The 72089-nt window shown below is 38.8% G+C and overlaps 2 protein-coding genes and 1 pseudogene across 2 annotated transcripts; 1 reads left to right on the top strand and 2 right to left on the bottom strand.

Annotated features, from left to right (window-relative positions):
* Window positions 1–17114: 17114 nt before the first annotated feature.
* LOC133053735 (RNA-binding motif protein, X chromosome-like) lies at window positions 17115–25442 on the bottom strand. Its single transcript, XM_061138249.1, has 8 exons — window positions 25334–25442; window positions 24729–24835; window positions 22547–22721; window positions 20724–20870; window positions 19413–19524; window positions 18069–18194; window positions 17903–17991; window positions 17115–17419 (listed from the first exon to the last, which is right to left on the bottom strand). Exons 1-8 carry the CDS (start codon window positions 25440–25442, stop codon window positions 17115–17117), a joined length of 1170 nt encoding a protein of 389 aa, XP_060994232.1.
* Window positions 25443–28548: 3106 nt separating this feature from the next.
* On the top strand, window positions 28549–31770 carry LOC133053730 (etoposide-induced protein 2.4 homolog; annotated as a pseudogene).
* A 61-nt stretch (window positions 31771–31831) lies between these two features.
* LOC133053729 (testis-specific Y-encoded protein 3-like) lies at window positions 31832–56382 on the bottom strand. Its single transcript, XM_061138247.1, has 6 exons — window positions 55855–56382; window positions 55143–55218; window positions 54874–54995; window positions 54629–54766; window positions 54423–54509; window positions 31832–31936 (listed from the first exon to the last, which is right to left on the bottom strand). The coding sequence occupies exons 1-6, from the start codon at window positions 56380–56382 to the stop codon at window positions 31832–31834; spliced, it is 1056 nt and encodes a 351-aa protein (XP_060994230.1).
* Between the last annotated feature and the right edge of the window lie 15707 nt (window positions 56383–72089).

The following is a 72089-nucleotide window of genomic DNA, read 5'->3' as shown; positions in this document are numbered from 1 at the left end:
ATCCTCAGGCTTCTGCCATGCATTGACTAGTCAGCACCTACAGTGACTAGAGCAGGGCTCAACATTCATCATGGGTGAGGGCCATTGTCTTTGGAACTGGACCTTGAGGGGGTTTTTGGGGTCCAGAACTGCTTTCCAGGTGTCCTTATCACAGGAAGTCACTGCCTTCTTGACTGTGGTGTGATGGATCCAAGGGATCACACCTATAACTTTAATAGCAGTAAGGGTTGCCAGGATGACCGTGTGAGGGCCTGTCCAAACTGGTTGAAGTTATTCCTTTTTTCAGTCTTAAACCCCTACCTCATCTCCTGGCTGATAGGGATGAACCCAATTATCCAAAGGAATGGGTGTCCTTTCTGAGGTTTCTCAGGCGATATGGTGGGCCTGGAGGTATCAGGACATCTCCAGGTCTGCTAGTTGTTGGTGGTCTCCCATGGGGTTTTTTGTCACTGAGGGGGATCTCCCATATTATATCTCAAATGGAGAGTAGCCTGAGGACCCCAGGGTGCATATATGGAGGGCGATGAGAGTTCACATAATAAGGCCGCTTGTTCTAGCATTGTCTGGGTGTTGGCCGGGGCATGTTCTTGTCGTACTACTACTTGGAGAAACAAACTTAACATTAAAGTTAAAGATATGTGGTCCAGAGATTAATAGATGTAGTAAAGCTGTTGTGGGCTAGCCAGGAAAACCAGGTCTGACATTAATTCGTGACATTGGTGTTTCTCTAGGTATGAGAAGATGCAAGAATTTGAACTCATAAAAATCTTTACTTGAAAGTACCTGACTATCTGAAGGCCTGTTTTTCCAGGTTTTTTCCCAGAGCACAGAGTGCCTTATTTTTTGTCTCCACCCTGAACTCCTTTCAAGGGGCTGTTGAAGGCCAGCATCTTATAGTGGTCATGATTTAACCTTTGTAGAGGCAGCTGTCAAGGGCCAACTTCCAGTCATGAGGGCCCTTTCATAGCCACATATGTGACCATGTTTGGGGGGCATTTCATGGTCATTGTGTCCCACAAAGCTGGGACACCTGAGTGAGCCTTCCCAGGTCTAACAAAGATTGCATTGACAAGCCACTCAATGTGTTGTCACTAGACCAGGCCTTGTAAATAGCAGAAGTCTCTGGACCAACCATACCTGTTTTACTAGCCTCTTGGACCAGGAAAATATTTCCTCTTGTTGCTTCTTCTATATCTAGAGTTAACACTATTATAATTATTGGCCTCATATGGAACTATATATCAGCATTTTATCACAGGTTCAGTCACACATTTGGTAATGACAGAAATAATCGTCTTAAGCAAGTCACATAGAAAATAATATAGCTAGCAGTTATTATAAGGTCACAAGCAAGAATTTAAGTCAAGAACTTTCATTGGGTATAGCCCGGTATATCCCAGGTCATCTGACTCAGTTAGATGATTATAGCCACATGACAACCAGGAGATGACCTTTATCCGTGGAGCATCTGACCTTTATTCAAAGACTGGTTACTGAGATAAGCTTTAGAAACAATATTAGAGTGTTCTTTTTAATAACTTAATTAAAACTTTTAGCAATACAACAAGGAACTATCTCAGAAGTGAGTCTTAGTAAGCACAATTCTTAATTAACAAAACTAGAACTTAATTTTTTTAGTTCAGAGAAGCATTTTTTTTTTTTTTTTGGAGAACTCATTGTGAGGGCATTAATACTGCAACCATGGAAGGCTTTAGCGCATCAAATAAAAATGAGGTCTGTCAGGGAGCCAGGAAAGGCCAAGTGGCCATCTTGGATTTCCCATAGCCCTGCCTCTTTGATTTTCAGCTGTTGTTTATCCATTTTTAATTTCCTGATTTAGGAGCAAACTATTGCCATGCTATAAACACATCAGGATAGCTAAAGTCTAACTGTGAGGGCTTTTGTTGCTGTTGAGGCAGAATGAGCTTTGTCTATATGTACCACAATCTTAAATAATGTGTATTTACTTCACCAAAGTAACAGAAAGATTTTAAAAACAAATTAAATCACTTCAAGGCAAAGAAATTCATAATCTGTTGTTGAAAGCTGCGTTTAACAACAGTAACAACAACAACAAAAACTTTGTTCTCTAAGCAGAGAGACCAAATTCCAGACTGGTACCAGCTTACTGTTAATAACAAAATTTTTTAATCTGCTTAATTGTAGAAATCCTCTTCAATAAACATTTAAGAAATAGCAGTATTTTTTGAAAGGCATGCGAGTAAAACCATAGAAGGCCTGTTTTAAATCTGATTCTGTTGCAATTGACAAGGAAAACGGTCATAACACTTTAATATGATAACTAGAATTATAATTGACCATATCAGGGCATGTCAGATCTGTATTAATTTTACATAATTTTAGGATCTCTATATTAGTAACATCAACAATCTAGTATAACCTGAAAATATTTATCACCCCTTCAACAGTACTTCTCATGTAATTTAACATATCCAGTGAACCTAGGTAGCTTAATAGCTCTTTGAGATGTCTCAGGGGCCCTCTGAAGCAACCCAAAGTTAGCTAGAAGTCAAGTTATTTAGGAAGTTTTGTTGATAAATATCAAAAGGGTTTATAATAGTCAGTTAGGATCATATAAGTCACTGTGAAATAATAGTTGTTTACTTAGATAAAGGTAACAAAAGACTTAAAAAATAAATATAGAAAAGATCAATTAAGAGGTAAAGAAGGCTTAAATGTATTATTAAAAGCAGTTCAACATTTGAAAAAAGTATGTCCTCTTAACAGAGAGAAAGATTGAATTCTGGCTTTGCACCAGCTTACTTTAAACTCATTAGGTAAACTTAATTAAATTTATTTTAAACTTAGTCCTAACCATGCACAAAACTGTTCTTCAGGGTCCACTTTGCACAAACTTTTTAATCACTTTCTGTAACAGCCACCTGTAGATCAGACCTACTTTCTTTTCCCTTTATAAAATTTAATTTTTATTCATTGTCTTCTTTATTAACAACATACATCCTACTTCCTTATTATATTAGCAGACAAACATTAATACTAGATATATAATATTGAATATTTCCCAGTTTACATGAATCTGAAATTTATTTGGGTAAATTTGTTGTGGGTGTGTGTTTTTACACTTGTTTGATTTGTAAACACTTACTTTACTTTAGGCCAACTAGAGCTTATTTACAACTTCAACAATATTATCAGATAAAAAAAGACATACACTGAGACATACATAAATCCAGACAGACGGATATCTTATAGTTTTCTGTTTGAGATTTAAAATATCTCTATGACCCCTTTTTTTGTTTGTTTGCTTGAAGTTCTAATTTGCCCAAGGCTGCAGTCTCAGGCAAAGTGGGCTGTGTAGTTAAAGGACATGGAAATGGTTAACTTCAAGCTTTTTCCTAGGCAGGCCTTTCAACAAGCTAGTTGTTTTTAATTGCATATGCAAAAAGAATGGGTTTTATAGTTTCCAAAAAGAAAAAAATTTTCTCTCACTCCATTCAATTATCTGTCATGCACTTACAATCATTCAGAGGCTATCCCAATGCCTCCCTTCTCCTGAGTCCTCAGGTTTCCTTAACTGTTGTTCCCTTCTGGAAGCACCAAGAAGGTTGTCAGTCACAATGCCTCCTTCTCCTGAGTCCCCAAGTTTCATTAACTGATGCTCCCTTCCTGGAAACTCCAAGGATGTGATCAGTCTCCTCTACTACCTGTGGGAACTGAGTGGGGACTGGCCCAGGGGCCTTACTTGATCCTTTGGCCACTCTGGTCAGTTGGCCATACATCCAATGAGTCCAGCTGGGGCTCAGCCGTATGGAGAGATAGAACACTGGTTAGAAAAAGAACCTGGAATACTGTCAGGTGGTGCCCCTCATTTGTCTCAGAGTTCCTTCACACCAGCCTGGCGGAGCCACCAATCCAGAGGCTCAGGGGGCTGGCATGGTTGGAATCTCCCTGAGACCTCCAGAAATGTTCCAGAAACCAGTAATCCAGAAACTAAACACCACATTTGGAAAGTTGGAGAACTCAGGTTTATTATGCTGGTGGGCCCAGAGGAATTAACACACCAAGCTCTGAGCTCTGAACAAAGGGATTACCGAGTTTTTATAGACAGACTATAGTGGGCAACACTAGCGGCTAATAGACTGGTTTAAACTAAGGCAATTAATGTGCACAGGAACAGCAATCAGGTCAGAGAGGCAGATGCCTGACCTTTACACGGACAGGCATGATTAAACAGGTTTGTGGGGGCTGGACAATTACAAAGAGCAGGAAAAGGGTGAGTGAGATAAGCTCCAGTTCCTAGTATTTTGAACCCCCACTTTCTGAGACTACGTGAACTATGTGATCCAGACTTTGCAAGGAGCAAGCTGAGTTACAGAGGCAGAGGAGCAGAAAGTTATGTAAAATTTTAACTTTTCCTCTTCACTACTACTGTGGGCAAAACTCTCTTGGAAGAAATACAATAGCTGTCATAGTCAACAGATAATTTTGTTTTTAATTGATGAGTTCCTTTCATGGCCAAATAGTGTGTCTGATGTAAGGTTATTAAAATTCTCTATTGGTTGTTGTGGGGGAGTGATATTCTGCCATTCTCAGTCTGCAGCTGTCCTTTGTCTACTATCTGAGCTCCCTTATGCTGATAATTAACTTATTTCTTCAGATGTATAATGTGGTTTAGTTGTTTGTGGAAACCCAACCCAAATCAAGGCTCTTCCCCCATAGGAGTGAAGTCAGAGAGAGCTGCTTTTCAAGCCTGTGAATGACCTGGTTGGTTTCCCTCAGAAACCATGATTCCATCACTTCTATAATTGCAGCAATTAATAACATTCACTTCTTCTGGTAAATGGATAGACTCCAAGAACCTTACTACTACATTAAGATATCTAATGGGGCTATCTGCAGTTGTTTTGAATTGTCTCTCTTTACCCTGCTTATTTCAGAGCCCTGGTAAGTTCTATTCTGGCAATTGTGCACTAGTTCCTGGAGAAAGGAGGTTGGCCTCCAAAATTTTCTGATCTGTCACTACTGTGTAGCGTGTTCTTCTCAAACCACATTGAACAAAAGTTCTTTCATCAGTGAAGATTGTCTCCTCAAGACTTTCTAAGAGATATTTTAAATCATTCCTGGCTACTTAATTTAGAGTCAGAATTTGTGTACAATCATGAGAAGATACCTTTTCTGTCTATTCAGGCAAGAAAGTTGGAGGATTTAGAGTATCACAAACTCTAAATTGGGTCACTGATCCATCTAATAAATTCATTTCATTTCTGTTGCTCAGTCGTGTCCAACTCTTTGCAACTGCATGGACAGCAGCATGCCAGGCTTCCTTGTCCATCACCAAATCCCAGACACAAGTCCATACAGTAGATGATACAAGACAACCATCTCATCCTCTGTCATCCCTTTCTCCTCCTGCCTTCAATGTTTCCAGCATCAGGATCTTTTCAAATGAGTCAGTTCTTCCCATCAGGTGGCCAAACTATTGGAGTTTCAGGTTCAGCATCAGTCCTTCCAATGAACATTCAGGACTGATTTCCTTTAAGATGCATTGGTTGGATCTCCTTGCAGTCCAAAGGACTCTCAAGAGTCTTCTCCAATATCACAGTTCAAATGCATCAATTCTTTGGCACTCAGCTTTCTTTATAGTCCAACTCTCACATCCATATATGGCTACTGGAAAAACCATAGCTTTCACTACATGGAACTTTGTGGGCAAAGTAATGTCTCTGCTTTTTAGTATGGTGTCTACTTTGGTCACAACTATTCTTCCAAAGAGCAATTGTCTTTTAATTTCATAGCTACAGGTATCATCTGCAGTGATTTTGGAGCCCAAAAAGATAAAGCCTGTCACTGTTTCCACTGTTTCCCCATCTATTTGCCATGAAGTGATAGGACCAGGTGCCATGGTATTTGTTTTCTGAATGTTGAGTTTTAAGCCAAATTTTCACTCTCCTCTTTGACTTTCAAGAGGCTCTTTTGTTCTTCACTTTCTGCCATAAGGGTGGTGTCATCTGCATATATGAGGTGATTGATATTTATCCCAGCAAACCTTGATTCCAGCTTGTGCTTCATCCAGCCTGGCATTTCGTATGATATACTCTGATGTAAATTAAATAAGCTGGTGACAATGTACAGCCTTGATGTTCTCCTTTCCCAATTTGCAACCAGTCTATGGTTCCATGTCTGGTTCTAACTTTTGCCTCTTGACCTGCATACAGATTTCTCATAGGCAGGTCAGATAGTCTGGTATTGCCATATCTTTTATAATTTTCCACGGTGTGTTGTGATCTATACAATCAGAGGCATTGGCAGAATCAGTAAAGCAAAAGTAGATGTTTTTCTGGAACTCTCTTGCTTTCTCTATGATCCACCGGATTTTGGCAATTTGATCTCTGGTTCCTCTGCATTTTCTAAATCCAGCTTGAACATCTGGAATTTCAGAGTTTATGTACTTCTGAAGCCTGGCTTGGAGAATTTTGAGCATTACTTTGCTAGGGTGTGAGATGAGTGCAAGTGTGCAGTAGTTTGAACATTCTTTGGCATTTCCTTTCTTTGGGATTGGAATGAAAACTGACATTTTCCAGTCCTGTGGCCACTACTAAGTTTTCCAAATTTGCTGACATATTGAGTGCAGCACTTTCACAGCATCATCTTTTAGGATTTGAAATAGCTCAACTGGAATTCCAGCACCTCCTCTAGCTTTGTTTTTATTGATGTTTCCTAAAGCCCATTTGACTTCACATTCTAGGATGTCTGGCTCTAGGTGAGTGATCACACCATCATGGTTATCTAGGTCATGAAGATCTTTCAATAAATTCTAATAAGAGGGACTGATATTTGAGAAAGATTGTCTGACATCCACAGACTTCTCTTTGAACTAAGGAGTCTGGATACATATTTTGTGGTTACAACAGTTGAGTCCCTTCTATTTGCAAACTTTAAACCTCAGTCACTAATACACCACCACTGCTATGACTCAGATAATGTAGGCATCCCTGTGACACTAATTCCTTTCTTAGATAGTCTCTGGAGTTTGAATCATTTCTTGTAAAGCTACACACTTTCTTTCTGTGATGTATAGATTAAATTTATGTGTTGTGGCTAGACTATGAGCCAGGGCCTGAATAAAGGCCTTTTGGAGGATTTTGAAAGTGTTTTTGGTCCTGGGGTCCACAACTGATCAGTATTTGCTTTCTGAGTCTCAGTGAAAGTAGCTTGGTCATGTTCAACTCTCTGTGACCCCCTGGCCAGAATACTGGAGTGTGTAGCCATTCCCTTCTCCAGGGGATCTTCCCAACCAGGGATCAAACCACAGTCTCCAGCATTGCTGGCAGATTCTTTACCAGCTAAGCCACAAGGGAAGTCCAAGAATACTGGAGTGGGTAGCCTATCTCTGCTCCAGGGGCTCTTTCCAACCCAGGAATTGAACTCCAGACTCCTGCATTTCAGGTAGATTCTTTACCATCTGAGCTATCAGGGAAGCCTGAGACTCAGTATGGAAACAATATATAAAGCAATTGTCCATACCCAGGAATCCAAATCCTACAGTAGCTTATGATTCCTAAAAATCTTGTCTCAAAGCATCTGGCTTTAAAGATTGATCTGACTCTCATGCCCCAAGGCTTTGGTGCCCTGGAGGATTATAAGACTCAGATATTGGATTAAAATCTGATGTATTTGTGCGTTTAGTCTTTGACACCTTGTAATTAAAATGTGCTAGGAAATTTAATAGTTGCTCTGTGGCTGAGGAGCCTAATTCCTCAATGGCCTTACATAACAAGATATCATTCAAAACTCTAGCCTATTGATCTGCAAATCTTTGTAAGTCCAAGGACAAAGCCAGTCCAAACAAGTGAGAGCTGTCTCAAAACCCTGCAGTAACACAGCCCAAGAGAGTTGCACATTTGGACAAATGGGGTCCTTGAAATCAAACAAAAGCCGACTTACCTTGGCTAATGGAATGTTGATAAAGGCATCTTTTAAATCTAGAACTGTAAACCATTTGGCATTTTCAGGTACAGTTGAGGGCACATTATAAAGATTGGGAACCACAGGGGTGTAAGGGCAAAAGTGCCTCATTGATAATTCTCAAATCTTGAACTAGTGTTACTGACCACTAGTCTTCCTGACCCCTACCTAATATGGAGGAATTACAAGGGTTGTTACAAGATCCTAATAACCCTACTTCTAAGTTCTGTGATTGTTCACAGCCCTTTCTTGGTCTTTGGCTTTAGGGGATATTGTTTTTGATAAGGGAAAGAAGTAGGGTCTTTAAGACTGATAAACTTAGCTGTGCATACTTAGCTATTCCAATTTGTCCCCCTCAGCCCATACTTCAGGATCCACTGGGAGGATGGAGCGGTTCATGTTCATCTGCACAGAGGCCTAAATTATTACCAATATATCTCATCTCAACAAGGAAGGGTTCTGAGGCATTATTAAAAAGGTATGTGAGTTTAAAGAGAACCAGAGTCTCAATTACAGCTTTGAGGATGACTGAAATAGTACTTTTTTATTTGGCCAGTCCTCTTATGGCTGCAGATGCAGAGAGCAGACCGGAGGTTTCAGTGAGAACAGAGAATGTAGCCGCAGTATCTAAAAAGAAATCAGTAAGCCACCACCATCAGCTGTACCTTGGACTCCTCAGATGTTATTATAAAGGGGAACTGTGTGGGGACCCCAGGCCTCATCAGTCTTGGTTACTGGGAGGTTCCAATTACTGGGGCCACTGTCTCTGGGGATTGTTCCTCCTCCAGTGTGTTGCTTTACAGACCAGGGGCCAGGGGCAGCATAGATGCCTGAAGACATTCTCACTTAAAGTGTCCCTCCTTTCCACACAGATAACATATTTGCTTCTTACCTGGTACTCCCTGGACTTGAGGCACCTCTTGAGTCCCTGACTGCCTCATTATAGCCTGTACAGCCATGACTAGGGCCTGTTTTTCCTTAGTCCTTGGCTGTTTACATTTCTCTTTCTAGAGCACACCCATAGGTGGAAATCAGTGTCATAAGACTGTCCTTCCATCTTTTGTCACTAGTGCAAAGTAGTGTGCCAAACTTGGTTACCCACACTTCTGCCAAACTTGGTTAAAAATTACAGGTTTTCATTATCCCCATCTTCAGATTCAACAATTTACTGTAATAGCTTATATAACCCAGAAATACATCTCTTACATTTACTTTATTATAAAGGAAACAAATTGAAGAGCAAGAACAGAAGACACAGCTCTGGAAAAATCTCAAGTTTTCCATGGAGTTTGAGTTGTACTTTTCTGGTACATGAATGCATTTTTTTCCACCAATCTGGAAGCTATACAAACCAGTTTGTTTGGTCTTAAAAAGTTCCGATACACATGTGAAGTTAGTCAGTAATGATTAACTGAATTCCTAATTCCTCCCATTTCTCAGGAAAGAAGGAATTAAGGAAAACTTCTAAATCTCTAACCTCATGGTTAGGTTCACTGGTAACCAGTCTCCATTTTAAAGCTGTCAAGAGGCAACCAAAAGTCACCTCTTTAGTGCAAACTCATATATTTTTGAAAGAAACTTATAAATAACAAAATGCAGTCCTGTTACCAAAACCACTCAGGCAATTCCAAAGATTTTAGCAATTCTGTGCCAGAAACTGGGAACAAAAAATCTAGTATGTATCAAATACATATATACATATTTTATATGGGATTCCTGGATAGCTCCGCTGGTAAAGAATCAGTCTGCCATGTAGGAGACCTTGGTTCAATTCCTGGTTGGTGAAGTTCCCCTGGAGAAGGGATAGGCTACCCACTCCAGTATTCCCAGGCTGCCCTGCCACTTCAGCTGGTAAAGAATCCACTTGCAATGCAGGAGTCCTGGGTTCCATCCCTGGGTTGTAAAGATCCTGTGATGCAGAGCATGGCAACCCGCTCTAGTATTCTTGCCTGGAGAATCCCTATGGACAGAGGAGCCTGGTGGACTATAGTCCATGGGGTCGCAGAGTTGGACACGTCTAAGCACAGCACAGCGCATACATATGTTATGTGTGTGTGCGTATGTATATGTTTTATATATGCATATTATATATATATAAATTCAATTACATACACACATATATGTGTGCACAAACACACACGTATGTACAGAATTAACCACAAGTCCCTGTGTTCCAGGAAGGGAGACCCCTTCCAGGCCCCAAGAGTGGGCTGTTATCTGACACTCAGAAATGAATTGTCTGAGAAAACACTTGTGCTAACACAGCCAATGACTTTATTGGGAAAGGGTACCTAGATGGAGAGCAGTGGGATAAGGGAACTGTTCTACCAGGTGGCTGGAAGCCTTGGGTTTTATGGTGATGGGATTAGTTTCCAAGTTATTATTTGGCTGTACTTTTTGACTTAAGGTCCTTCCTGGTGGTACAGACATTGTTCAACCACGGATACCAGTGAATATAATTCTGGGAGGTGTTAGAACACATGGCGTTTCCTTTTGATATTTCCTGAACTCTTCTGTTGGTGGTGGCTTATTATTTTCATGTTCCTTACCAGGACCTCCTGTCATAAAATAACTCACATAAATGGTTACTATGATGCCTGGCTAGGGTGGGCAGTTTCAGTGCATTTCACTGAACATTTTCTATAAACACCAGTTCATCAGTGCTTAGAGATTAAGGCTGTATCATGGCATTTATAGGGATGCTTTCCACAGACACTTCCATAGACTTTCCAATGGTTGGATCATGGTACTTATAGGGACACTTTCCTTAGCTTAAACAGACAGATATCAATTATATGCATTATATGAAATTGATCTTTATGCAAATTGTAACTGTTTCCTTTTATGGGTTTTATGACTTATACCTAATAATGTAGGTCAACTCACACCTTCCAAGTCAGCATATTGAAAGGACAAGTTAAGAATATGGTGATAAATCAAGAAAATTTTATTTCAATAATTATTAATTTCTTAATCCTGACAATAAATAAATATGAGTGGAGAGGAAAAAAATAAGATTAAATCTTAGATGGTACCTTGAGAAAATCACGTTCTGTGTCAACTACAAATTGCCACTTGCCAAGAGCACTGCCAATAGCTGAGCAACATCTGTTGTTCAGCCAACAGCCAACAGCACTGCTCTGTGCTGCTGCAGCTGCCAACTATCAACACCCCTTGAGAGAGTCCAGTGTGGCGTGATGTATTCTGTGCTCCAGGGAATCTAGTTGGACAGGTTTTAAATAGTTGGTCATTTTCAGGAACTGATTTCATGATCCCAATCCCTCCATCTCCTCATGGTTAGAAAAGCACTAAATCCCTTGGTGGTGACATCAGCTCCTTGACTACTAGAAAGTCTTTTGTAAACTGAATGCATAACTGTATTGAACTCCCCTTCATCAGGGGCTTCCGTGGTGGCTCAGTTGGTAAAGAACCTGCTTGAAATGCAAGAGACCTGGATTTGATCCCTGGGTCATGAAGATCTCCTGGAGCAGGAAATGGTAAGCCACCCAGAGAATTCCATAGACAGAGAAACTGCCAGTTACAGTCCATGGAGTCACAGAGTCTGACACACCTGAGCAATTAAAACTTTCACTTTCCCCTTCACCAAAATATTACATATTGATCTCTCCTGACCCACATCTTTGGAGCAGTCTCTCAGAGCTATCTGAGGTGCTGCCTCCTGAGCTGCAGTCCTGATTTTGCTCCAAATACAACAACTTGTAACTTTCAAGCTGTGCATCTTTTTTTTAGGTGACAGAAATTTGAAACTTACTTATTCATGAATAAAATTAAATGTCAAGTGGTATAGCTAAAATTCTCTTTTATGGCATAAATATATTTTTCAGTGACTGCCATGTAATTAAATGACAGTAAAACTAAGGCAGTTTAAGTTGTTACAACAGGCAGATAGCTATGAGAACAGAAATGGAGACAGTGGCCATGTGGCAGGAAACTATTCATCCTTTTAACAGCAGAGGTCCATAGGCAGACAAAAGCAGAAATGTCCGATCTGACAGGAAATCACACCTTTTGGATAAGTGTCCCAAAACCAGCAAAGAAATGTGGGGAATGGAAGCAATCTCCTGTATTCACAAGTAGAAAAGTGAAAGAAAGTGAAGTCGCTCAGTTGTGTCCGACTGTTTGCGACCCTATGGACTGGAGCCCACCAGGCTTCTCCGTCCATGGGATTCTCCAGGCAAGAATACTGGAGTGGGCTGTCAGTTCTTTCTCCAGGGGATCTTCCCAACCCAGGGATTGAACCCAGGTCTCCCGCATTGCAGGCAGGTGCTTTAACCTCTGAGCCCCAGGGAAGCCCAATTCACATGTAACCTGTTGCTTATTATGCTTTCGTTACAAAAAAATTAGCCTTGCAAAAAACAAATACCAGATCATGCATCAACACCATGGCACTTCTGATCTAAGTTAAGTAAGGACAACAGTCCCTCATCCCCTCAGGAAACGAGCTGAGATGAAAATCAGGGAAAGGACCTCCAAAATCCTTCTCCTATGAACATTCCACCCCTTCATTTGTATGCCCCTCATAGCTGGCTTACCAAAGAAGTGCAGAGTAGCACTTCCTCACCTGTCTGCCTGCTCTCCCTCTAAGGACAAACCCTTAACTAAAACACTCATTTTACTTCTTAATCTTCTTATCTTGAAATTCTCTCTGCAATAAGGCAAGAACCTTAAACTCACTGGGAACATGATGACTATTTACTCATGAAGAAGGAACAAATACAGCTTAACAACTAGTAGAAAACTGTTTTTTCTCCCCATTATTCAGAGAGATTGATTTACCTTAGAATTCACCGAATTGGAGAGTATTTTTAGAGGTAAAAGCAAAGGTATCTTTGAAAACTTAGCAGAAATTACAACAAATCAAAGTTTAATCTGTATGCAGGTTAAGAAGTAACAGTTAGGACTGGACAAGGAACAAACTGGTTCCAAATCTCGAAAGGAGTACGTCAAGGCTGTATACTGTTATTCTGCTTATTTAACTTATATACTGAGTACATCATATGAAACGTCAGATAAGCTGGAATCAAAAGATTGCCGAGAGAAATATCAATAACCTCATATGACACCACCTTATGGCAGAAAGCAAAGAGAAATTCAAGAGGAATTAATGAATGTGAAAGAGGAGAGTGAAAAAGCTGGCTTAATACTCAACATTCAAACAGCAAACATTATGGCATCTGGTCCCACAGTTTCATGGCAAATAGATGAGGAAAATAAGGAAACAGTGGCAAGCTTTACTTTCTTGGACTCCATAAACAACTGCAAATGGTGACTGGATCCATGAAATTAAGACAGCTGTCCCTTGGAAGGAAATATATGATAAACAAAGACAGCATACTAAAAAGAAGGGACATTACTTTGTTGACAAAGGTCCATCTTAAGACTTTTACAGTAGTCATGTATGGATGTGAGAGTAAGACCATAAAGAAGGCTGAGTGCCAAAGAATTGATGCTTCTGAGATATGGTGTTGGAGAAGATTCTTGAGAGTCCCTTGGACTGCAAGGAGATCCAACCAGTCCATCCCAAAGGAGATCAGTCTGGGGTGTTCATTGGTAGGACTGATGCTGAAGCTGAAACTCCCAATACTTTGGCCATTTGATGTGAAGAGCTGACTCATTTGAAAAGACCCTGATGCTGGAAAAAACTGAGGGCAGGAGGAGAAGGGGATGACAGAGGATGAGATGGTAGGATGGCATCAGTGACTTGATGGACATGAGTGTGAGCAAGCTCTGGGAGTGGGTGGTAGACAGGGAAGCCCCTGCTGTTCTGTAGTCCATAGGGTCAGAGAGTCAAGCATGACTCAGCAACTGAGTTGAAAGTTTAATTCCTCAGAATAGAGGAAGAAAACAGGGATACAGACTAAATAACAAAATTTTGTCCTTAAATGATGGCCAGCTTATGCAGGAAATTAAATAATCTAAGAAATATTTTTAATAAAATGTCACTTGAATAAAAGAACTTTAAACAAAAAGAACATCTACTCATTAATTACAATAGACATAAAATTTCATTCAAAACCTAGGCATTAAAATTCTTTAAGAATGCAGCTAACAAGGTTTCTAGGTGGCTTACTCTTAAAGAATCTGCCACCAATGCAGGAGGCATGGGTTTAATACCTGGTACAGGAAGATCCCACATGCCAAGAGGCAACTAAGCCTGTAAGCCACAGCTACTAAGCCTGTAATCCAGGAGCCTAAGAACCACTACTACCTAACCTACATGCCCTAGAGCCTGTGCTCTACAACAACAGAAGCCACTGCAATGAGAAGCTTGTGTACTGAAACTAGGGAGTAACCACCACTTGCTACAACTAGAGAAAATCCCATGCAGTAAAAAAAAATCCAGCATAGCCAAAAACAAGTAAACAGGAGAATGTCATTAACAACTGATGTAATAAGGGCCTTTACTGAGAATCTGTCAGGTTCTAAATAAAGTCTGAAAATAAGGAAAGATAGGTGGGAAATTTAAAACATTAAAATCAGTTTTGCCCTAATTCACTGATAAATGTGAAGCAATGTCAGTCAAAACTCCAATGTCTTATGGAACTATATAAAGCAAACAGCCAGAAAAACAAAAAATAAAATTTAGTAATTGAGTTACTTCTGAAATAATGTGAAACATGGCAATACATAGCAGAAATTTTCATTAAGAGAAATAGAATAAAGAGCTGAGAAAAAGACATGCATACTTATAAGTTAACTTTTATGCTAGTTTTCACTGGGAAAATTGGTGTTTCACTAAGAAATGAAAATAATTCTATCATATATCACAGTAAGGAAAAAAAACAGACTAGGTATAAAAAAGCCAAAACTAACACTTTTAGAAAGTTATGTAACTTTTTAATTTCAAGATAAAAATTCTTAACATAAACTACTAAAAGTTTACAACACATACAGAACTAATGAAAAATCACAAGTGAACAAAGTTTTCTCTAACACAAAAACATCAAATAAAAACAAGCAACATACAAGATGATAATCCTTTAAGCCAAGACATTTTCAAGGATTGTTTTCCACTTTACTCTGGCTATATAAATTTAGATGATTTCAAATCCATAGTTACTAAACACTAAACAAATCATGCCTTTATATTCAGCATATACAGCAAAGCCTGGGATACAGAGTTCTATATCAAGGTACAGAAGATGAAAACTTTCTTGTGTAGGTTTTTTTAACACAGTTTCTAAAGCAACTTGATAGTCTTTATTAATACAAACCAGTTTAATGGCTAGGGTCAACAGAAAGGTAAAATATTTCTTACATCACAAGATTTTTCAACAGGGAATTTTACATTTCTGGGTTAACTGCCATTTTCAAATTAAGCCAACTAAAGGAAATTGCAGGTCAAACATTTTAAAAACAGTAACTCCTTATACATAAACTGTAGAGAAAACTTATAGTTGAAATTTACTTTTCATTCTCTGTACTACACACAAATTCATTATTTTCTTGAACATTTTAACAGGATAGGCCTTTAATTTTGGTTATAATTTTCAGTGTTTACTCTTTAACATGCTCAAAAACAGAATCCTTGTAGCAGTGTTGGGGACAAATTTTATTCTAGGCTGCCATTCTCATTTTCTCACAAATGTTGTCACTATGATAACAATATATCCTGTCAAGGATCTTTCTTTTGCTCAAAGTTTCCAGGGTTAGGTAATACAGACACTATTTCTTATGAATCTGTTATGATAATTAGAAATTATGCTACAAAGTTTATATTCTTCTTCAGTCCTCACAAATACTAGAGCACAACTGAATGAAAGTTATGCCTTCATAACAAATCTTACCAAAATATTAAAGAGTAGTTGCAGACTTCAGTTGCAATTTCAGAAGTTATCAATGTAACTAATTGAAAAATAGCCTGTTCTTTCTCAGCTTTGTACTAGGATAGTAACTTACTGCTTACTTTGTACTGCTTATCTGAGCAGTATTGCCTGGTGAACTTCATGTAAAATATCAATGTCACTTTTATGCACTGTCCTTTGTCTTGAAAATGTATTTAACTATGTCTTTGACTTCTAAAATGTGGAACAATCCTAAGAAATTTCTTAATCTGTCTTCTGAGTTTGCCTCAAATGGTTTTTTAATTTTATTGTCAATTGAACCTTTAACATGTAAATTTCCCCTAACTTGCTGTTACTTTAATAGGAAATTGCAAATTTCTCCACTAATATTGCAAATTCCAATTTGTCCTGTAGCTGTTATACTCATCTCTTAAAAAAAAAAAACTGATTTATTATTACTGATACTTAAATTTACCTATAAAAACCCTTAACTTTCCTTATTGATAAGCCTATACTTTTGGGTTATATAAAGTACTCCAAAATGAAGTTAAAATCAGTATTACTTAAAACATTGGCTTTCCAACAAATCTATTCCTACTAACTTTCATTAACATACATACTCAGAATACTTAACTAGTTCAGTCTCAATTTAGATGCAAGTTGTTTTCTTTTTAATCGTGGTTGGCACTTTTGTCATTTGCCACTTGAATGGCTAAGAAAACTGACACTTAACTTTAGACTTCTTAAACATTTTAGTCATACATCTAAATTTTCTTCTGATTTATACTATTGTTTTAAAAACTTAGACACAGAATTTCAGTAAAGATGCAAACATCACTTTCAGGTTTTTTAGAGACTTGTGAAACCTTTTATACACTACTTTCAAAAATAACATATAATATTGTTAACCTAAATAGAAAACAGGTACAGCTTGCAATGGAGAAATACCATATTGCTTATTTCTGAAGGCATTCATGTGCAAACACACAAAGGGAAACTTTAAGCAAACAGCACAATTCACAATTCATAAAAACAAGTGTTTTTATGCTTGTTTAACTCACCAGTAAAATAAACAACAGCATTTCACAAAACATACTCTGAAAATGTTAGACACTAAATTTAAAATTTTTAATTTCTACTTTTCAATTAGCAGTAACAACTACGAAATTACTTTGAATAACTATTTTTCAACTTATCTGAATTCTGTTTTTCAATTTATCTGAAAATTCATGGAGGGGAAAGTTTGCAGCTCTTCCCTCCAAAACCATCGTGTTTTCTTCAGCAATACTCAAGTATCAATTAAAACAGAAACTCACAAAAAATTTTCGCATGCCAAGAAAACATGGTAAGTGAGTATTATTTTTAGTATCTGTTTCGGCCTACTCTTTCAGATCGGCTTCCCCCATGACCTCCACTGGAAGCCTCACGACCTGAGCTACTGTATGACTCATGAGGAGCAGGGTACACTCTATCCTTGGAGGATGGAAATCCTCGTTCTTGTCTTCCACCACGGTCACGGCCACTTAAGTATGCATCACTTCGGCTGCTTGAGTAACTTTTCCAACCTCCTCCATATCTATCTCTTGTAGTGCTATAATCATCATAGCGACTGCTTCTGCCATAACTCAGAGGTGGACCTCTTCCTGATGGAGCACCATGGGAGCCCCCTGTGAAATTAATAATTGATAAAATTACAAAACTTTTCCCATTACTGCTATAACATGACTGTAAAGTACTACATCTTTGAAAGGATAGCCTTTATCTGCCTCTGTGGTAAAGATATGAATTAGTAACAATGGTGAAGGGGCTTTCATATTTATTTAAAACAGCAGTATTTTTTAGCTCCAGTAGTTTAAATGTTTATTTTTTGGGAAAGACTAAAGTTTTGAACTTCATAATGTTCCTATGCTTAATACTCTTAATAGCACTCTTGTTTTTAAAAATGTTACAATAATTTTTGTGATTCAAAAATGTGAGCTGCCAATTTACCCTTCACATCATTTTAAATGACTGATCAAAAATAACTGAAAGAACTTCAATCAATTAGGTAGAAATTACTTTTTTTTTGAGAAATTAGAAGTAAATTTGAGTAAATGATGTAGATCTAGCATGACAATTCTGTCATTTTTAAGTTGTAACTGTACTCTTACCGTAACTCTTATATGAATCCTTATAAGAGCCTCCACTTCGATGTTCAGAATAATCTCTATCACGGCTTCCACCATAGCCATCACGATCACTAAATTTAAGAGAATTAATGTAGCAAGTAAGAATTTGCATAAGTTATTTGATTAAAAACAGAATTATTTATAGTACCTATGTCCTCTAGAGGAATGATCATCCCGAGAACTTGAATGGCCATAATCACGGTATGCATAGTCTCTAGATGGTGGAGCATAATCCTTGGTGTCCCGTGAACTTGGATAATCTCTGCCTGAGTAGCTTAAAACAAACAAACAAAAAATTAAATGAAAATAATTCATACAGAAAGGAAGTTTTAAATGTGCAAAGGACTTCAATATACTTTTTTTCAAGGAAAATATATAATGATGAACAAGAATATAAAATACTGCTTAACATAACTGTTTTTAGGGAAATACAGTTTCTCAATCCCAATGAGATACCTACTCTGCACCTAGTAGACAGGAGATATATATACATATATATATATATATATATATAGTTTTGTTTTTATAAAATGTAAAACATCAAGTGTTGGTGAGAATAAAGAGAAACTGAAATCCTGCGTGTGCATAGTAGAAATATAAAGTTGTGTCAGACTCTTGGTGACCTCGTGGACTGTAGCCCACTAGGCCCCTCTACTGATGGGATTTTCCAAGCAAGAATATGGAGTAAGTTGCTGTTTTCCTATCCAGGAGATCTTCCCCACTTCGGGATTGAACCTGAGTCTCTTGCATTGGCAGGTGGGCTCTTAGCACTGCACCAGCAGTTATGGAGAAGATGCATGGTTCCTTAAAATACTGAAGTTACTGTATGACCCAGGAATTCCAATTCAGAGTTTACACTCCTAAGTGAAAACAGGTTTTCAAACAAACTCCAATGTTTGTACACATTAAGCACAAAGGTGGATAAACAAACCATGTTAACTATACATACAATGGTAGCTAACCCCCACTCAAAAACTGAAGTACTGATTCATGCTTCAGCAAGGATTATCTTTGAAAACACTCACACTAATGGAAAAGCCACATATTAAAGGTCACATATTGTTAGGGCTTCCCTGGTGGCTCAGTTGGTAAAGAATCTGCCTACAGTGTGGAAGACCAGGGTTCAATCCTTCAGGAAGAACCTCTGGAGAAGGGAATGGCTACCCAATACAGTATTCTGGCCAGGAGAATTCCATGGACGGCAGAGCCTGGCAGGCTACAGTGTACATATGAAATATTCAGGATTAGGTAAATTTACAGACACATGACATAGGTGGGTGTTTACTAGGGACACAGAGGGATAAAAATGGGAGCAACTGCTTATGGGTTTTGTTTTGGGGTGATGAAGAATTTTGGAACTGAACAGAGATAGTGGTTGCAGAATTCTGAGTATTTTAAATGCTATAGTTCACTTTTAAAATTTTGTTAGATAAAGTTTACCTCAACAAAATTAACTATGACTTAAAAATTCACATATTTTATTTTTCTTTACCCGTCTTTAGTAGCATAACCATCATCTCTTGGTGACACATAGTTATCTCTCCGAGAAGACACCAGCTTTCTACGAGGACCTCCTCTGTAATTTTCTCTCCGCAATTCTGGACCTTTAATTTAAAAATGTTTATATAGGTATCTCAGAATTGAGAGTAATATTTCAAAAAAAAATTCAAAAGACTGGTATCCTTCCTCTCTCCAAAACAATTTTTTAAAAACTACTCATAAAATCCTATTAATGCACATTTAGTTTGCTTTATAAATGTAATTCCTGAACATTTTATTTCCTGACATCTTCTGCTCCCTGTACATTTTATAATCTTTAAATTACAAGTAATACAATCTCTCAAAACTTGTGTAACGTCTAATTAATTTTTGTAAACCATTATCACACATTCAATCACAAACTAGTTGATTCTCTCCTAACACTGATAAATTTAACATTAACCACAACCTTAATTACTGACCTTTCTAAATGATAGTACTATTGAGTTCAACTAATTTATTAGCAATGAAGGGCTCATCTGAAAATTGCCACCTCTTCCAAAACAGGAAACTATTTCCCATAAATAATGTTCACTTCTTGTGCTAATTCTTACTAATTCCTGTGGTCAGACTTCTCTTGTTTTGTTTGCTTACTAGGGTAAGAGTCTAATGAAACTTTAGGTTTCTCAGCTTCTTTTGTATTTTGGAATCAATACTATATTATACTTGACTTTATTAATATTCTATACATAAAATTTGATGATGATTCAAAGTTTTTAACTGTATCAAGAGTAAAACAACAATGTAAAAATAGGATAAGAATCCAAACTACAGTTAATATGGCAAGTTTCAGTTACTGTTTATAATTACATAAACCGGGCAGCCAATATAACATAGCTAACCTGCTCTACATTCCAAAACACTGACTAATAGGATATTAGTTTTCATGAAAATACTTGATCTTGAAACCACATGAAAAATCCTACTAAGCAGTAAATGTCAGCAACTTAAAAAAACCTCAGAGGAATTCTCTAGCAACCACAGACTTAAAGGAAATGTCTTCCCCACTTCTATGTTAATCACCTACTACACATCTATAATTAGATGCTGAAGAATTATTTTTCAGCCACAAATAAATAAACTAGTGATCAATAAACATGTCCATATAATTCTCTTTTCATTTTGCTTCTTAAAACCACTACAATATTGTAATTAGCCTCCAACTAATAAAAATAAATGAAAAAAAGGTTAAGCATTCATTTAAAAATAGCTCACTTTTACTAACTACTAAGAAACAATAGTCTCTGCATTATATAGCATTTACCTTGTCCTCTCATTCCACTACTGCTTCGCCCTTGAGCAGAAGGAGCAGATCTTTTAGGAGAAGGACCTTCACAGCTTGAAGATGGTCCTCTTTTAACTGGATAGGGTACTCTTGAAGAGCTCATGTTGAGACTATATCCATCATCACCTGTATTTCAATGAAACATTTTCAGTAGAATAAACATTCTTAAAGTTTCACTTACTGTTCATAGATCTTTAGTAAACAACTACCATTGCCTTAAGCATTTGTATTTATCTGAACCAATAAAACTATTTCTTCATATGATACATCAGTTAGTACAATTCATTCAGTTTGAAAAATTTACAAAATGATTCAAGAACCACTACTGTGTTATCACTGCTGTGATAGTAGTCTGAAGAGAATAGAGGTGGTGGAGAAAAACCATTATAAAATAAAATTTTAAACACACTGGGAGGAAAATGATAATAATTCATACAATTCTGATGTTGAGAAAGCTTTTTAAAAATGTTAACACAATAGGTGTTAAGTGAAAACAATAAAAAATATGCACCTAAGAATACAAGCAACTCCTTTTATACAAAAAAAAAAAAAAAATGCAACTTTTCAAGCCACCTTGGATCATTTAGTAACCTAGTACATATATACTTGGAGAAAAAACAAAAAATCCTGCTTATAAGTGAATCCACACAGATCAAGTCTGTTTTGTTCAAGGATCAACATTTACTGTTAATTTTTTGAGGAAAAGGCTATGTTCTGTTTAACTTTAATAGTATTTAAGAATGCATGGTAAGTAATGAAAAATTATCTTTTTATCTAACTAGAAAAATGTTTACAGACATATTCCAATTACACTTGGCAGAGTATGAGCTAGTAAACTTTTCTCATCTTCTGAGAAAACAACAAAACTGTGTGATCTTATAATGAACACACCGTGTAACTGAACTCTTAAAAACATTTTCTAAAAATCATACATCTGGTTGTCAAAAACAGAAGTGAAATATTTTATTTTTCAAGATTGGTTATTGTTAGTAAAGGAGACAAAGTTCGTTAGATACATGGAAGTTTATGAATGGAAAGTGCCTCCCTTCATTTTTACCAAGTAAAAACTTCTTTGAAAATATTTCATAATACAATTTTCAGTCTTATTGTTCTCTAACACACACACACATACATACGTATGTACATATATGTAAATATACATACAAAACACAGGCTTTTACATCTGTATCAAAAACAACTTTTCCAAGATGCAAATTTTATTACAACAGAACCCAGGAACAAAAGCACCATATCAAAATGACAGTGGAGATTTGCATAGATTTGTCTGCACATATATATTCTCAAGACAAATACTACAAGGTCAGTCCAAAAATATGGAATGTTCACCCCTGGACTGTGGTTCTCTGTTATGTAATCTTCAAAGTTCTCCGGTACTTTTTACAATAGAGGAGGACTACTCTGAGAGTATATCAATGTATTTTTAACAGTTTAAATAAAGTTATTTGCCCTAAATTGGAAAATTCTAATGTATGATCAACAGCAATGAATTCTGTAGAAAAACTCTTAAAGAGGCATCAGTAACAATGATAAAAAAGACATAAAAAATTTAAGCCATTTCCCTGCAAGATGATAAACATTTCTTGCACATAAGTAATTTTATAACTACAACAATTCTTTACAACTTAGAAATAATTCTGATTACCAATAATGGTCATTTCTCATCTAATATATTCTTGTAGATTATTCTGCTCATTAACAATGCAATAAAAATTGAGATTTACTAGATGTTCAAACTTAACAGTTTTTCAGTGCTATGACATCCTTATATTTTAATACATTACCAAAGTGTCCTCCACGTGACACACGCCCTCTTGCTCCACCAATTCGACCTCTTTGACATCTCTGATTTCTTGGATGGCCCCTGTTTCTTGCAGAAGGTCGCTGTCTCTGTCTACCACCACTTTCAAAAGATGGTTTATTGGCTTGTTCTACTTTGATTGCTTTTCCATCCAAAAACTAAAAGATTTAGCTTAGCATCAGTAATGTTACATAAAATTTAACTTATTATTGCAATGAATTAAAAATCATTATTTTTTCCCCAAAGCAAACATTTTTTTCTGAAATGACTGTGTCCTTCAACATGATGAACATGACTTAATTGGCAATTGCCTTTCGTAAGTCATCTAACACAAAGCCTATGAATTTACCATTAGAACTTCCTGAAAGGTTCTCCAGGGTTAAAAGATGAGTATCTCTTCTTTACCATGAAAAAGCACACATTTTTATTTTTTCCCTATATTTTTATTTTCTATAGTGTGCTTCATTTTAATAATTTTTCCTTTTAAAATTTCAGTTTCCCAAGGTATGTAAAAGTATGCCTATTACTTAAAGTCATTTATTCAAAATTATTGGTCCTATCATAATTATATTTTAGCATTTGTTCTATTAGACACAAAGAAAACTTCTCAATATAACTGCTGCTCTGTATTTACTCTAGTTTTAATAATTTTTTCTTTTTTTAAAAATAGAACCCTTATTTGGTCTTTAACATTTCTTGCCTTATACAACTGTTTTAATTTAATTGTGTTCCCCAATAGTTACTGACTGTAATGCTACTTCATACTTTTTCAGAAATGCTTATATTTCATTGATCTGCCAATATCTGCCTTAATCTTTTACAGGGACTAAAGGGAGTTTTGAAAACCTAATAGGAATCAAACTGCATAGACTCTTGTTATTTCACATTATTTTTGGAAAACAATTTAAAATCCTAAATTCCTATCAGGACTTCTGGCGGAAATGAGTTCTAGATCAATATAATCAGCCTCAAAAGCCATTTTTTCCCATCTTAGGGTCTCACTTTTGGTTTCTTGGTTCAAAATATTTTCCAGAAATTCATGCACTGCCTCCTTCCCAACTCAGGATTTAGCTAACATTCCTAGATATGCCTAAAGATAGTATCCACCACCCCATAAGCACTACCACAATTAGTACTTTATTTTCCTTAACATTTCTGCATGTAAAATTAATTTTCTACTTGTACATTTTCCCCTTCACCTTAGAACACCAGTGATCAAGAAAATAAATATTCTGTCTCATCCACAACCATTAATCAGCTACTAAATCCATCAATGCCTGGCTATTGAATAAAGAATTACTAAAGTGTTAATTTCAGATTCCTGTGATTGATAACTAGAATTAAAAAAAGAGGAATTAGTTAGCATCAAGTATTCTCAAGGAAAATTTATCTCTTGACCCAAAACTGAGTCAAACTTAACTTTTAGGTATTACCATATCTTAAAATATGAAAGGACAAGGGTTAACATGTGCCACATGCCTGAAATATACTAGAACCATAACTATAAATAATAGGGAATTAATGTATTCATACTAAGGGAATGTAGAAGTTCCAGAGATAATTTAACAATTAACAGGATATCATGAGTACAAAAGCCTATTACCCACAATACAAAATGGGGGAGATACAGACTTTTTTTTAACTTAATATAACAATCCACAGGGGCGGGGGGAAGTCCTGGAGCAAACACAGTGCTCCATAACTAGCTAAAGATGTGGGATAAGGAGGGAAGTGGGAGGGAGATAACATTTATATGCTTATGGCTGATTCATGCTGATGTATGGCAGAAACCAACACAATATTGTAAAGCAATTCTTCTCCAATTTTTTTTAAAAAAGCTCAGCTTCTAACAGACAAATTTTTATTTGTAACACTGATACAGTGAAGAGTGCCTTAAATAGAAAATACCAAGACTTAAAATACAGTATGGAATATTGGGAGAGTGCTGAAGGTTAAAACCTATTTGTGTTTACACTTTAATGCAAACAGAAAACAGATTTAATGTATTTTGTTAATGCTGGTATTAACCTCAATCTCTTCCCAACCAGAGGACCCAGTATTTATGTGACAAAAAGGAGAAGGAAGCCTTGCAAAGCATTATACTACTGTAACAAATAAAGAAATCTAGAAATAGTATTAAATGAACCTACAATATGAAGACTTACCTTTCCATTCATTTCTTTGGCAGCATCCTTTCCATCTGCAGGGCTCTCAAAAGTAATGAAAGCAAAGCCTCTCGACTTGTTTGTGTTCCGATCCTTTATCAAGAGAACTGTAATACACATAAATCTTTTTAATTTAAAATGTCACATAAAATTGAACTTTATTATTTTCAAAATTATCACTCCTTTGACAATTTCTCATAAGACCCCTTTAACATACTCTAATGCAATCAATAAAGCAGAGTACAAAGTTTTGAAAGTTACTTAAAAACAACAAAAATCTATATATCATTTTGTATGATATAAAAATACCATATAATCTGATTTTTATATATCATTTCCAGTATTTTAAAAACAAACAGTAAATAATCTCAATAATTCTATAATTACCATATCTTATTCTACTGCACGTCCCAGGACCACTAGTACATTTTAAAAGCACTGTTTTCTTCCCTTTTCAGTAAGAGGAGACCCTTTCACTGACTGCCAAATGCTTGCCCAATTAAAAAAACAAAAAACAAAAACCTTAAGCTGCTAATAGTTGTCCATGGATATATATTAAACATACATTTGCTTTAAAGAGTTATGTATGTTGATTCTAGACTTACCTTCCACAATGCGACCGTATTTCCCAAATTCAGCTTCAAGACACTTCTTGGTTGTTTCAGCACTGAGGCCTCCTATGAACAGTTTTCCAGGCCGATCCGCTTCCATCATTTTACTGTTAGGTGGCAAAAAATATACCATAGCAAAGAACAAATTATGAGTCAAAATGTTCAAATATCATTAAAAAAAAAAAGACCTTTTAAAAATGTTTACTTAAAATACAAGGAAACTTGTAACACAAAAATGAAAACAAGCCCTGACCTAATGAATGCTGTTTGTTTCTTTTTTTTTACAGATGACAAAAGCCTGTAAGTTTAAATTACATTAGAAGGGTGCTGTAAAGCTCTTTTGAGCTGCAGTGTTTAACTTCACTCATTAAAACCTAAATGCAGTATCTAAGTTTTATAAAATGTGCATAAAACACACTAAACACATTTTCAAATTTCCTCCATTTTCTCACGTTTATATTGCTTACACAACAAATAATCTTTAAAATATACTTAACATTCAAAAACTTCTACAGTACTAAGTCATAAAAGCCACAAGAGAATAAAATACTTTGTTGAAGGAAATTTAACCCGTGGTTACTTATTTTGGTAGACTAAGAATCATTGGTCCAAACCGAATAATGTTAAACATTAGCTTTTACGAATATTAAAATTTGACTATTTTTGTTAAGTTAATCAACAGTTCGACATTTGAAAACCATAGTTTTAAGTCATGTAAGTAAAACGGTTAGGTATATTGGTTAAGTTTTTCAGCTGTCACTATCTCGGAGAAAAACTTTTTTTTTTTTTTAAGTGCACGTGAAACAAAATGGAGCCAGGGCTGTTACATCCTGTCACACAATGATCAGACCCAAGGCAAGGGAGAAAATCTGAGTTACACAGCAAAGCAGTATTCCATGACTATCAGCCAGAAAGGAAGCCAAGAGAGAAAACCTGGATTAGGCACCAAAGCAACAGCCTCCGCAATTAGCAGCCCCAAGCTAAGGGAGAAAAGCTGGTGTACAAACCAAAGCAATAGTCCTGCGCTCTAGCAGCCCCAAGCCAACGGAAAGAAGGTCGAATCACACATCAGAGCACCATTCAGCCAGACGAGCAGCCCCAAGCGGCGGGAAAAAAAAAAAACGGCCGCATTACGGCCCAAAGAAGCATTTCGCGACAGGTCCACGCCAACGGAAAAAAAGCCGAACTGCGCACCACAGCAACATTACACGAGAAACCAAAGCAATATTCCACCTGACTCGCAGACCCAGACCAACGGAAAAAAAGCCGAACTGTGCACCACAGCAACGTTACGCGAGAAACCAAAGCAATATTCCACCTGACTCGCAGACCCAAGCCAACGGAAAAAAAGCCGAACTGCACACCACAGCAACATTACGCGAGAAACCAAAGCAATATTTCACCTGACTCGCAGACCCAGACCAACGGAAAAAAAGCCGAACTGCGCACCACAGCAACATTACACGAGAAACCAAAGCAACATTCCACCTGACTCGCAACCCCAAGCCAACGGAAAAAAAGCCGAACTGCGCACCACAGCAACGTTACGCGAGAAACCAAAGCAATATTCCACCTGACTCGCAGACCCAAGCCAACGGAAAAAAAGCCGAACTGCACACCACAGCAACATTACGCGAGAAACCAAAGCAGTATTTCACCTGACTCGCAGACCCAGACCAACGGAAAAAAAGCCGAACTGCGCACCACAGCAACATTACACGAGAAACCAAAGCAACATTCCACCTGACTCGCAGCCCCAAGCCAACGGAAAAAAAGCCGAACTGCGCACCACAGCAACGTTACACGAGAAACCAAAGCAATATTCCACCTGACTCGCAGACCCAGACCAACGGAAAAAAAGCCGAACTGTGCACCACAGCAACGTTACGCGAGAAACCAAAGCAACATTCCACCTGACTCGCAGCCCCAAGCCAACGGAAAAAAAGCCGAACTGCGCACCACAGCAACGTTACACGAGAAACCAAAGCAATATTCCACCTGACTCGCAGACCCAGACCAACGGAAAAAAAGCCGAACTGTGCACCACAGCAACGTTACGCGAGAAACCAAAGCAATATTCCACCTGACTCGCAGACCCAAGTCAACGGAAAAAAAGCCGAACTGCACACCACAGCAATATTACGCGAGAAACCAAAGCAATATTTCACCTGACTCGCAGACCCAGACCAATGGAAAAAAAGGCGAACTGCGCACCACAGCAACATTACGCGAGAAACCAAAGCAACATTCCACCTGACTCGCAGACCCAAGCCAACGGAAAAAAAGCCGAACTGCACACCACAGCAACGTTACGCGAGAAACCAAAGCAACATTCCACCTGACTCGCAGCCCCAAACCAACGGAAAAAAAGCCGAACTGCGCACCACAGCAACGTTACGCGAGAAACCAAAGCAATATTCCACCTGACTCGCAGCCCCAAACCAACGGACAAAAAGCCGAACTGCGCACCACAGCAACATTACGCGAGAACCCAAAGCAACATTCCACGTGACTCGCAGCTCCAAACCAACGGAAAAAAAAAAAAAAAAAGCTGAACGGCACACCGAAAGCAACCAACATTCCGCACTAGAAGCCATAAGCTGGTGGAGAAAAGCCCAGCGTTATATATTCCAAATAAAAGTTACAAAGCAAAAACAGCTTTCTCAGTCCCAGGGTAGGAGTATATGTCCAGTATATCCTCCCACAGCCAAAATCCAGACGTTTCAAACACCCTTCTTTGCCCCACCCCCACTCCCGCACTCCGTCCTGTCCCCCAGCCCTCCATTCAGACAAAAGAACCCTCAAACTTCACTCGCTTTCCATTGCTACTTTAAGCACTGATTCTCCAAGGAATAAAAATTAAAGATACTGTACAAGAAATAAACTAATAAGACTTTTCAGGATAATGTACACACACACACACATATATACATACACTTTACTCAGCTATTAGTTCTTACAGGAAAAAGCCTGACAGGAAAAATAAGTCTGAGTTACCGTTTTTCTCCAGTAAAAACAAATGCTATACCTATAAACATGTTCTCATAAGATATAAATCTTTTTTTCAATCTTAAAATGCCCAATTCCTTACCTTTTATTGTGTTGTTCTTCTGGGACACGCAACACCAAGCTTCCTCAGTCGACCGTTCGCTAGACTAACGTTGAACGCAGCTGCGCCTCTTCCGTTAAGAGTATAAGGAACCGGATGTATGGCGCGAGGAGACGAGCGTAAGGAATCCGTAGGTATCGCGAGATGAGCTGCAGAAACAGTAGGACCGGAAGAAAATACAGAGGCGGGGGAGGGGTAAATGGAGACCTTTAAAGGACAGTGTAAAAAACAAAAAGAGCAAATATTCTACTTTTCTGTTTTACTGAATAGATATACCAGCCGCGTTAACTTAATCACCATAAAATACAAAAGAGAACTTTTACCATCACTTTTTTCATTATTTATTGCCCTCTCAAATGTCACCAGTATGATCACTCTTGCGTGGCATATTCTTTAGTTGTGTGTGATTTTCTTTTTTCTTAATACAAAAGAAAAGTAATAATAAAAATAAGAGAAAATAATGAAAATATTTAAAACATTTAGGAATCAAAAGCCTTAGTGTCTGTGAAGTAAACATATTTGGAATTTTCTCATTTAGCAGATACAGGTAATGCTTTTCACTAAAAATTCCAAAAGTAACAAAATGAAGAGATCCACTTAGGGCAATTTCTGCAATTTCTGTCACCTCATTCTGTATAATAAATACAATTTCAGCTAATGTGTGCCTATACCTGAAAAAACTATCTGCTGACATTATTTTTCCCTAATATAAAATTCTTCCTTCTAGGAATTAACATGCAAAATCATATATAATAGAAGAAAATACACTTAATGAAGGACAGAAATAAAACTTATTTTCCAAGGGTTTCTCTAGAATTTATCTACATAGTTTATATAGCCATTATATATGTATACATAAATGTATATGAATATATACATATGTATATGTATACATATATATTTATATATTCATACATACATAAAATTTAATATACATATATACTTATATATGTATGTATACAAAAGTTTACTACTCTTAAAAAGCAATACTATAGCTCATTTTTCAGTGCTTATGTCTTATGTTAATGCTGATGTCTACTAATCTTTATAATATTTCCTCATTTACAAAAATACTTAGAATCTCTTAGTAAGCTATTAAGTAATATAATGTTGACTGGTTCTCCTAAAGTAGTGATTGATCTTTCTAATATATACTCTTTAGGTAAATCCCTGGAGAAGGAAATGGCAACCCATTTCAGTATTCTTGCCTGAAGAAGCCCATGGGTAGAAGAGCCTAGAGAGCCCCAGTCTGTGGGGTCTTAAAGAATGGGATAGGACTGAGCAATAAAACACACTTTAGGTAAATGGGGCTTCTGTGATGACTCAGAGGAAAAGAATCTTCCTCCAATACAGAAGACTTGAGTTTAATCCCTGGCTCAGAATGATCCCCTGGAGAAGGAAACAGCAACCCTCTCCAGTATTCTTGCCCAAAGAATTGCAGAGACAGAGGAGCCAAGCAGGTTACAGTCCATGGAACTGCAAAGAGTCAGAGACAACTAAGCAGTCAAGAACATGTAGGAAAACAACTCTGCAGTGAAATCATGCACCAAAGGTAAACACATCTTAATATATTTGTATATAAGATATAGTTTAGAAAGTCATTTTTAAAGTAGTGCTTACCAGTTTGTTAGTATAAATTGCTTACTACAGAACCATTCTAATAGTATATTTCTATATTACTGCATTCTTACTTGAAAGTTTTCCTATGGCTCTATTAGTATTAGTGATTACTCTTTTTCATTTCAACAGGTAAAATGGGCCCTTTATTTTAATTTAATATCTCATTTGGAAAGTAAATGTCATTGATGAATTTTACTGATACTGGAGTAACCAATGTTACAAAAATTAAAACATGTAAGCAGTTACAATCAACTAATAATCAAATGATAATTAGTTCAAATAAAGAATTAATACATTAACCAATCAAAGTACACATTGGAAAAGCATTACTGGAAACAAAGCATTATGATAGCTGCCATAAAATGCATAAGAACATGTTCCAATGATTTAAAAAAAATGGTTAATACACATGATAGTTATTTGTCACTTTCTATACACTGATCAGAATAAGTCAGCCATTTATTGTGATATGAAGATGTACACTGCAGTGCAGACACAGTGTCCCCTGCCCTGGGAATGCCTGCATAGGAACTGGCAGTCAGGAGTGGAGCAATTCAAAGGAGTCAGAGGCCAGTGGTGGGTAAGGGTTGCAGCTGGAGCCAGAGCCAAGATAGAGAAGCTACTGAGTCCTTCATGATTAAAGATTTGGGGACACCTCTTTCTCTCCTTTGTGTAGTTGATAGTTTGGATAGTGAAGAGATGGCTGACTGTCAAAATATTTCTGCAGGACCTTGCCAGGGGAATCAGACTCTGTCTGGGAAATTTGTATTGTCTCAAAGTTGGATGCTCGAATTGAACAAAAGAGAGAGGAGTAGCATCAAAAAACAGCAAGCAGTATCCTGGCTCAGCGGGAAGCCCAGAGCACAGAGAGGAAGCAGGAAAGTGAGCCACATATTGTTGGGAGAACTTTTCACTGCTGCACTTGTGATGGTGGAATTTTCTGATTCAGTCTCCTCTTGTTTTATGGACTTTTTAATCCAGTGCTTCAGTCAGTAGCAGCCCATATTACTGGTAATCCATCAATACATGGAGATATTTGGTCATGGCTAAAGTTCTTCAGGTCAATTATCTGCTCTCTCTCTCTGTGCTCCCCCTCTTCATACTCATAAATATTGTGAACATGATTTGGCTCCAGGATTTAGCTGACCTATCATTTGAGGTGTCAACGAAGGAACCTCACCCATTCCCTAACATCAGCAGAATAACTGCTGACATACTCTAGCCTTTCACTGCAATCTCTCCTCCTCCTCCAGGGTATGTTTGTCAGCCTCTTTACCATTCATTTTGGCCAGTTGCTTAGTCTCCTGCATAAATCTCTTCTCTGTTCACTTCTGTACCCACTATATTGCTTTGGAAATCATTGGTTCAATAAAGGAATTCAAATGCACCAGTGATAACAACATAGAAAGAAACTGGCCTTACTACTTTGGATTTGGTTTGCCCCTGGATTTCCAATGTAAGATGCCAATGCACTCTCCTACACTGTGGCTGCCTCTTCTCTATCCTCTTTCCTTTATTCATGATCAGTGCCAATGAAACAAAGACACCTGACAAAGCATATCTTTTTCAATTGAATGTCTTCTCCTTGGTGGTTTTCCTAAACAGCAGTGTCTTCCACTGGATGCTTTACCTGTGGGCTGTCCTGAGTAGCTTTATTTCTGCGGAGAAGTTCCCTCACTGTACCCATCTGCTACCAGACTGAAACTGCTGCCAGCCACTGAGTTATCTGCCATCTGGAGGGGATGGGTGGGATCAGAAGGATCTCATGGGAGCTCTTTTCCTGGTTCACCACTGCACTCCCCCATCCCCAGGGAAGGTGGAGCATACCCCGTGAGGGCTCTGCCCATGTTCCCTTCTCTCTGAAGAATCTGAGGAATGCAGATTTTTGTGTTAGGTGCATGTAAGGTAGAATCTTTCTGAAACCAGCATGGACTTTAAACAATTGAGAGTCTGAAAGGACCACTAATTTTTCTCAATCCTTTTCTAGCATTTGCCAGCCCTGGGCCAGCACTGATCTGAATCCTTTCTCCCTGTGTCATTCCCCACTCCCACTTCCCCTTCCTACCTTCTACCACTTTTGGATGAATGGACATTTGTGATGCTAGCTGTTTTGTTTTGTTATTTCTTTCTCCTGTGAATCACATATGAGCACATATATTGCCAGCAAATTTGGAAAACTCAGCATTGGCCACAAGATTGAAAAAGGTCAGTTTTCATTCCAATCCAAAGAAAGGCACACTAGTCAAGTAATGCTCTAAATTCTCCAAGCCAGGCTTCAATAGTACATGAGCCATGAAATTCCAGATGTTCAAGCTGGATTTAGAAAAGGCAGAGGAACCAGAGGTCAAATTGCCAAAATCTGTTGGATCATAGAAAAATCAAGATAGTTCCAGAAAAAAATCTAGTTCTGCTTTATTGACCATGCAAAGCCTTCAACAGTGTAGACCACAACAAACTCTGGAAAACTGTAAAAGAGATGGGAATGCCAGACCACCTGACCTGCCTCTTGAGAAGTCTGTATGCAGGTCAGGAGGCAACAGTTAGAACTGGATATGAAAAAAAATACTGGTTCCAAATAGAGAAAGGAGCACATCAAGGCTGTATATTGTCTCCCTGCCTATTTAACTTATATGCAAAGTATATCATGAGAAACACTGGGCTGGATGAAGCACAATCTGGAATCAAGTTTGCTGGAAGAAATACCAATAACCACATGTAAGCAGATGACATCATCCTTATGGCAGAAGGTGAAGAAGAACTAAAGAGCCTCCTGATTAAAGTGAAAGAGGAGAGTAGAAAAGTTGGCTTAAAACTCAACATTCAGAAAACTAAGATCATGGCATCCAGTCCCATCACTTCATGGCAAATAGATGGGGAAACAGTAGAAATAGCGACAGGCTTTATTTTGGGGGACTCTGAAATCAATGCAGATGGTGACTGCAACCATGAAGTTAAAAGGTGCTTGCTCCTTGGCAGAAAATTTATGACCAACCTAGAAGAATATTAAAAAGCAGAGACATTAAAGGTATGTCTAGTCAAGGTTATGTTTTTTTCAGTAGTGATGTATGGATGTGAGAGTTGGACTATAAAGAAAGCTGAGCACCGAAGAATTGATGCTTTTGAACTGTGGTGTTGGAGAAGACTCTTGAGAGTCCCTTGGACTGCAAGGAGATCCAACTAGTCCATCCTAAAGGAAATCAGTCCTGAATATTCATTGGAAGGACTGATGTTGAAGCTGAAACTCCAATACTTTGGCGACCTGATGTGACGAGCTGACTCATTGAAAAAGACCCTGATGCTGGGAAAGATTGAAGGCAGGAGGAGAAGGGGATGATAGGGAATGAGACAGTTGGATGGCATTACCATTTCAATGGACATGAGTTTGAGTAAACTCCAGGAGTTGGTGATGGACGTAAAAGCCTGGCATGCTGGAGACCATGGGGTTGCAAAGAGTCAGACGTGATGGAGCAACTAAACAACAAAAAATTTGAGCAAGACTGGAAAATATAGTTATGTATTAGACAGACTACTTAGTGAATCTGCAGATTCAGTCTTTAGATTGAGACAACAATATTGCAGAGACGTAGCATTATTAACAGCAGTGGGGCAGAAGAAACAGGATAATAATATAGACAATGAAATTTTTGGGGAGAAATGTACAAAAATATATAATATTAAAAGTAAAAGGCAACTTGGAGGAAATATTAATTTCCACATAACCAGAAGGAAGAGTTTATGGATTTTTGATAGAAGAAAAATGGGGAAGATCAGATTATGAGCACTTCGCTTACTATTCAGTTTTGCTACTTACTTTTAGTGGAGCTGTTATATAGTTTTAAACCAAAACATGAATGTCTACAAGATATAATGCATGTGGTGACTTAATGTAAACATAAAGTCAGACAGAGGAAGAATATAAGTTTCAAAAGATAGTAGTTGTGTGAAGTTGGATAAAGTTCTTAACCTTTAAATTGACCCAATCTGTGAAAAGATAATAAAGTATTATTATATAGGGTGAAGTTAAATGGTGTCCTGTACACATCTGAGCACAACAATTAAGCATAACTCAGTGTTTAAAACTAAAGTGTGGAAATAGTATAATTAATTTATATTAAGTGGGAGCCTGAGAGTGGTTTGTAACCCTAATTTTTTTACTGAAAAGTTAAAGTTGCTCAGCCATGTCTTGACTCTTTGTGACCCCATGGACTGTATAGTCCATGGAATTCTCCAGGCCAGAACACTCGAGTGCATAGCCTTTCCCTTCTCCAGGGAATCTTCCCAACCCAGGGACAGAACCCAGGTCTCCTCCATTGCAGGCAGATTCATTACCAGCTGAGCCACAAGGGAAGCCCAAGAATACTGGAGTGGATAACCTATCCCTTCTGCAGTGGATCTTCCTCACCCAGGAATGGAACTGGGGTCTCCTGCATTGCAGGCTGATTCTTTACCAACTGAGTTATGAGGGAAGTCACCCTCCCCCCCCTTTTTTTAATAAGTCAAAAACATGAAACTTTTTTCAAAATTATATTGTTTGGATATTTTGCATAAAGTAAATCATCACTGTATATTCATTAACAATATGTGTAAAAAGGAATTGGAACACATGATAAAACACAAACAATTGTACTGTACATTACTAATAGAAAGAAATGAAAAAATAATTGTAAGAAATCTTTAGTACACTATTATAATAGTAATTTGGAAAATGAAATGGCAAGTCATTTAAAAGAAGGTGCTTACCAGTAATTATTCAAGATGAAGTAGAAAATACAAAGATACCTGATAATGAATGCTAGGAATAGTCTGAAAATTTTGCTGCAAAGCCACTATCTCAATGGTAAATCTAAATATATAAATAAATGCTATTTTCATATTATTGATACTTTTATTGATATTATAGAACTCAGATAACAAAGGTTGTCTGACAATGCTGTTTACCGACATAACCTGCGACAAATGCTAATGAATTAGAAACAGGGGATAATCCCTAAAAGTAATAAACACTATGAACCAACCAGTGAAAAATAAAATGAAGATACTAATAAATACTTATGTTTCACTAGCAACTTTATATAGTAAGTGCTTCATTTACTTATGAATTTAATTGTTTCATTTCATTATTTCCACAATTTTTCACAATTACATTAAGTGACTTATTCTCATCCTTATTATAAAGATTAAAAATATTTTCCCTGAGATATGTGCAAGACATTTTTGAAGAAGGAAATAGTAAACCTCTTTGAAATATATGAAGAAGAACTTGAGTAACTGGAGATGGCTGACGTAGTATCAGTTCAATGTGACCTTAAATGATATTATAAATAGTATAAGTAACGTGAAGGAAAATCATAAGATTATTACGTATATCTGTATGTGTGTATTCAGGTATTCTGTTTATATATGTATGTCAATACTTTATAGTATGTTACATCTATTTTACAAATAATGCATTCTTGATCAGATTTTTAGAGTTTATTTAGAATAATCAACATTTGAGAATTATTTATAGGCTATTCCTACTAAACTACCCTTCTAGATATTAAGGAGAACTATAGATCCATGATAAATGAAAAGATTTAGTGAACACACAGCAAAGGTAATAATCAGAAACTATTTCCATAATAATAAAAGAGAAAAGAGAAATAAAAGAGAAAGAGAAAATAAAAGTGGTACTTTGATGTGTCTTGGTAAAACAGAAGCAAATGTATTACCAATACAGTTTGCTTTTACTTTTTTTAGGAAATATTGTAGGTAGAGGAACCTGTTGAATGAGACGGCATGGACAGATTCAAGAAGCACAATTCAGACTACTGGAGACTATGTAGAATAATTAATCTGGCTTTATAATAAATTGAAAGAAAAGTAAAAAGTTGAAGGTGAAAACTATTATAGAACACATTTGAACCCATTGCAGAGTTCAAATTGTTCTTGGATTGTATTTCTGAGAAAGTGAAAAGATTTTTAGTTTGCTGTTGATGAAACTAATGGAAATTTGAGATGGCTTCCCTGGTTGCTCAGACTGTATACTGTTTGCCTGCAATGTGGAAGACCTGGGTTCAATCCCTGGGTTGGGAAGATCCCCTGGAGAAGGAAATGGCAACCTACTCCAGTACTCTTGCCTGGAAAATTCCATGGGCTGAGAAGCCTGGTAGGCTTCAGTCCACGGGGTCACAAAGAGTTGGACATGACTGAGCAAGTTCACTGTGTTTAATGATATTTAGAAATTATTATTAATATACTTGTAGGTCTGTTTTCTACTAATGTGATGGCCTACACTTGTCCATTACTTAACTACTGACTTTGACCAGACTTTAGTCAGGTTTCTCTCCTCACAGTGCCCTAAATTTTGACCTGTTCTCAAATTTGGGCAAGCAGGAATGTACTAAGGTCAGAACATACTCCCTAAGGAGCTTATACTGAGAATAAGCTGGCAGAAAGAGACATTTTCTATTAGAAAGACTCTATTTTACTTCCTGCTCACCCATTTGCTAGTTAGTGTCCCACTAAGCTTCTGCCTAGTTTCTCCTATTGCTTATTCCATAATCTTAAAAAAAACTTACTTAATAATTCCTTTTGATTTTAAAATATTTGCAGATTCTGCGATGGAAATGTTTTTCTATTCAATTATCTTTTAAAATAAATTCCTTACCAATGTCTCAGTTTGTTTTTCAGTTTTCAAGTGCTATGACACAAATGAAGTTTTGACATCCTTTATCAATGCTGAAAAAAACTAAGTGTTCTAACCCAGGATTTGTATCTCTCAATTGAAAGGGTATAAACATTATTCTTGAGTACAACTCCTCCACCCTACTTGGGGAGTTAAACTGAGGTATTTCAGTACTTCAGTGCCCAAGGGCAGACAGGACTATGAGATAGATAGTTCTTTATAGGTAGTTCCTATTTCTGAGGAACTTGGGCCTGAGTGGATGACATCAGGAGGGATGGTCAGCTTCTACCTAAGGCATCAGAACAAGACCCCCAATCTGAGAAATTCCTTGTCTTCCTATCCTTGCCATTTTAATTGAATTTCTTTGCTGATATTTCATCTCTATCCACACCACCACCACTTTTGCTATCCATAAAACTTTTCCCATTACAACAGTAGCTCTCTATCGCAAGCCTTACATTATATTAGCTCTTTTCTAAAACTAATTTTTCTTGAAGTATGGGCCTCCCTGGTAGCTCAGCTGGTAAAGACTCTGCCTGCAATGTGGGAGACCTGGGTTCGATCCCTGTGTTGGGAAGATCCCCTGGAGAAGGGAACAGGTAATACTACCCACTCCAGTATTCTGGCCTAGAGAATTCCATAGACCATATAGTCCATGGGTCACAAAGAGTCGGACACCACTGAGTGACTTGCACCTTCACCTTATCAAAGTATATTTGATAACAATGTTATGTTAACTTCAGGTGTACAGCAATGTGAAACAGTTACACATATATATCTATCTGCTCTTCTTTAGATCATTTCCCCATATAAGCCATGACAGGGTATTGAAGAGAGTTCCTTGTGATATACACTAGTAAGTCCTTATGAGTTATTTTATATATATAAATTTTATATAAATTTTTTATAAATTGAATATTCAGTTCAGTTCAGTCGCTCAGTCATGTCCGACTATTTGCGACACCATGAATCACAGCACGCCAGGCCTCCCTGTCCATCACTAACTTCCGAAGTTTACTCAAACTCATGTCCATCAAGTTGGTGATGCCATTCAGCCATCTCATCCTCTATCAGCCCCTTCTCCTCCTGCCCCCAATCCATCCCAGCATCAGGGTCTTTTCCAATGAGTCAACTCTTCGCATGAGGTGGCCAAAGTATTAGAGTTTCAGCTTCAGCATCAGTTCTTCCAATGAACACCCAAGACTGATTTCCTTTAGGATGGACTGGGTGGATCTCCTTGCAGTTCAAAGAACTCTGAAGAGTCTTTTCCAACACCACAGTTCAAAAGCATCAATTTTTCAGTGCTCAGCTTTCTTCACCGTCCAACTCTCACATCCATACATGACCACTGGAAAAACCATAGCCTTGACAAGACAGACCTTTGTTGGCAAAGTAATGTCTCTGCTTTTTAATGTGCTATGTAGGTTGGTCATAACTTCCCTTCCAAGGATTAAGCGTCTTTTAATTTCATGGCTGCAATCACCATCTGCAGTCATTTTGGAGCCCCCAAAATAAAGTCTGACACTGAATATTAGACCTTCACAAATTTTACATGCTTATTTCAGAGACCTGAAATAAGACCTTATTTCTGACCCTGAACTAAGTCAGACATCTTTTGAGGTTGGATGTGATCCAAGTGGCCTGGGACCCTTAATGAACTTCTGAATATCTCAAAAGAATTGGGGTTGCGAGGTGGCTATGGATTGTCAGATTTTATTCTAGGTCACCCTAATATGAATGTAGGAGCCCTTGAGCTTAATAAAACTCCCTTAGGTGTGTCTAGGATTCCTCAGGTGGGCTTAGGGTTTCTACAGAAAGGATATAGATTCAGTTGAACCTTGGTCCAATAAAGTAGACTAATGTTCCCAGAAGAGTGCATGGACTCCTTAGAATAACCTAGCATTCCCTAAAATGTGTTTGGGATGTATCTTAGATTTCAAAACTGAATCTGGTTTCCCACAGCTGAGTATCAATTCTCTTGTGGCTGTTGCATGTGTCCCTTGAGCTAGGTGTGAATCCTGAAAAGTTCATCATGGGATTAATAAGTAGATCTGATGTCTTCTGAGCAAGTTCACTTAAGTTTTGAGAGACCAAATTATCTTTAGGACTAGGGGATTATAATGTATCATATCTGAATCTGGGGTATTATCTATGAATGCCTGGGTTTAGCTCTTTTTAGTAAGTTTTAAACATTCTGAGAGCTCAGCAACCAAGGATATGTATAGGTCTACAGTCTTGGAGCTGGAACTCTTAAGTTTGAGATGTTTTCTTGGGGATGCCTGATCTGTGTCTGTGATGACTGTCAATCTCCTGAGCTCAGTCTCTGTATCACAAGATGGATATGGGGTTCCTAGACTTGGATATAGTGGCCTGAATTTGGGTCTGCATTGCTCTGGGTTGTTGTATTAAAAAGTCCTGGGTTGTATACCTGAGAAAGTCTTAGATCTCTTGAGATGAGTGTATTTGTTTCAAGGTCAGTCTAAGGTCTCTAGATGTGACTAGGTCTTATGTTAATAGTATTGCATGAGTTTGTCTGAACTCAGTTTGTGTCACTTGAATTGGACTTGGGTCCACTAAGTGGCACTAGGACACCCTTTGATGTGTCTGGGGTTTCATGATATATAATTATTATTTTATGGTGAGCTTGTGTCAAGTAAGATTAGTGTGATCCTGAACCCTTCAAAATGAATCTGGGGCATTGAGGTGAATTTGCGGTACAGTGAAATAGATTATCTATAAATGTCTAGGCCTAGTTGAGACTATGTATGGTAGGTCAACTGTGGTAAAACTGTGTTCTCCAGAGTGTGGGTCCTGGTGGAGGAACTGGTATTTCCTGGAGTGCTTGGAGTGTTTTCAGGGTATTTCTAAGCAGCATCTGATTCTCAGAGTTCATTTTGAAGTCCACTAAACTGAGCCAGATTACTTGGCAAGATCTAAATTTTGCCTGGAAATGTTCGATCCCTGCTGAAAGTATTTGCTTTATGAAGTGGCTTATCAGAATCCTTTGATTGTTCCTAGAATTGGTTGAATTTAGTCTTAATTCCTATGTTGTCAGTCTGGGTTTACTGGGAATGATTAAGGTCTCTGCGGAAGGTCTAGGTTCTTTGAATTGAATTTGAGTCCCTGAACTGGTGGATATTTTGCCTGAGTATTAGGAACACAAAGAGTGTTCAGGGGTCAACCTAGATATTTTCTGGGGATTCCTAAGCAGTTCTCTGATTCATATGAGTAAAGAATCTCCAGAAGTTTGTCCGATTTCTGTAGGAAGAGTCTCAGTCTTTTATCTAGATACTGAAGTTGACTGTGGTGTATGCTTAGTCGCTCAGTTGTGTCCAAATATTTGTAATCCCATGGATTGTAGCCCACAAGGCTCCTCCGTCCATGGGATTCTCCAGGCAAGAATACAGGAGTGAGTTGGCAAGAATACTCACTGAGGATAACTACAGATTCCCAAATATAAGGAGCTCTTTGCTCCTGGGATAATGAGAGATCTCATAGATGGTTTTCTTGGGATGAATGTGTTAAATATTAGTGCCCTAATGTAAGTCTTGATTTCTAAAGGAGAGTTTGTCTTCCTTTGATGAGTCTGGTTTCCCTGACCAATCTCTGTCCATGAATTGAATCTCTGTTCATGCACTGAATCTGATACCCTGAAAGGGAAATGGGTCCCTGAGTGATATTTTGCATTCACAATGTGTTGTCTGGTAATAATGGAGTAATCTGAGTCAACATTTCTGAATTGCCTGATGTTGGCCAGTGGCCAACTCAAGTGTTTTATGGGAGGCCTGAGCTGACTCTCTAAGTCCTGATGAGGTCTAGAGTCCCTGAATGTTACCAGATCCTTTGACATATGTGTGGAGGTCATTGAGACATGTCTGGCGTCCTTTGAAGTAGATTTCTACTCTTGAGTTATTATGTGAACATGCTTTATGTTAGTATTTATACCGCCAAATTGTGTCTTTTTCTGTGTGTTTTTCTTTAGGTATGTATGAAAGTAAAATCAAAGTGTGAGTTGTTCAGTGATATCTGACTCTGTTGACCCCATGTTCTGGGGCCCACCAGGCTCCTCTGTCCATGGGATTTTCCAGGCAATAAATCCTCTGTATAGTAGGATTTCCCACTGGAATGGGTTGCCATTTCCTACTCAAGGGGATCTTTCCAACTTAGGGACTGAACCCAGGTCTCCTGCATTAAAGTTGGATTCCTGACCATCTGCCACCAGGGATCAGAGTTAGGTGGGTCTAGATCTGCAAAATTAAGTCTAGTTTTCCTATATAGATCTGTGTTCCTTTGATTTTCTCCAGTGTGTCTTTCTTATGTCTTTCTATCACATGGCTCTGGAATGAGAATTCTTGATCCCTTCTAAAGGAAATCAGTCCTGAATGTTCAATGGAAGGACTGATGCTGAAGCTGAAACTCCAATACTTGGGCCACCTGATGTGAAGAACTGACTCACTGGAAAAGACCCTGATGATGGGAAAGATTGAAGGTGGGAGGAGAAGGAGATGAGATGGTTGGATGCCATCACTGACTCAATGGACATGAGTTTGAGTAAACTCCTGGAGTTGGTGATGGACAGGGAGGCCTGGCGTGCTGCAGTCCATGGGGTCGCAAAGAGTCAGACACAACTGAGCGACTGAACTGAACTGACTGATGGGGAGACTCTTTAAATTTAGACTGGGATTATCTGTAAGGTTGACTGTGTTCCTTTCAACTGAATATAAGTGTTATGGGGGTGTCTGAGTTCCCCTATACTGAACATGGGTTCAGTGGTATATTGTTTGGGGTTCTATACTGCGTCTGGGTTCTGTACGGAGTCTGTGTCTCCCTAGGTGGGACTGGGATCTGGGTTTGGGACAGTCTAGAATTGGTCTGGATCTGTTTGACATGCTGTATAGCATTCTCTTAGTTGAAACAGAGTTCCCTGAGGACTGCTAGATCCTTGAGGTAGGTCCTGGTGAGAATGACTGAAAAAATTTGAGAGCCACAAGTGATTGTAGGATTGATTCCTGAAGGTCTTATCCTGCTTATCTGATTCTTAAATTCTTTAGGTTTAAATTCCCTGAAGGATTAATTTTTAAAGTCCTTTCTGTGTTGCCTGACTGGCATTCTTGTGAGGTTCTGAGACGAGTAAAGTATTGCTTAGAAATACTTGAGCTGAGTTTGGGTCCTCTCAGGTAGAATTCAGGGCTGCAACTGAATCTTTATCACATGAGTTGGCTCTGGAGTGTGTTATCTGTATTTTCTGCGATGAGTCTAGGGTCTTCTGGAGATGAGTCATATTTCCTAGTAGAACCTAAATATATCTCTAGAACTGAGTTTTTCTCACCTGGTGAACCTTGTGGTAGGCCTGAGGTCCATGTGATTTGTTCTGAGTCATATGTATGTTGATACTGGAAATAACTCGGTGTCCTGAGCTTTATTAGACGTTATTGGGTTGGAACTGGTACCCCCAGGTATAGCTGGTTCTCCCTGAGGTACTGCCTGAGGTTTCTTAGATTCACTGAGGTGGGTTTTTGGTCCATTGATATGACTATTTCCACCTTTGTGTTCTGTCTATGGTTACCTGTTATTTCCTCACTTACATGATGTCTTATTTCTCCTGTGAAGGCTCTATGTCTCCAGAAATGAATCTGAATCCTTTAATGTGTTTCTGGTGTTATTTTTATCTTTCAGTTGGTTTTGAACCTTTCTGTGCTGTATCTGGTATATCCTTAAGTAAGTATTAATCCCCTGTGCTTATTTTAGACTTTCTGAGGTGAGTTGGAGAGCCCTTACTTCTAGTGTGGATTTTTCAGGGTGTTGGTGAAGTTGCCTGAGTGCCCTCAATGTGTGATTTCCTGTGGGAGGACCTGGCATTTTCTTTGGATCATTGAAACTTCACTGAACCAGTGAATTTCTTTCTTTCTTTTTTGAACCAGTGAATTTCTACTGATACACCTGGTATATTACCAAGGGTATCCAGACCAGACTATGAGACATATGAGGTAAGGCAGTGAGCGGTTTCCCTAACCTGGGGTTGGGGACTTTAAATAGTCTCAGTTTCCTTCTATCAAGTGTTGGCTTGATGGGGTGTCATTTAGAAACGCATGAATTGAGTCCCATGTATTTATCACATACTGCTTCAAGTACATCTGGGATCCCATGTGGTGGGTTTTTAGCCCCTTCATTTAAATCTGAGACACCCTGACTTGTGTTTGAGGATAACCGACATATTGTCTGGTGCATGGTAAATGAAGTCTCTAGAGGCTTTCTGAGTCCCTATGGTGGGTGGGCTTTATCTGAAAATGCCAGAAGAGGGTTTAGTCCCCTAAGTGGTATAAGGTTTACTGTAGAAGGTCTTGAGCTTCCTGAGCTTAGCCTTCTATGGTATTTTCTCTGATTCCTTGAGCTGAATCCAGGTGCTATCTGAAAGTGTAAGCCTCTTGAGCTGAATTTGGATCTGTGAGGAGGGTCTATATTACGTAAGGTGGGTTCACCTAAGGTGGGTTTCCTTGTGTTGAATGTAAATAAATTTATGTATTTTTTTACAGATTACTGAGCTGAGTAAGTCCGTGGGCTCTCTAGACCTCTTGCATGTATTTGCGATCCATGTGTTAGATCCCCACTTCTTTACATGGGTAGGATGCATGATTTGTGTTTGGAGCCATCTATTGTGAAGTTTGAGGTTCTCTGATCTAAGTGGGAGTATCCTGAGAATATCTGGATTACCTATGACTTTTCATGGGTCCAATAAGTTTTGGCTCCCTATTATTGGTAAGCATCTGCTGGGTGTAATTAGTCTTCCTATGTGGCACTAGCATGACTTGACTGACTAGTGGTTTCATTAGGTTGTGTGGAATCTGTTAACACAGATCACATCCCAAAAATGACTCTGGGTCACTAACTTGCATCTGGAATAACTTAAATGCATTTGGGTTCTCTGATTTGGGTTTGGCAACTTTTGAGGTGAGGTGGGGTATCTGAAGCTGTCTGGAATCCTCTGAAGTGTGTATATGACCTCACACATATAGGGAAATTCAGTATGTATCCCATTGATTTTGTGTGTCTGAAACCTGCAGTATTTTCCATGGATGTCTGTGCCTTCCTAAGGTATATGTGATACACTGCAAAGTGGAAAATGTACTCTGTGGTGACACAACTCTGATACCCTGAAATTTTCAAAGACTCAGGTACACTTCAGGAATATTGGGGTACCATTATTTCAGGGTGATACCTTGAAATTGGCCTATAGTTTCCTGAAGTGTACCTGAGTCTTTGAAAATGATCTGTGTTAAATGATATGGAACTGTGCTCCTTTCAACTGAATCTGCACCCTTGTGCTTTGAGTTGGAGATCTGCTTAGCTGGAATATGATCTCCTCAACTAAATCTGGGACTCCAGAATAAATTATATTTCCTATAATATATATGAGGACCCCATAGCCGAGTATGAGAATTTCTATGTTGAGTGTGGAACCCTCAGGGTATTTTTTACAGAATTATTGAGTTGAATCAAGTTGACCTATTTGATGAGGACCTACAGCACTTTCTAGAACAAACAACAAAAAGGATGTCTGTTCATTATAGAGGATTGGAATGCCAAAGTAGAGTTCAAGAGAAACCTAGAGAAACAGGAAAGTTTGACCTCAGAGTACAAAAAGATGCAAAGCAAAGGCTAACAGAGTTTTGCCTAAATAACATGATACTCATAGCAAACAACCTCTTTAAACAACACAAGAGATGACTGTACACATGGATGTAACCACATGATCCATACAGAAATAAGACTGATTGTATTATTTGCAGCCAAAATGGAGATGCTCTATACAACAAAAACAAAACCTGGAGTAGATTGTGGCTAAGGTCATGAGCTCTGTATTGCTGAACTCAGGCTTAAATTAAAGAAAATAGGGAAAACCAATCAATCATTCAGCTAAGATGTAAATCAAATTCCATATGATTATTTAGGGGAGGTGACAATAGACTCAACTGATTAGATGTGGTAAACAGAGTGTCTGAGGAATTATGGAAAGAAGTTCACAACACTGTACAGGAGGCAGTGACTAAAACCATCCCCAAGAAAAAGAAATGCAAGGAGGCAAAGTGGTTGTTTCAGGATGATTTACAAATAGCTGAGGGGAGAAGAGAAATGAAAGGCAAGGGAGAAAGGGAAAGAAATATCCAACTGAATGCAGAGTTCCAGAGAATAGTAAGTGGAGAAAAGAAAGGCTTCTTAAGTGAACTATGAAAAGAAATAGAGAAAATAATAGAATGGTAAAGACTAGAGATCCCTTTAGTAAAATTGGAGATATCAAGAGAACATTTCATGCCAAGATGTGCATGATATAAACAGAAATAATAAGGACCTCATGGATAAAGGAGAGTTTAAGAAGAGGTGACAAGAATACTACGAAGAACTATGAAGTAAGAGGTCTTAATAACTGGGATAATCACAGTAGTGTTATCACTCATCTATAGCCAGACATCCTGGAATGTGAAGTCAAGTGTACCTTAGGGATCATTAAAAAGAACAAAACTAGTGGTGGTGAGGGAATTCCAGCTGAGCTACTACAAATCCTAAAAGACCATACTGTTAAGGTGTTGCAGTCAATATGCCATCAAATTTGGAAAACTCACAAGTGGTCACAGGACAGGAAAATGTCAGTTTTCACTCCAACCCAAAAAAGGGCAATGAATAAGATTATTCAAACTACTGCTCAGTTGTACTCATTTCACATGCTAGCAAGGCATGCTGAAAGTTGTTCAAGGTAGGCTTCAAAAGCACATGAATCAAGAATTTCCAGAAGTACAAACTGTACTTAGAAAAGGCAGAGGAACCTGATATCAAATAGCCAATATTCATTTCCTCATAGAGGAATTTCAAACGAATTTCAGGGGCAAAATCTACTTGTGTTTTATTAACTACACTAAAGCCTTTGACTGTGTGGATCACAAGAAATTGTGGAAAATTCTTAAAGATGGAAATACCAGATCACCTTACCTGCCTCCTGAGAAACCGATATGAAGGTCAAAAGCAACAATTAGAACCTGACATGGAACCACGGACTGGTTCAAAATTGGGAAAAGAGTACAGTAAGGATGTTTGTTGTCACCCTGTTTATTTTACTTATATGCGGAGTACTTTCTATGAAATGCCCAACTGGATAGAGCTCAAACTGGAATCAAAATCGCTGGGGAAAATATAAGCCATCTCAGATATGCAGATGATAGCACTCTCATGGCAGAAAGTGAACAGGAACTAAAGAGCCTGTTAATGAGGATGAAAAAGGAGAGTGAACAAGTTGGCTTAAATTCAACAGTCAATAAAAAAAGTAAGATTATGGCATCTGGTCGCAGCAGCTGCTGCTGTTAAGTTGCATCAGTCATGTCCGACTCTTAGCAACCCCATGGACTGCAGCCTACCAGTCTCCTCCATCCATGGGAATTTCCAGGCAAGAGTACTGGAGTGGGTTGCCATTTCCTTCTCCACTTCCTGGCAAATAGAAGGGGATAATATGACAGACTTTATTTTCTTGGGCTCCAAAATCACTGTGGATGGTGACTTCTCCATGAAAGAAAAAGATGTTTGTTTCTTGGAAGGAAAGCTGTGACAAATCCTAGACAGCATATTAAAAATCAAAGATATCATTTTATTGACAAAATTCCATGTAATCAAAGCTATGGTTTTTCCAGTAGTCATGCACTGATGTAAGAGTTGAACCATGTGAAAGAAGCCTGAGTGCTAAACAGTTGATGTTTTTGAATTGTGGTGTTGAAGAAGACCCTTGAAAGTCCCTTGGATAGCAGGAAGATCAAACCAGTTAATCCTAAAGGAAATCAGCCCTGAATATTCATTTGAAGGACTGATGCCAAAGCTCTAATACTTGGCCACCTCACAGGAAGAGCCAACTTATTGGAAAAGATCCTGATGCTGGGAAAGATTGAAAACTGAAAAGGAGAATGGGGTGACCGGTGATATAGGATGAGATGGGCAGAGATCACTAACGCCATGGACATGAGTTTGAGCAAAATCTGGAAGATAGTGAATGACAAGGAGCCTGGTGTGCTGTAGTACATGGACCACAAGGAATTGGACACAACTTAGCAACTGAACAGCAATATCAAAAAGAATTGTAACTAAACAATAAACCCAGTAGGTTGCAATATACAAAACAAACATATAAATTCATATCTGTATACTAACAACAAAACATCTGAAAAAGAAATAAAACAGTCCACTTACAAAAGCATAAAAAATATGGCAGTTCTATGTCCAGTTTTTTAAGAAATCTCCACACTGTTTTCCAAAGCGGCTGTACTAGTTTGCATTCCCACCAACAGTGTAAGAGGGTTCCCTTTTCTCCACACCCTCTCCAGCATTTATTGCTTGTAGACTTTTGGATAGCAGCCATCCTGACTGGCGTGTAATGGTACCTCATTGTGGTTTTGATTTGCATTTCTCTAATAATGAGTGATGTTGAGCATCTTTTCATGTGTTTGTTAGCCATCTGTATGTCTTCTTTGGAGAAATGTCTGTTTAGTTCTTTGGCCCATTTTTTGATTGGGTCATTTATTTTTCTGGAATTGAGCTTCAGGAGTTGCTTGTATATTTTTGAGATTAATCCTTTGTCTGTTTCTTCATTTGCTATTATTTTCTCCCAATCTGAGGGCTGTCTTTTCACCTTACTTATAGTTTCCTTTGTAGTGCAAAAGCTTTTAAGTTTCATTAGGTCCCATTTGTTTAGTTTTGCTTTTATTTCCAATATTCTGGGAGGTGGGTCATAGAGGATCTTGCTTTGATTTATGTCGGAGAGTGTTTTGCCTATGTTCTCCTCTAGGAGTTTTATAGTTTCTGGTCTTACATTTAGATCTTTAATCCATTTTGAGTTTATTTTTGTGTATGGTGTTAGACAGTGTTCTAGTTTCATTCTTTTACAAGTGGTTGACCAGTTTTCCCAGCACCACTTGTTAAAGAGGTTGTCTTTTTTCCATTGTATATCCTTGCCTCCTTTGTCAAAGATAAGGTGTCCATAGGTTCGTGGATTTATCTCTGGGCTTTCTATTCTGTTCCATTGATCTATATTTCTGTCTTTGTGCCAGTACCATACTGTTTTGATGACTGTGGCTTTGTAGTAGAGTCTGAATTCAGGCAGGTTGATTCCTCCAGTTCCATTCTTCTTTCTCAAGATTACTTTGGCTATTCGAGGTTTTTTGTATTTCCATACAAATTGTGAAATTCTTTGGTCTAGTTCTGTGAAAAATACCGTTGGTAGCTTGCAATCCCACTTCTGGGCATACACACTGAGGAAACCAGATCTGAAAGAGACACGTGCACCCCAATGTTCATCGCAGCACTGTTTATAATAGCCAGGACATGGAAGCAACCTAGATGCCCATCAGCAGATGAATGGATAAGGAAGCTGTGGTACATATACACCATGGAATATTACTCAGCCATTAAAAAGAATTCATTTGAACCAGTCCTAATGAGATGGATGAAGCTGGAGCCCCTTATACAGAGTGAAGTAAGCCAGAAAGATAAAGAACATTACAGCATACTGACACATGTATATGGAATTTAGAAAGGTGATAACGATAACCCTATATGCAGAACAGAAAAAGAGACACAGAAATACAGAACAGACTTTTGAACTTTGTGGGAGAATGTGAGGGTGGGATATTTCAAAAGAACAGCATGTATACTATCTATGGTGAAACAGATCACCAGCCCAGGTGGGATGCACGAGACAAGTGCTCCGGCCTGGTGCACTGGGAAGACCCAGAGGAATCGGGTGGAGAGGGAGGTGGGAGGGGGGATCGGGATTGGGAATACATGTAAATCCATGGCTGATTCATATCAATGTATGACAAAACCCACTGGGAAAAAAAAATAATAATAATAATAAAAAAAAAAAAGCATAAAAAATAAAAAAATGCTGAGAAATGAATTTAATACAGGAGGGAAATTAACTACATTAAACAGTAAGACTTTGACAGAAGAAATTGGGAAAAATAAGAAAAGATATCCCATATTCTTAGATCAAAACAATTAACTGAATTTTCCATACTATCCAAAGTCATTTTTAGATGGACTGCAAGCCTTGTCAAAATTTCCAGTGCCTTTGTAGAATGAAAGCAGGTTGCTGCCTAAGTTTTCATTGGGCTTCTCATCAGTGACACTTTTTTTAATGTCTACAATTTTTAAAGTCTTTATTGAATTTGTTGTAATATTGTTTTATTTTCCTTCTTTTAAAACGTTTTGGTTTTTTGACTACAAGGCATGTGGAATCTTCTCTCCCTGACTAGGGAATCAAGCCCGTACCCCCGACATTGAAAGGCAAAGTCTCAACCACTGGACTTCCAGGGACGTCCTCACACCCATTTTATAGATGAGCACACTGAGATCTGGCCAGGTCACACAGCTTGCCCAGGGTCATATAATCCGTGAATGTCTAATTAGCATTTGAATGGTAGTAACCAGGATCTAGAATATCCTCTTGACCTGGGTTTGAGCTAACTTGTGAATTCACATCAGGCCTGCTGACCACAGCTGTCCAGGGTCCACAGAGTGACTGTTCTTACAGGTGGCTTTTTAAAGCCACCCCACTTAAGGGTCATTGTGGCTAAAGAGATAAAATCCAAGTCTTGGGGTTATGTCTCTTATTCAGTATTATTTCTGTTCCCCCATTTTGAATAAAACAAGAATTTTTATCGAGTGCCTGAGTTTCAGAACAGGAAGTGTTCAACTATGAAGTGTCATTGCATCCTCAAGCTTTTTGACTTATCTGTTCATCACCTTGAACTAGGATTGACTTCATATGTTTATTTATAGTGACCTAACAGAAATAAAATTAAGCCTAAACTTACCAGATCCTGTTCTTCAAGGCTTGAAGCCTAAGTCCATCTACATTCTGTTAAAGCCAGTGATTCGCATGCAAGTGTTAAAGAATGAATGAAAGCTTCCCCGGTGGCTTGTCAGTAAAGAATCCTCCAGCCAATGCAGGAGACATGGGTTCCATCCCTGATTGGGGAAGATCCCACATGCCCTGGAACAAGTAAACCCATGGACCACAACCACTGGGCCTGTGTGCTAGAGCCTGGGAACTGCAACTACTGAAGCCTGTGACTGGAGCCCATGCTCTACAACAAGGGAAACCGCCACATTGAAAAGACTGAACTGCAACTAGAGAGTAACCCCCATTCACTGCAACTAGATGAAACCTTGTGAAGCAACAGAGATGCAGCACAGACAAAAATAAGTACATAAATAAAATTATATTAAAGAATCAAAGGTACCACTTGGAGCCTTTCTTTCTAACAAGAGCTGTTGTAGAATTACAAGGGAATTGAAAGAGGGTAATTTTTAAAATTAACTGATTTAAGATGCCTGGTATTGCCCAAATGGCTTTTTTTTTTTTTTTTCCACTGCTTATCAGTTTGGCTCTTCCAGGTCTTTAGTTGTGGTGTGCAAATTCTTAGTTCACATGTGGGATCTAGTTCTCTGACTAGGAATCAAATCCAGGACCCTGCATTGGAGGTGCAGAATCTTAGCCACTGGGCCACCAGGGACCCCCCCATCCAGATGGCCTCTTGTTTGCTTTCCATTGGTTGGACTTCTTATATGACCTTCCATTGATTTGGTCCAAGTCATCTATTTACAGATGAGAAAACTGAGGCTGCCACGCAGCTCTGGCTAGTGTTCACACCAAGCCAGTTTTGTTCCATCTCGTATAGTTCTCCCCTTTCCTTGTGGAGCAAAATTGAGGAATGAACTTTTTGATAGGCATTTTCATTGCAGTTAGGGAAATGAACACAGCGACATAGTTTTGGAGCTGGTGAACTTGCTTGTGTCTGAGGTGACCCAGAGTGGTAGAACCAGATTGTGTGTTTTGGCAGAAGGGGTCTTTTTATAAGGTTGCATTCTTTGCTATATTTGGAAGTGAGAATGAAGGTCTGACCACAAAGTCAAGATTTCTTTAAAATGAAATGTAACTATGGCATTAGTAAAGTATTGACTTTCATCCACTTTCTAAAGTGTTCTCACAGAGCAATTTTGTTTGACTATTTTAAATGGACCTGAGTAGGGAGGTCCCTGCAGTATGACTGACCATAAAGCCCAAAGTGTTTTTGCTGGCAGCCTCCCGCTATGGTCTCTGCAACAAGGGGGAGAACCAATATTTCACCAGATACTTTATTCATTTTCCGCCTATTTTGGGGGTGAATTGGAGGTTACTATTTCAGGGCTTGGCAGCAACTTTGTGATTACATGTTCATGAGAATTAATTTCTTTGTGAAAATAAGAAAACAGGTATTTATTTATGAACTCCTCAGCAGGTACTGAACTACAGTCCCCTCCTTTTTTCCCCCCATTTAATCCCTGTACACACCCTACAAGGGGGCACCGTTATTATTCTTGTTTTATACGTGGGGCTCAGAGAGAGTTGTGGGTGATAAGATATAACTGCAGGAACAAATCTCGGGCATTGGATACAAGGGTGCTCTCTGTCCTGTTTTCTTGTTCAATTGGAGCAAACTGCACAGCACAACAATGTCTTGTCAGTGACTGGGCCAGATCTGAGACCTGGCTTGGTCTCCCGTCCCCTCCTGTCTCTCCTGTGATGTGGGAGGGCTCAGAGGTATGTGCCCATTTGGGTCACCACAGAGCATTGATTAAGAGTTCCCTGTGCTGAACTGTAGGTTCTCCTGAGTTATCTGTTGTATACATAGTAGTGTATATGTGCACTATGTACATATGTCAGTCCCAGTCTCCCAGTTTGAGTCTCCTGACTCCCCCATCCCCTTCTTTGGTAGCCATAAGTTTGTTTGCTACATCTGTGACTCTGTTTTTGCCAGTCAACTCATCTCTGCCATCTTTTGGATTCCATATATAAGCGATATTGGACAATATGTTTTCTCTTTCTGTCTTCCTTCACTCTGTTTGACAGTCTCTAGGTTCACCCATGGAGAAGGCAATGACAACCAACCCTGTACTCTTGCCTGGAAAATCCCATGGGCAGAGGAGCCCGGTAGGCTGAAGCCCATGGGGTCTCCAAGCATCAGACATGAATGAGTGACTTCACTTTCACTTTTCACTTTGACCCACTGGAGAAGGAAATGGCAACCCACTCATATTCTTGCCTGGAGAATCTCAGGGCCGTGGATGCCTGGTGGGCTGCTGTCTATGCGTTTGCACAGAGTCAGACATGACTGAAGTCATGTAGCAGCAGAAACAGCAGCTGCAGCAGCAGCAGGTTCACCCACATTTCTGCAAATGACTCTGTTTCATGCCTTTCAATGGGTGAGTAATACTCCATTGTATATGAATACATCTTCTGTATCCATTCCTTTGTTAATGGACCTTTTAGGTTTTGTCCCTGTCCTGTCTTATCATAAATAGTGTTACAGTGAACACTGGAGTGCATGCATTACTTTGAATTATGGTTTTCGCCAGATACATGCTTAGCAGTAGGATTGCTGGGTCACATGATAGCTCTATTTTTAGTTTTTAAGGAACATCCATATAGTTCTTCTTAGTGGCTGTACCAATTTACATTCCCAGCAACAGTGTAGGAGAGTTCCCTTTTCTCCACATGTTTCGAGATTATGGTTTGAGATTTTTTGATGATGGCCATTCTGATTGGTGTGAGGTTGACACCTCATGGTAGTTGATTTTTGCATTTGTCTAATAATTAGTGATGCATACACTTTAGACCCCCACCCACTAAGATGTTACCTGTAACCCTAGGTCTGTGAAGCTGACTTCAGCAAAGCTGACCATGCACAAATATACACAAAGAGGCTACCTGCTTCACAATGAGTTGAATGTTAAGGCTCTTTCCTTGTGCTGTACTCTTAAAACGTCTGATGATATGCAACAGAGAAGATACCTGGGACACCACCTTCCAATAAAACTGCATTCCACGGTTTCGATCTCTGGCCTTTGTTCACCAGACCCTTCCCATGAACATCGATATTTCCCTTGTAAAACTGCCAGACCCACAGTTAATGGCCCTTCATCTTCTGTCTCCACCCTCCCCAACCCCACACCACAGGAAGAACTGTGTCCCCTGACACAATCCCAGCATATGACTTAACCCCCTCTAGAGCTCTCCATGGACTGGTAATTTCCAGGAATAAATTAGGAATCCTACATGGAGCTGAAGTATTTGTTCTAAGGACCTGCCCAAACAATATGCAGACACATAGAGTTAGTTGATCCTCTTTATTTATTCTTCAAAATTATTTCATGTTTACTTATGTCTCCCTCTCGATCTGTTTCCCTCAATCAAGACCACTCTTCATTACTTTCCTGTCCAAGAGAACTATGGTGGCCATTGATCTGTACTTGAAGCAGCTTCTTAGGTATTCTAGTTTAGGTAAAGGGGGACACTCCATCAATAAGTTTCTCAAAATCAGGGGGAGGGAGCTTCCTTTTAAAGCAGAGAAGAGACTCAGATATGTAAACCCACCCTCTCTGAAAACACTAAAGATAGCTTTAATCTTGCAAGGAAGTTCCCAGGAGAGAGAGTCTATGAACATTTACATTTCCTCTAAGCACATACTAAACATCACACACCCCAGTCTTCAAAGGAGAACTACTTTACAATAGCTACGACATGGAAGCAACCTATATGTCCATTGGCAGATGAAGGGATAAGGAAGTTGGGGTACAGCTACACAATGTTACTCAACTCTAAAAAGGAACGCATTGACGTTAGTTCTAATGAGATGGGATGAACATGGAGCCTACTGTACTGGGTGAAATGAGTCAGAAAGAGAAAAACAAACACTGTATGTTAACACAAATATATGGAGTTGAGGACCATGTAGGTGGTACTGAACATCCAACATGCAGGGCAGCAAATGAAGACACAGACGTATAAAGAACAGACTTTGGACTCAGTGCGAGAACTTGAGGGTGGATTAATTTGAGAAAATAGCCCTGAACCATTTACATTACCTTATGTAAAACAGATGACCAGTGCCAGTTTGATGCGTGAAGAAAGGCAACCAAAGTCATGTTGGGGGACAACCCAGAAAGACGGGTAGGGGAGGGTGGTGGGTTGCGGGTTCAGCATTTGGGGGGACATGTGTATACCTATGGGCAATTCATGTTGGCCAGTATACGGCTAAACCTGTCACAGTACTGAAAAGTAATTATCCTCCAGTTAAAACAAATAAAAGACTATTCTTCATAATCCTGCACAGTGGTCAGTATTCTCAGAATGAGGGTGGCAGGTGAAAATGATGCAGAAGAAAATTAAAAACTTAACAACAACAACAACAAAACAAGCATGATGATCAAAATGGAATCAAAGGATGGTCAGTGGGGAACGGCCTTGAACAAAGGAGACTCACAGACCTTTGTGGAAAGGGGACTTCATGAGGAATAGTAGGTTGGCACCAATTTAAGAGGAGCCTGAGGGTAAACTTGTTGGCCATGGAAAGACAGTTCAGAGATGTGCAGCTGAGTCAGATATAAATTGGAGTGACTTTGGCCTCACCAGGCCACTTCATCTACCTCAAGTTTCTCCAGTTAGAACCTGTTTTTCACTAGGGTTCTCTACCACTGCTGTCTCTTGCCGATTCCCTCATACCCTGGTGTCACTCTGGATTCTGCAGAGTCTCACTTTCTCCACAAGTGAAATGAACGACCCAAGCTCCTGGACAACACTTATGCCAGGGCTCAGCCCCTGGGCTCCTCACCTCTCGTCCTCCCAGTACCTCTTGGGGTGGAGCCTTCCTACTCACACAGTATTGCAAAGGATTGGGCCACAGATCCTTTATGATGATCTTCCACGGCAATGAGCAAGGTCAGCACAGGGCCGGCCAGGTCCTGAGCCCTCCCGTGCACCGCCAAGAACTCACACATAAATCAGCAATTCTGGCCCAGTGCCCACGTGGCACCCTACCTCAGCAATCCAGTCAGATCCTGTGAAGCTGTGGTCAGAGAGCCAGTTGAAGAAGTTAACGCTGCTGTTGTGGTGCCTGCAGCAGCATGCCTTACATTCAAACCCCTGGTGCCACTGAATTGGGAGTGGAATGGGATGCTCGATATCCTGCAGGAAAAGGAGTATGGGACAAAGACCTAAATCACTTTCCAATTCAACCTCCACTTTTCTGCCCCACACCCCAAATCCAGGGAGCTGCCTCTTACCAGTGACAGTGACAGTATAATGAGATACTCCTTAACAACCACTTCATTTGGGAAATACCTATTCCTCTGAAAGTACAATGTAAATGTGCAGTGATGAGTGGGATGCCGGACTTCCTCCACTTGCCAGGACAAAGTGTGGGGGATGGGGTGGTGGGGTGGGTGTGAAACCTCTTTACAGAAGAGCTGCCCTTTCCTTCAGGGATAAACCATGTCCTCTCCCCTCCCCAGTCACCTCCCCTCCACAATGATCAGTGTCCCCTGCCTGACCTTCAATTTGGTCATGAAGTGACGCATGTCTCGCTCTTGGTTGGTCATCATACGTGATCTCTGGGGGTGGTTTGTAAACTGCTTTAGGCCAAGAAGCCTCTAGATGCTCAAGATAAAAGTGCTGGAAGAACAAAGCTAGCCTAAAGAGTAGAATGGCACTATCTGACTTCAACTTGCTCCTTATTAGCTCCTCAAATTTCTGTTGATGAAGACTGTCTGAATGACGGACAAGGCTGTGCCTAGGAATGCACTACCAGCAGGAAGTTCTCTTTCTAACAGGAAGGCCCCAAACTCCATCTCAGCCTCCTGAAAGTTAGCTTACTTCTGGAGAACACACACTCCTAGCTACAACCAGTGTGAGCACGTACACATACCAACCTCCCCCCGAAATGCACACAGCTTTTCAAAGAAGACCTGGATTCCAGAGAAGACTTTTCTCTGAAGAGTCCCTGGTGCTAACGACAATCCTGACTGGGACCTCAACAAGAAAACTCTAAGTACCGATTTGTGCTAGCCAGAACAGGAAGGACATCACACTTAATATCAGGAACAGATATGCAGGATGGTAACCTATACCCATCATTCAAAAAATAAATTTTTGTACCAGAACTCTCACATCTGTAAACTGCTCCTGCAATAGCACAGGTTACCCACCCCCCAACAAAAAAAAAAAAAAAAAAAAAAAAAAATCACAAGCACCACACCAAGGGATACAACCTCGACCCAGAAACCACGGATTCCCCGGATGATGGCGCTTCTGTGTTCTAGATGGAGCGTCCGCCTGTGACAGTTCTTATGTTTCAGGCGAGCATGCGCCCTTTCGGCTTGCTTATTCACCGGCTCCATCTCCAGCTGCAGGGCCGCCAGCGCCTCCAGTGCAGGCCGGTCACTGGGAGCTCCGGGCCTTGCAAGTTCTTGGCCCTGCTCCTCCGAGGACACCTGCTCCTGCTCCTCGTACACCACCAGCTCCACCTCCTCCATGACGTCTAACACCAACAGCTGCACATCCTGCCCCATTCCCGATACCTCTCCCTCCTCCAGGGCAGCACCTTCCTCCACTGCCTCCACCCAGTAGAGGGTGGCCTCCACGCCTGGCACACCACCTGGGGCCTGCATGGACTCTGCCGCCCCCACCGGGCTGCTAGGCCCCAGAGCCCCTCCCTCCTGAGGACCCGCGCTCACAACTAAGATCCAGGATCCCGGGGTGATGCTGCCTTCCCCTGGCCCCGTCTCACTCTCCATGATGCTCTGGCCCTAGCCCCGAGGGGCAAGGAAGCTGGCCGAGAGAGCACAGCAGGCGGCTGGCACAGCCTGCCCACCAACTGCAGCCTATGTGGCACTACCAACAGCTTCCTTGCCGACAGCCAATGAGCAGAGAAGGGGAGACACGCCTGCGCAGAACTGTGCGTCCCCACGCACGCGTAGGATGGTGGCCGGAAGGGGCTGAACTCCACACCCTGACCTCCAGACACCGGGACACGCCCCTTGGAATTCTGGGCCCTCTGGCCGCCCGTGACCCAGCGGCCAAACTCGGCCCTCCGCAGAGTGCGCTGGTCCACGCAAGCCGTTTGCCTGACCAACAGTGCAGAAGTGCGTCACCAGCGACCGGGAGAGCCAGGCCAGTTGGAGGCGAAGGCAAAGAACCAGAACCTGACGCTGCAACCATCCTCAAGAGTGACATTGCCTCTGGGGCAGCGGGCGACTCCGTGTGCTCAGGGATCCACACAGGTGAGACAGGGTTCCTGGGTACCTCAGGGACAGAGGGGCGCACCTGGGATCCAAACTGCAAGCCCTGGGCAGGGCGTGGGGCTTGGGGCCCGGGGGACGGTGCAGGGGATCATGGTGGCTCAGGGAAGCGGGCGGGGCTTATGCCGACCTCACCGACGGGCACCCGCTGCAGAGTGCATCCCTCAACTTGTGCCTTAGGCTTGAGCCGTGTCAGGAGTGCAGCCATCCTCTGATGAAGAAGCAGAGCACTTTCCTCAGCTCGCTGTCCAGGCCCCACAACGCAGCCCCAAGCCAAACCACCCTGGAGTCCATGGCCTCCAGTCTTTCAGCTCTTGGCCTTTCCCCCGGCCCACAGCTTAGAGTAGGCCCCCGGGTGGCTAAGGATGTGCACCCGCGGATGCACTTCCCAGAGAAACAGAGCTTCCCGGGCCAGTGTTTGAAGTGGAACAACGTGCTCCTCCTGACCATTAGTTACTCCTTAGCTCCCAACAGCTAAGGTGGGCACTTAAGTGCCTGGACAGATGCCACGCTCACACTCTGTCTCCTAGGATGTCTGGTGTTTCACACTGAGCACTTGCCTTAGGCCAGACACACACTCACACACACAGACTCACAGACACACATGTACAAACAGGTGACTGAATCACACACACACACACACACACACACGTGCAGTGCACAGGGACACAGATGCAAACAGGTGTTTCAGAGACTGGGGAACCAGTGGTTCACATCAAATGCGTAGACTTCCTTATTTCTCACAGGAAAATATTCATTCTGATCTTCAGATGTGAAGTATAGAGAAGTCCAACTTTCATGAAGGAGAATGAATGCCTAGATTTTGATATGGGCGATATAGAGAACTCCATATTTCATGCAGGACAGCCATTGTTCCATATATGAAAAATACAAAGAATTAAGTATTTCACAAAGAAACAGTGGTGCCGAGAATTTCATTTTTGAAATAGAATTCCAATACCATATAGGTTCCCCATATCTTAATTACATACCTCATGTCAGTAAAATTTCATTGAGATTTTCATATAGGCAAGGTATACAATCTCACAATTCAAGCAGGAAAGCCTATGCTCAACTTTTCATATCTGAAATACATAGAATTCCCCATTCATGTAGGAAAAAGTGTGCACAGATATCCATATGTGAAACAGACAAGATTCCATATATGATGAAGAGAATTATACAAGTAGGTTTTCATACATGAAATACAGATTTCCTATTTCACGTAGGAATATCTGCACCCATATTCTCACCTGTGAAATAGAGAAAATTACATATTTTATGCAGGAAAATCATTTCTCAGGTTTCATCTGCATGAAGCAGGGCATGCAAAGCAAGGGCTCTGGAACAACCCAGAAGGGCAGTGTAGGAAGGAATGTGGGAGTGGCTCCAGGATGGGTGCGACCCCTATATACTTATGGCTTATTAATGTTGATGCATGGCAGAAACCATCATGATACTACGTAGTAATTAACCCCCAGTTAAATTTTTAAAACAAATTAAGTCTTGAGAAAAGGAAAAGAACAAGGGGACTCGACTCTGCTCTGTGGTGACCTAAATGTGAAGGAACTTGAAAAATGACAGGATATATGTACATCTGAAATTGATTTGCTTTGACATAGGTACAGCAGAAACTAAAGCAACATTGCAGTGCGACTGTAATCCGATAATGATTTTTTCAAATATATTACATGTCAACTATAATTCCTGCAATGAATAAATAAATGGTAGCCCCGTTGGTAATATATGTTCTTGATAAGAAAAGATGTCCCATATTCTTAAATCAAAACAATTAATAGAATTTTCCATACTATCCAAAGTCATTTTTAGATGACGCAATGGCAATGAGCAGCCAAAGCACCTCAGCAAAAGCCAGCTCTCGCTCACTGCAACTAGAGGAAGTCTGATCAGCAGTTCAGACTTGGCAGAGTCAAAAATAAATAAATAAGAATATATTAAAATTTATTAAACGTAAATAGATAAATGTAACTTTTTTAAAAGTACAGAAACCCTAGCCATAGCAATACTGACAAAGACGGTCAAAGCTAGAGGCATCATACTTCCCAATTTCAAACTATCACAGAGCTACAGAAATCTTTACAGTGTGGTAGTGACATAAAAACGTACTCTAGATAGGTGAAACAGAATAAAAAGTTCCGAGCAGAATTATCAGCTCTGAAATAAAACTCCCTACTCATATTTGTCAAGGAAACCAAAATATTTAACAGAGAAAGAATAGTCTCCAGTAAGTGACCTTGGCTAAACTGATAACCACATGCAGAAAAATGAAACTTGAATGCTATATTACAGTACTCAGAAAAGTAACTTGAAATTAATTATAGATTTAAATAAGCCTATAAGAACTGGGACAATAAAACTTATAGTTGGAAACACAGGAAAACACTCTCTTGGTTTATTAAAAATGTGATACCAAAGGCACAATCAGCAGAAGCAAAACCTAATCAAAGGAACACATTAAATAAAAAGTTTGTGCCTTACAAAAGAAACAGTCAATATTTGTTTCTATGTGTTTTTTTTTTTAAACAGGGTTTTTCCTATGTAGCATTGTGTTCAGAAGTGACAGTTGATAGGATTTCAGTTTTCTTAAATTTCTTGAGGTTGTTTTATGACCCACGGTATGAGCTATCCTAGAGAATGTTCCATGTGCACCTGAGAAGAAAGTGTATTTTCTTGCTGTTGGAGAAATGTCCTATAGATAGCAATTAAACCTATGTGGTTTATTGTTTCATTTAAAGGTTGTTTCCTTATTGATTTTCTCTGTGGAAGAACTGTCTGTTGGTATAAGTGGAGTATTGAAATTCCACAATTATTGTGTTACTGTTGATTTCCCCTTTTATGGTTGTTAGCATTTACTTTATGAAATGGCATTCTGCTGTGCATAATAAAAATCAGAGACATTACTTTGTCCACAAAGGTCCGTCTAGTCAAGGCTATGGTTTTTCCAGTAGTATGTATGCATGTATGGATGTGAGAGTTGAAGCTGAGTGCCAAAGAGTTGGTGCTTAAAGCTGAAACTCCACTACTTTGGCCACCTGATGTGGAGATCTGATGAATTGGAAAAGACCCTGATGCTGGGAAAGATTGGGGGCAGGAGGAAAACGGGACGTCAGAGGATGAGATGGTTGGATGGCACCACCAACTCAATCAACAGGAGTGTGAGTAAACTCCAGGAGTTGGTGATGGACAGGGAGGCCCAGCGTGCTTCAGTCCATGGGGTCGCAGAGAGTTGGACATGACTGAGTGACTGAACTGAATTGAACTATGCATAAATGTTTATAATTGCTATATCATCTGTTAAACTTCTCCCTTGATCATTATGTAGTGTCCTTCCATATCTCTCTTAATGGTTTATATTTTCAACTCTGTTTTGTCTAATGTGAGTATTTCTACTCCTGCTTTCTTTGGATTTCCATTTGTATGGGATATCTTTTTTATAGAGAAAAGCCCCTCACTTTCAGACTGAATGTATCCCTTGGTCTGAGCTGGCTCTCTTGGAGAATGAATATATATATATATATATATATATATCTTCTCCTCATAGAGAAGATCCTTTAGCATTTGTTGAAGAGCTAGTTTGCTGGTGGTGAAGGCTCTCAGCTCTTGCTTATCTGAAAAGCTTTAATTTCTCCTTGTAATCTGAATGAAATCCTTGCTGAGTAGGGTAATCTTGGTAGTAGATTTTTCCTTTCCATCACTTTAAGTATGTCCTGTCTTTCCCTTCTGGCCTGCGGAGTTTATGACTTGAAAGATAAGCTGTTATCCCTATGGGGATCCACTTCTATGTTATTTGTACCTTTTCTCTTGTTGCTCTTAATATTTGTTTTTTATGTTGAAGTTTTGCTAGCTTGATTAATATGTGTCTTGGAATGTTTCTCCTTGGGTTTATCCTGTATGGGACTGTCTGGGCTTCCTGGACTTGGATGAGTATTTCCTTTCCCATATTAGGGAAGTTTTTGACTCTAACTGTCTTAAGTATTTTCTTACATATTTTCTTTTTCTCATCTTCTTCTGGTACCGCTACCGTTTGAATGTTGGTATGCTTAATATTGTCTCAGGTTTGAGATTGTCCTCATTTGTTTTAATTCTTTTTCTTTTCTTTTTTTTAAGATAGATAAGGTTTATTCAGGGAAGAAACACACTCCTTAGACAGAGTGTGGCCATCTCAGAAGGCAAGAGAAGCACCAGGATTTGAGGTTGTCAGTTTTTGTAGGGGTGGGAAATTTATTCTGCTTTGCTTTGGTTATTTCCGTCACACTATTACAATTCATTTATCCATTCTTCTACCTCAGTTATTCTGCTATTGATTACTTCCAAAGTATTTTTAATTTTAGTTTTTATGATTGTTATACCTGGATAACTTTAGTTCTTTTAGATGACCTAAACCTATGTATGGGAAACAGCAAAGACAGTGCTAAGAGGAAAGTTTACAGCAATTCAGTCTTACTATAGGAAACAAATGAAATGTGAAATGAACAATACAAACTACACCTGAAGCAGCTAAGAAAGAACAAGGAAACCCAAGGTCAGTAGAAGAAAAGAAATCATAGAAAAGAGAGCAGAGATAAATGAGCAAGAAATGAAGGATGTGATAGAAAACATCAACAAAAGTAAAAGTTGGTTCTTTGAGGAGATGAACAAATTTGGTAATCCTTTAGCCAGACTCCTCAAGAGAAAGTGGTAGAGATTTCAGATTAATAAAATTCAAATTAGAAAAGTAGAAATCACAACTGACAGTGTATAAATACAGATAATCATAGAAAGCTGTTACAAGTAATTATATAATAATACAATAGACAACATAGAAGAAATGGACAGATTCAAAGAAAAGTACATGACTGAAAAAAAAATTTTTAAAAGGAAAAACAGATTCATGAGAAGTGATGATTTATCTCTAAGTGAAAATCTTATGAAGCACAAAAGCTCAGGTCGAGAGGGTTTCATTAGAAAATTCTATCAAATTTTCAGAGAAGAACTAATAGCTATTTTTCTAAAACTTTTCCAGTTATGGAGAGAAGGACATTTTCATATTTCTTCTACAAGGCCACCATCACCCTGATATCAAAATGAGACAAAGATCACAAAATAGGAAATTATATCAATATCTTTGATAAATATAGATGTAAAAATTCTCAACAAAATCTAGCAAAGAGAATCCAACAACACATTAAAAGGGTCATGCATTATGACCAGTTGGGGTTTATTCCAGGGATACAATGATTCTTCAACATATGCAGATCAAAGAATGTGTTACACTGTATTAACAAATTGAAATATCAAAGTCATACGAGCAACTCAGTAGATGCAGAGAACTATCCTTGAAATTCAAGATCCAGTTATGATAATAATGCTCCAGAAGATGAGCAAAGAGGGACCCTACTTCAACATTTGTTGTTCTTTGGTTACTAAGTCTTGTTCAATTTTTGCAGCTCCAGGGAGTGCAGCACTCCAGGATTCCCTGTCCTTCACTATCTCACAGAGCTTGCACAAACTCCTGTCCATTGAGTCAGAGATACCAACCACCCATCTCCTCCTCTGTCACCCACTTCTCTTCCTGCCCTTGATCTTTCACAGCATCAGGGTCTTTCCAAATGAGTCATTTCTTCACATCAGGTGACCGAAGTATTGGAGTTTCAGTTTTAGCATCAATCCTTCCAATGAATATTTAGGGTTTATTTCCTGTAGGATTGACTGTTTTGAGATCCTTGATGTCCAAAGGAGTCTCAAGAGTCTTCTTTAGCTTCACAGTAAAAAAGTATCAATTCTTTGGTGCTCAGCCTTCTTTATGTCCCAAATCTTACATCAGTGCGTGACTGTTGAAAAAACAGTATCTCTGACCATTTGAACCTAAAGTGATGTCTCTACTTTTTAATACACTTGTAGGTTTCTCATAACTTTTCTTCCAAGGATAAAACATCTTTTAATTTCATGGCTGCAGTCAGCATGCACAGTGATTTTGAAGCCCAAGAAAATAAAACCTGTCACTGTTGCCACTTTTTCACCATCTACTTGCCATGAACTAATAGGACTGGGTAACATGGTCTTATTTTTCTGAAAGTTGAATTTAAGCCAGTCTTTTCTGTCTCTTCTTTCATCCTCATCAAGAGGTTCTTTAGTTCCTCTCAACTTTCTGGCATTAGAAACCTATAATCTGTGTATTTTAGGTTGTTTATATTTTCCCCAGCAACCTTGATTCCAGCTTGTGCTTCATCTTGCCCAATATTTCAAATGATGCTTTCTGCATATAAGTTAAATAAGTAAGGTGACAATATACAGCCTTACTGTATCATTTTCCAATTTTGAAACAGTCTGTGGTTCCCTGTCTGGTTCTAACTGTTGATTCTTGACCTCCATCCACATTTCTCAGGAGACAGGTAAGGTGGTCTGGTTTTCCCATCTCGAAGAATGTTCCACATTTTGTTGTGATACAGTCAAGGGATTTGACATAGTTAAAGATGAAAAAATAAATTTTTTCCCTGAAATTCCCTTGCTTTCTAAATGATCCAGTGAATATCAGGAATTCTATCTCTGATTCCTCTGCTTTTTCTAAACCCAGTTTGTATATCTGGAAGATCTCAGTTCATGTTCTGCTGAAGCCTAGCTTGAAGGATTCTGAGCATAACCTTACCAGTATATGAAATGAGCACAAGTGCACTGCAGTTCGAACATTCTTTGGCATCGCCTTCCTTTGGAATTAGAAAACTGATATTTTCCAGTCCTGTGACTACTTCTGAGTTTTCCAAATCTGATGGCCTATTGAGTGCAACATTTTAACAGCATCGTAATTTAGGATTTGTGATAGCTCAGTTGGAATTCCATCACCTCCACTATATTTTGTTCTTTGTAATGCGTCCTAAGTTACACTTGGCTTAGCACTCCAGGATGTCTGGCTATAGCTGAGTGACCACACCATCATGGTTATCCCTGTCATTAAGATAGAACTCTTTTGTATAGTTCTTCCTTGTATTCTTGCCAGTTCTTTTTAAGTTCTTCTGCTTCTGTTATGTCCTTATCATTTCTGCCCTTTATCATGCCCATCCTTGGTGAATGTTCCCTAGATATTGCTAACTTTTTTGTAGGGATCTCAAGTCTTTCCCATTCTATTGTTTTCCTCAATTTCTTTGCACTGTTCACTTAAGAAGGCTTTCTTATCTCTCCCTGTTTTTCTCTGGAATTCTGCATTCAGTTGGGTATATCTTTCCCTTTCTCCCTAGACATTCATTTCTCTTCACCCCTCAGGTATTTGTAAAGTATTCTGAGACAATCGTTTTGCCTTCTTGTGTTTATTTTTCTTAAGGATAGTTTTGGGTCACTGGTACCTGTACAGTGCCATGAACTTCTTTACATAGTTCCTCTGGCACTTTGTTTACCACATCTAATTGCTTGAGTCTGTGATCACCTCCACTGTGTAGTTGAAAGGGAACTGAGAATCTTACCTGCATGGCTTAGTGGTTTTCCCTATTTTCTTCAATTTAAGCCTTCATTTTCCAATAAGGCGGATCAGAACCACAATCAATTCCAGGTCTTCTTTGCTAACTGTATAGAGCTTCTCCATCTTAGGCAGCACATAATGTAAGCAATCTGATTTTGGTTTTGACCATGTGGTGATATACATGTGTAGAGTCATCTCTTTTGTTGTGATTTGAAGAGGGTGATTCTATGACCAATGTGTTCTCCTGTTAAAAAAAAAAAAAAAAAAGAACAACAACAACAACAACAAACTTTATTAGCCTTTGCCCTGCTTCATTTTGTACTCCAAGGCCAAACTTCCCTGTTTACTTCAGGATTTTCTTGACTTTTACTTTTGCATCCCAATCCCCTATGATGAAAAGGATATCTTTTTTTGGGGGTGGGGGAGGATATTAGTCCTAGAATATCTCATAGGTCTGTATAGAACCATTAAACTTCAGTTTCTTTGGCAGTAGTGGGGTTGGGGGATAGCCTTGCATTACTGTGATATTGAATATTTTATCTTATAATTAACCTGAGATCATTTTGTCACTTATGAGATTACAGCCAAGTACTGCATTTCAGACTCCTTTGTTAACTCTGAGGGCTACTTAGAGGCTGTGTATAACAGACTTACCACTAACATATACTCCATGGTGAAACATTAAATCACTTCCTCTAAAATAAGGAACAAGACAAGGGAGTCAGCTCTCACCACTGTTATTCAACATAGTTGTGGAAGTCCTAGCCACAGCAATCAGAAAAGAGAAACAGAACCTGATGGGAAAAGAAGTAAAACCCTCTGTTTGCAGATGACAATTTTTTTCTTTATGTAGCAAACCTTAATGATGCCAACAGAAAATTAGTAGCACTAATCAGTGAATATCATAAAGCAGCAGAATACAAAAATAATACACAGAAATCCCTTGCACTGCTATACCCTAACAGTGAAGGAGACGCTAAGAAAAAAATCCACTCATCAGGGCAACAAAAAGAGTAAAATACTTAGGAATACATTTGCATAAAGAAAGAAAATACCTAAATGCAGAGAACTATAAGAGGTTAATGAAAAAAAAAGAAAGACGACACCAACAGATGAAGAGATACCACTTTCTTGGTGTGAAAGAATCAATATTCTGAAAGTGACTATATTACTGAAAGCAATTAATAGATTCAATGCAATCCCTGTCAAACTAAAAGTATTTTCACACAACTACATCAATAACAACCACAAAAATCTCACAATTCATGTGCCAACACAAAAGTACCAAAATATTCAAAGCTATCTTAAGAATATGTGAACTGGAGTAATCAACCTTCCTGGCTTCAGACTATACTAATGAGCTACAGACATCAAGAAAGTATGATACTTTCTTGAAAACCGAAATATATACCAGTGGAACAACATAGAGTCCGCAGATAAATAGGTAACTTATTTTGGATGAAAGTTGCAAGAACACACAACTGCAGAAAGACAGCCCTTTGGATAAGTGCTGCTGGGATAATTGGAAAACTATGTGAAACAATGAAATTATAACACTTCCATCCACAAAAATAAATTCAAATTATATTGTAAACCTAAGACCGAAAAATATAAAATTATTAGAGGAAAACACAGGCGGAAGACTCTTGGACATAAATCATGGTGAAATTCTCTATGACCTACTCCTTAGATTAATGGAAATAAAAAGAAAAATAACCAAATCTGATCTGATTAAGTCAAACGTTTTTAGCAATGAAGGAAACTATAAGCAAGATGAAAAGACAACATTCAAAATGGGAGAACATAATAGTAAATGAAACAACCGAGATAGGATTAATCTCCAAATTTCACAAGCAACTCAATACCAGAAAAACAGCTAATTAAAACAGTGAGCAGGAGACTTAAACAGACATTTCTCCAAAGAAGACATACAGAAGGCTAATAAACACGTGAAAGGATGCTCGATGTTGCTCATTACTAGAGAAATGTAAATCAAGACTACAATGAGGTCTAATTTACTCCAGCCAGAAAACCATCAGCATAGAGTCTATAAGCAATAGATGTTTGGGGAGGGTGTGGGCGAAAGAGAATCCTCTTGCCCTGTTGGTGGGAATGTAAATGGATATAGCCACTATTGAGAATAATATGGAGATTCCTTAACAACTAGAAATAAAACTAATATATGACCCAGCAATCCAGTCCTAGGCATATCCCCCAAGGAGACCACAACTGAAAAAAGCCCATGTACCCCAGCGTTCACCACAGCTACATTTACAGTAGCTAGAGCATGGGAGCAACCTAGACGCCCTTCAGCAAATGAATGGATTAAGACGCTGTGGTACATATATACAATATAGTATTACTTCTCCATTAAAAGGAATATGTTTGAGTCGGTTCTGATGAGGTGGATGAACCTAGAGCCTATGATACAGAGTGAAGTAAGTCAGAAAGAGGAAAGCAAATGTGATATAGTAATGCATACATATGGTATCTAAAAAGATGATCCTGATGCACACATTTGCAGGGCAGCAAAGGGGATGCAGATGTAAAGGACAGACTTTTGTTTATGACATGGGAGTGGATGACTTGAGAGAGCAGCATTGAAACATAGGTATTACCATATGTAATATAGATAGCTAGTGAGAATTTGCTGAATGATTCAGAGAATCCAAAGTTGGTGCTGTGACAACATATGGGGTGGGATGGGGGTGGGTGGTGGAATGGAGGTTCAAGAGGCAGGGGATACACACACACACACACACACACACACATATATGTATATGTATATGACTGATTGGTGTTGACATATGGCAGAAACTATCAATAGTGTAAAGTAATTATCTAATTAAAAACAAAATTTTAAAAAATAAATGAGTGGGAAAAGAAGTTGTGTACATATATATAATCAGATATACTCGGCCATAAAAAGGAAAGAATGTGAGTCAGTTCTACTGAGGTGAATAAACCTAGAGCCTGTGATAGTTAACTTGGTAAGAAACAGGAAAATAAATGTATATTAACAATATATATTAAATCTAGGAATATGGTACAGTGAAGCTATTTGCAGGGCTTGAATTGAGATGCTGATGTGGAGAATGGACTTGTGGACACAGTGAGGATAGGATAGTGTTGGACAAATCAAGGGAGTATCATTAGAATATATACACTATCATGTGTAAAATGGATAGCTCGTGGGGAGTGCCTACATAACACAGGGAGCACAGCATAGTGGTCTGTCAGTGATCTGTGATGACCTGGATGGTTGGGATGAGGTGAGAGGAAGTTCAAAATAGTGGGGATATATTTATATTTATGGCTGGCTCATGTTGTATAGAAGAAACCAGTAAAAATTTTTTAAAGCCTATAAGCAATAAATGTGGAGAAGGTATGGAGTGAAGTAAGTCCTCTTACCCTGTTGGTTGGAATGTAAATTGATGCAGCCACTATGGAAAACAGTTTGGAGATTCTTTAAAAATCTAAAGATAGAACTACCATATGACCCAGCAACCCCACTTCTAGACATATACCCTAAGAAAACAGTCACTCAGAAAGACATGTGTACCCCAATGTTCATTGCAGCACTATTTAGAATAGCTAGTATATGGAAGCAGCCTAGATGTTATTAGACAGAGGATGGATAAATAATATATGGTACATATATACAATGCAATATTACTCAGCCATTAAAAGGACTTAAGGTGAGCCGGTTGGACTGAGGTGGATGAACCTGGAGCCTGTCTTTCAGAGGGACATAACTCAGAAAGAGAAAAGAAACATCATATATTAACACACACATCACATACAAATACCACACTCATATACATATACATGTTCATATATGTATATGGAATCTAGAAAAATGATATGGGTAAGCATATTTGCATATGTTCCTGCAGGGCAGGAATAGATGCAGATGTAAAGAACTGACTTGTGACCCCAGCAGGGGAATGAGAGGGTGGGAAGAATCCAGGGAGTTAGGTTGACATGTGTGCAGCATCACATGTAAAATAGATAGCTAGTTGGAAGCTGCTATATAGCACGGGGAACTCAGCTCAGTGCTCGTGATGAGCTAGAGAGTGAGATGAAGTGGGAGAGAGGCTCAAGAGGGTGGAGAAAATGTATATTTGTGGCTGATTCATGTAGAGACCAACACAACATTTTTAATCAACTGTACTGAAATTAAAGTAAGAGAAAGAGAAAGAAGCAACAAATGAAATGGCCATCTGTGGAATGGAAGAAGATGCTGATATCTGTCAGTCATATGTCTAATAGGAGCTAGCATACCAGATATGTGAAGAACTCATACAACTCAATACCAAAAAAATAAACTATGTGATTAAACATTGAGTGGAGAAACTAAATAGAAATTTTCCCTAGAGGATAGAAAATGGCTAACAGGAACATGAAAAGATAACATTGATAATCATTATAGAAATGTAAACTAGAAATGCTCAATAAAAATGAATTATTATCTCATATGTTTTAGGATGGCTACCATATGCAGAGACCAACAGAATACTTTAAAGCAATTATCCTCCAATGAAAAAGGCAAGATATCAAGTGCTAGAGAGGATGTATAGCAGAGAACCTTCCTACATTATTGGTGGGAATGTAAATTGGTAGAGCTAGTATGGAGAACAATATGGAAGTTCCTCAGAAAACTATAAATAACACTACCATAAAATCCAGAAACAGCTTTTGTGAATATACAGCAGAAAATACAAGACAGTATCACTAACAGTAGAGATATGAAAACAGGGACTTACCTGGTGGTCCAGTGACAAGGACTCTGCATTTCCAATGCATGGTGCACAGGTTCTGTCTCTGGTTTGGGAATTAGGATCTTGCCTGCTGCATGGAGCTTCCAAAAAAAAGAGAGATTCAGACACAACCTTATGCGTGTTTATGGGATTAATGATATGTCATGTCTGTACTCATTCATCCTTGATATCTGTCCATTTATCTGTCTGTCTGTCTGCCTATCCCATCTGTGCGCCTGTCTGTCCATCCATTGTATCTATCTATCTGTCTGTGTGACTGTCTATCTCTCTATATCTTTATCTATATATCTACCATCTATCTGTCAACCTATCCAGGGCTATTCAGCCATGATGGAGAAAGAAATTCTGTCAGTTTAGTCAGGCAACATAACTGAGCCATGAGAGTGATGCTAAATAAGTCAGGCAGAGAAAGATAAATCACATAATTACTTATATGTGGAAACTAGAAAAGGTGATTTCATAGTAACAGGTAGTAAAGGTACAGTTGCCAGGGGCTGAGGGAGTGGGGGGAACTTCTAGTTATAACAAGAATTACTTATGGTGGGATTAAGATGCAATGCAGCCTGGTTACTGTAATTAATATAGTGTATTTGAAACTTTCTATAACAGCAGATCACAGCTGTTCTCACCGCAAAAAGCAAGAGTAACTATGTCACATGATGAACGCCTTAAGTAACACTTTGGTGGGAATCACCTCCAGTACATGTATATTAAATCAGCATACTGTACACTTGTTAACCTGTTTTTATATAACAAACTCAATTATACAGAAAAATGCAAGTGTTTGCCAAATAAGCCTAAAGTTTTTATTTCAGTATGGCTACTTCTCTGGAGACTTATTTTGTTCTTTTTAATAGGTCATACTTTACTGTTCTGTTTTGTCTCATCTTTGTTTTTTATTTCTTCTGTTGAAAATCTGGCATTTCAAATAAACACTGCAGTCTGGTTTGGTGTAGAATACGACTTGCATTAATTATTGTAAATAGAAGAGTTAGATATTCTCAAGTCTTTTCTGAGTATGTGCCTTCTCTAGGCTTACTCATATAGGTTTTTTTTTTTTAGTTCAGTTGTTCACACTACACGTGTGGCCTTACGTGTCCTATTTTTCTCATACATAGTCGTTTTTATCCTAGATTTTCTTAGATTTTCCATTTTCCACTTCCAGTAATCTCTTGTAACCAGGCATTTGCAGGTCTCTGCTCTTCCTGAAGTTTTCACATGTTGTGCACCTGTCATTGTTCAGTGGACTCCAGTCTATATCCAAATTATGTTATCAAACCTTTCTGAGCTTTGAGTCATTCAGGAAAGAAACCAATCCTTTGGCAACCCTCAGGCCATAAAGTGGCCCCCAACATGCATTTTTCTCTCCCATCATGTAGGAAGAATGAGGAGTGGGGTATGCATTTATAATGACAGGGTCTTGAGACTAGCAGGGGCTGGAACAAGAACAAATAAAATTGCTGTGAATTTTTTTTATTATTCTGGCTGTCAATTTTGCTGACTGTGTACTTGTTTGGTTGTTATAGATCCTAACTGATTTCTAGAGCTCCACCAAATGTACTGTAAACAATATACTGTTGTTTAATTGGTGTTAGAATATAGGATGAGATCCTTAAACTTCCTAGTCTAATGTCTTGAATTATCATCTCAGTACTTGAGCATTTTTCTGTCACTTTTTAGAATAAGAGAAAACCCAATAATACAGGATCACTGCCAGAAGAAGAGGTGAAAGCTATGCATTTCTCACAGGGTTATTTGAGTAGTTATCTCTTCTCCACATGCACACTGCTTCTCTCAGTCTAGTTTTCTTTATGTTTGACTAGCTCTCCTTGATTACCTTGGTTACAATATACTCTTTTTTCCTCAAACGATGTTATTTCAGGAGTAGAAACTCATTTCTCATATTTTGTTTGCTTGATTTTTACTCATCCTTCAGATTTTAATTCCAGCTTAAGTTTAATACCTATGGTTTTCCATTATTCACTGTTATATCATTGTTCTCCTCTCATTTGAATTATTAATATGTGAATGATCATTTTAATAATTAAATGTATTTATTATGAGTTGAAAAATCATTGCATTACAATATTGTATTCGTTTCTGCCAAACATCAACATGAATTAGCCATAGGTGTACATATATCCTCTCCTTCTTGAACCTCACTCCTACCTCCCTCCCCATCTCACCCCTCCAGCTTGTAACAGAGCCCTGGTTTCTGTTCCCTGAGTCATATAGCAAATTCCCCTTGGCTATCTATTTTACATATGGTAATATTAATTTCCATGTTACTCTGTCCATACCTCCCACACTCTTCTTTACCCCATCCCCAAAGTCCATAAATTTGTTCTCTGTGTCTGTCTCTAGGTTCCATATATGTATATGTGTGTGTGTGTATATATATATACATATACACATATACATATATATATATATATATATATATATATAAAATATACACATCAGTATACAATATGTATTTTTTTTCTTTCTGACTTACTTCACTCTGTATAACAGACTCCAGGTTCATCCACCTCATTAGAACAGATTCAAATCAATGCATTCCTTTTTATGACTGAGTAATATTACACTGTAGATATGTACCCACAGCTTCCTTATCCATTCATCTGTCAATGGACATCTAGGTTACTTCCATGTTCTGACTATTGCAAATAGTGCTGCAAAGAACGCTGCGGTATAGACGTCTTTTTCAGTTTTGGTTTTCTCAGCGTATATGCCTTGCAGTGGGATTGCTGGGTTGTATGGAGGTTTTATTCCTACTTTTCAAAGAAATATCCATACTCTTTTCCATAATGGCAATATCAATTTACATTCCCACCAATAGGACAAGAGGGTTCCCTTTTCTCCACACCAGCATTTATTTTTTGTAGATTTTCTGTTGATGGCCATTCAGACTGGTGTGAGGTGATATGTCATTGTAGTTTTGATTTGCAAGCTCCAATAAAAAGTGGTGT

The sequence above is a fragment of the Dama dama genome, unplaced genomic scaffold, assembly GCF_033118175.1.
Source record: "Dama dama isolate Ldn47 unplaced genomic scaffold, ASM3311817v1 ptg000184l, whole genome shotgun sequence".
Lineage (NCBI taxonomy): Eukaryota > Metazoa > Chordata > Mammalia > Artiodactyla > Cervidae > Dama > Dama dama.
This window is presented reverse-complemented; position numbering and strand designations above follow the sequence as displayed.

Bases quoted from the DNA above. Each gene is read 5' to 3' on its own strand.
- LOC133053729 (XM_061138247.1), bottom strand. From the start codon at position 56,382: ATGGAGAGTGAGACGGGGCCAGGGGAAGGCAGCATCACCCCGGGATCC. The intron at 54,996-55,142 runs AGGTCAGGCAGG...CTTTGTCCTGGC, and splicing joins TCACTTCATGACCAAATTGA to AAGTGGAGGAAGTCCGGCAT. The intron at 54,510-54,628 runs GTAGGGTGCCAC...TTGCCGTGGAAG, and splicing joins GATCTGACTGGATTGCTGAG to ATCATCATAAAGGATCTGTG.
- LOC133053735 (XM_061138249.1), bottom strand. From the start codon at position 25,442: ATGATGGAAGCGGATCGGCCTGGAAAACTGTTCATAGGAGGCCTCAGT. The intron at 18,195-19,412 runs GTAAAGAAAAAT...GTTTGTTTTAAG, and splicing joins GGTTATGCTACTAAAGACGG to CTACTCAGGCAGAGATTATC. The intron at 17,420-17,902 runs GTAAGAGTACAG...TTAATTTCACAG, and splicing joins GGATTCATATAAGAGTTACG to GGGGCTCCCATGGTGCTCCA.